Raw genomic sequence first — 54,783 nt, 5'->3', positions numbered from 1 at the left:
TCAGGAAAATACGTGCATAACTGGATAAAAAGAGTTAAGGCACCCATACATGGGCTGATAAAAGCTGCCGACAGACCATGTCTGCAGCTTATTGGCCCGTGTGTAGGGCCATCCGACGGGCTTTCCCGATTGATATCAAGTTATTGAGAGATCCGCTAGTTTGACAATGTGCCAAACGAGCGGATCTCTCCCCGATATGCCCACCTTGAGGTGGGCAATATCGGGCTGATCCGATCATGGCCCTAGGGCCAAATGATCGGATCATAACAAAGGATAAACGTGCGGTCGGATCGTGGGACCGCATCAATGCACAGACTGAATTTTTAACCCTGCCCGATCAACATCTGCCCGACTTTTGGCCAGATATCGATCGGGGAAGCCAGTCGGAGGGCCCCAAACACAGGCCAATAAACTGCCGACTCGTTCTGTCGTCAGCTTTTATCGGCCCGTGTATGGGGGCCTTTAAGCTGTCAGACAATTGTAAAGTTTACAAAAAGATCTCATGAGTTAAGGTGGCCATAGATGCAAAGATCCGCTCGTTTGGCGATGTTGTCAAACGAGCGGATCTTTCCCCGATATGCCATTAACAGGCATGGCTATATGGGGGGTAATCTGATCGTTCGGCCGTATGGGCGAACGATCAGATTATGATGTGTCATGGGCTCCAGCGGGATCGGTTGGGTCAAAATCAAACCTGACCGATCGACCAAACGACCGATCTCCGCCGGACGAAAGATGTCGGCACGCGCCACACACGACCCGAAAATCGTACAAATCCTCGATTCGTACGATCGGATCTGTGTGTCTATGGCCACCTTTATATAAGGGTGACCAGAATATAATACAAGGGCAGACGTCTGTGCAACTGCAGATTTAGTCTGGCTTCTAAGATTATTCTTTGTTTGGCTGTGCATCTGTCTGTGACAGTGTAATGACTTGTATACTTCTCTTGGGGATTACTTGAGAAAAGCTCAATTTATTGGTAGTTTTAATTCAAAGGTATACAGCAGACAATCTAACATTCCCTGTGTAGCCCATTTTGAGTGTGTCCTACATAAATGCATATCACACCACCTTCGAGGTCACTGTAAATATGTAACTCAGTCCTTCTTCTAATCTTCTCTGATCCTTAATCCTTTCTAAAATACCTTGTGACTAATGTAGTCAGCAACAGAAGGTGGCAGATCACTCAGCAGCACTGCTGCACTGGGTGATAAGATTTTCATTTTCCTTAGAGTCTTGCTTTCTTTCTCACTGGAATTATGCTGTGACTCCTTCCCCCCCCCCCCAGCATTAAACTGTGCCATGCTGGGGATGCAAGTAACACAATGTGTACCACGATAATGGTGATCAGTACCCTTATTGTACTGCTACGACGCCATTTTTTCAATAAGGTGCAACCGTAAGTATACCAGCAATATTATACCCACATACAGTGTGACACCTATCTTTCTGCTTACAGCATTCTCTGTCTGATATTCTAACTTTGTTCCTTTCTCTCAAGCCTTTCTCTGCATTTCCCCCATAGTAAGTTTATCTGCCCATCTTAGTATCCTCCGTAAAAATATACATTGTATTTACCAGTTTCACCACCAATGTGCCTGTATAACTTTGCCCATCAGTACTCCTAGTGAATCATTGTACCTCTTTCTTTTAGACTACCTGATGGGCTTGAAGATAACCCAACCAATGGTGGGCTGCAGACAGCATCACCATCGCCTGAAAGGTGAGTATTTAGATGTTAGATTTTGTTAGATGCAGGTGGAAAATGGATGATCCAAGACCACATCATCCTAGATAGTAATAGATTATTCAAATTTTTTATTTATATTTTTGCTAATGCTTTTTTGTACATGTTTTGTCTGAATTGCTTGCAGGTCCAAAAGAAATTGATCTGATGTCGTTTGCAGCAGCACCCATCCTAAGGACATGGCAGGAGAAAGACAAGGTAAAATGAGATGTGAGAAGGCTTCACAAATCCAAGTGTTGCAACTTCTTTCTCTTCTCTAAATATTGTGTTTATCAGTTATTAACACATTTTTATAAAGTGCCAACATATTCTGCAGTGCTATCTAATAAACAAGTATGTGCACTGAACATACAGGTTACATGCAAAAATACAACTGATAATCAATACAAGAGCTAAACAATGCCAAGCTCAATAAAGCTTACAATCAATAAGGGTAGTTATGTTGGGTTATATTCAGCAGTATATATAACAAACAATAGAAATAGTTAAAGAGATAATTGTGCGGTGCATGAAGAGTGGGTGGGGTTAAACAAAGTAATAAATTAGTTTAAACTAGGGATGCACCGAATCCAGGATTCAGTTCGGGACTTGGCCAGGATTCGACCTTTTTCAGCAGGATTCAGATTCGGCCGTATCCTTCTGCCCGGCCAAACCGAATCCGAACCCAAATTTATATATGCAAATTAGGGGTGGGGAGGGAAATCACGTGACTTTTTGTCACAAAACATGGAAGCAAACAATTTTTCCCCTTCCCACCCCTAATTTACATATGCAAATTAGGGTTTGGATTTGGTTCGGTATACGGCCGAATCCTTTGCCAAGGATCCGGGGGTTTGGCCGAATCCAAAATAGTGGATTCGGTGCATCCCTAGTTTAAACAAAGTTATATGGAGCCAGAGGAGCAGTTGTAGGGTGGAGTTAAAAGGAGCAATGGGAGGAGTTATAGGGAGGGTTATATGGAGTGAAAGAAGGAGTTATGGGGATGGTTATATGGACAATAGTAGGAATAATAGGGAACATTTATATGGAGCAATAGTAGGCATTATAGAAAGGCCACATGGAGAGATAGGAGAAAGTAAATGGAGGGCTATGTGAAGCAATAGGAGTTGTTATAGAGAGAGTTATATGAAGCAATAGGAGGAGCTATAGGGAGAGTTATAATGGAGCAATAGTAGGAGTTATTGGGAATGTTACACTGTGTATATATATAAGCAAAATTAATTGTTATAGCAAGGGTTTTAATGAGCAATAGAATGAGCTATAGTAAGGGTTAAATAAATCAATACAGGGGTAATTAAAAGGGATACAGAAATACAGGGATAGATATATGGAGCTATAGGAGGGTCTCATTGCCTAATTATATTTAGGTGCACTAGGGAGACAATAGAAGAGTATTTATAAACAGAGGAACAGATTGTGCGATTTACCTATATTTTCTATAAGCAGTTAGTGACTACCAAACCAGGGTGTGAAATAGCAAATTAAAAATGATAGCTTTTGTGCATATAATAGGGTGCGATAAAGAGCCAAGGAGGGTCCAGATTTCCTCACCCACCCCCATTCTGCCTGTGAAAGCGAAATCCAGGAGGAGGTAGGAGCTGGCCAAGTAAACTCTGCAGTCCAGTCACGCTGAGGCTTAGCTCTGGAGCCAGAGCATGATGGGAGATTGCTAGATGGGGAGCAGCGGGGGGCTGTGTGCTACAGGAGATTACAAATAAAGCATCAATCTTTACTGCAGATACAGGGCTGTGTCGCCAATGATATATCTGCTAGGACCTGGGGCTCTTACAAATCATTACTACAAATTGCTTTCACTACAGCGTTCTCAATCCTTATGTGCACATTTGCACAGCTTCACTCTCATTCACACACATATATCTGGCCTAGCACATATACATGCAAAAGTAAGGAGACACATATGGCTGCACGAGGCCTGCCATTAATAGAAAAAAAAAACAAAATAATTACCTTTCTTTGAAGCACCTTTCTTTTCCAATTTATAAGTAAATATAAATGAATGCATTTTCCCTCTGTTAGTTAACACCAAAAAAACCGATATTCTTTTTTTCACTAGTCTGACTCTATGGCCGGTCATCTTAATCAGTACTGGAATTGGAATTCTGTTTGCCCAAAAACCTGCTCATTTTGATGCAATGGAAGAACATCTCCTCCTGTCTGGGATTCCAATATTCTACGAGATTGTTCCCAGCCACACTATATGGGACAAGTGTGCGAGTTTCCCATCCAGGTGATAAGTAGCAGATGGCTTTTTCTAGAGATTAAAGGCTTTTGCATTTAAAAAGATGACTGACGTGGATTTCTTAATTGGGAGCAAAAATACAAACAAGTACATGTGCTTTGGATTTTCCATCAAAAGAAAACAATGACACCCATGTTACCCACAAAAAGATCTGGGATTTCACAAATTCACTGTCTGTTTTTCTGAGGTCTTATATGCAGTGATCATTTTGGTTAATATGGCAATAAAGTAGATACACTAAAGAATAGAAAGCAAATTTAAAAGATGAGTTAAATACAAATACATTTCAAGAAGCACAAACGTGATAAAATACAGAGCACTGTTAATGTCAGCAGGAGGAGGAATTCGTTTTAACATCAATGTTTATATATAATTTTATGTATTTATTAAAAAGTACTCAATTTAGCATTTGTGTGTACTTTTTTTTATGCATGTCTATTACATATGGTTACTGTCATGCAGGTCCAGACTGAGAATTAAAATAGGTCCTGGCATTTCAGGTACACAGAGGCCCAATCAGCCCACATAGAGGCCCAAACAGCCCCCACCAGCCCACTAAATACTGACTTTCTATGGGACCTTATAGCAGCCCCTCTGGTATTTGCCAGAACAAACAGATTGCCAGTCATGATACCATGAGCACCTGAACAGGCAGGCAGTATGAGCCAGCTCTGACTATTTGCAAATTGCCTTCACAACTGACTGCCTTGCAAGCACCAGATTAGGTTAGTGCCACACATATCACATAAAATCAGCTTGCTGAAATACACAGGCCGATTTCAGCCACGGCTAGGGAAATAGCCTGCTCTTCTTTTTACTTCTGGAACCTTTGTGTTAGCTCTGGTGTGAACACACTTGGCTCAATCCTGTGTGAAAACACATAGTTTTGTTTTTCTTCGACAAAATCAGTAGGGAGAGATGACGCCAATATTATCAGTGGAATAATATTCTCTGGGAAGGGACTGTGGCTGTGGGATAACAGGTATAGTAGGAAGAGATGGTGCCTATAGTAACAGTGGGATAATAGTCTCTGTAAAGCGACTGCATCTGTGGGATAGCAGGTATAGTAGGGAGAGATGGTGCCTATAGTAGCAGTTAGGGTTGCAACCTTTTCTGGAAAAAAAATACCGGCCTTCCTATATATTTATCTTTTTTCTCTATTAATAACATTGGGATCAACCATCATTTTTACCGGCCAGGTGGCAACTCTAGTAGCAGTGGAGATAATAGTCTCTGGGAAGGGAGTGTGAATGTGGGATAGCAGGTATAGTAGGGAGAGATGGTGCATATAGTAACAGTGGGATAATAGTCTCTGGCAAGGGACTGTGACTGTGGGATAGCAGGTATAGTAGGGAGAGATGCTGCCTATAGTAACAGTGGGATAATAGTCTCTGGGAATGGACTGTGGCTGTGGGATAGCAGGTATAGTAGGGAGAGATGGTGCCTATAGTAGCAGTAGAGATAATAGTCTCTGGGAAGGGAATGTGGTTGTGTAAAGCAAGTATAGTAGGGAGAGATGGTGCCTATATTAAAAGTGGGATAATAGCCTCTGGGAAGGTACTGTAGTAGCAGTAGGGTAATAGTCTCTGGGAAGGGACTGTGGCTGTGGGATAGCAGGTATAGTAGGGAGAGATGGTGCCTATAGTAACAGTGGGGTAATAGTCTCTGGGAAGGGACTGTGACTGTGGGATAGCAGGTATAGTAGGGAGAGATGGTGTCTATAGTAGCAGTGGAATCATAGTCTTTGGGAAGGGTCTGTGGGATAGCAGGTATCGTATATAGAGATGGTGCCTATAGTAGCAGTGGAATAATAGTCTCTGGGAAGGGACAGCGGCTGTGGGATAGCAGGTATAGTAGGGAGAGATGGTGCCTATAGTAACAGTGGGATAATAGTCTCTGGGAAGGGAGTGTGACTGTGGGATAGCAGGTATTGTAGGAAAAGATGGTGCCTATAGTAACAGTGGGATAATAGTCTCTGGGAAGGGACTGTGGCTGTAGGATAGCAGGTATAGTAGGGAGAGATGGTGTCTATAGCAGCAGTGGGGGTAATAGCACCTGGGAACTCTTGGATATATGCAATAAACATGTCAGTTAATGAAGAAGCCTGAGATATACAGAGGCACCATATAAAGATGGGTGGAATTCTTATCTTCTATCAGATACGGGGTTTATCTGTATTGTGCAGGATCTAGGGCAGCAGTTTGTAATAAGCGTCTGTGCACGTTCCCGTCCTGCCTCACAGGCAGGTACATCCTCAGATCTAAGGACCATCTCCCTCTCATGGGATTATATCTGTGAGTCAACAACGAGCAGAGAGGCCGGTAATTAATCCCTTGCTGGCAGAGCCATGTCATGCGTGTGTCACCTTGAGGTCTCCTTCCCAGAGCCTGATTATAGGCAGAGAGAGAGAGAGTGGTATACAAGTTGGGAGGAAGGGTGCAATTCTTCAAGGGCACAGTGGAAAATCTGCCAGTGTAGCCTGAGATATGTGAAATCCTTGTATTTATTGGAAACTAAATAAAGACAGATACATTTGTAGACAACAACAAGAACAGAAACAGCTTATAATGGAAAATTCTGAGGAATTTGATTGGAGCGAAGGTCTAGTAGTGGCCCCCTAGTTTTATAAAATAGTATTTATTTAGGGATTTATATTCAACTACAATTTCCAGTATTCCTTAAAAGCCACAGACAAATGCAGGTTAAGGTACACTGACATCATATCTAATACTTATTGATTGCCCATTGAGAATCTTAAAAGAATTACAACCTGGCCTAGGTACCCTGGTCATCCTCCTTTCACCATCTTGCTCTACTGTACCTTCTACCACAACTCATGGCTCTGCCATAATTAGGGTGCAATGGAATCTGGGTCAGACTGGGCCACCAAGAACTTGGCATTGGCAGCAGGGGTCCCTTGAGGTTAGAGGTCCTCTGGTGGGCCCCAGGTAATCCAATGTGACGATTCCAGTAGTGGAAAAATGGGGCCCCATATGATTAACATGCATATGACCCCCTTTAGGATTAAGGGACCCATTATTTGTCTCCCTTGAATATAACCATAAATAAATTGCTGTACTCTCCCTTGAGTGTACTTATATTAACCACATGCATATGAGTATATGTATATATATATGTATATATATATATATATATATATATATATATATATATATATATATATATATATATATATATATATATATATTTATCTCTGTAATATAATCTTAGCTCAGGGAGATCCCGAGATGGCTCAGAATAGAATGTGTGGGAGGAGGTGTGATTTCCTGTATGTGGGTAGAGAATGGAGAAGGAATAAAGGATTGGGTTGAATGGTAGGATGTAAGAAATGCCTGCAGGGCTGCTATGTATTATTCCTATTACTATATTTATTTATAAAGCATGTAAAGTGCTATATATTAGGATATATCATACAGATAATGAGAGCTACACCTGCAAGAGAATAGCACAGAGAGAGGATGTTGCCTAGTAATACCACTGAACAAGACTGCCATCAAAGGGAGGTGGCAGCCAGCAATGCTCTAGAAGGCATAGTTGAATTTTATGTCTGGGGAGACTTGACAGGAACATTCCCCCTCCTTCTTTATACAGCAATATCTGGGCCCTGATGGTGCTTATTAAGGGCCCTTGGTGCCTGGTATGTTAGACTTGGCGTGCACTGCACTTATTTAGTTCTTCTTCTGTACCCCCCGCTCCATTCCCTGCACTGTTCTGTGCTGTCTCTCTCCTGCTGCTAACACAGCGCTCCCCACACTTCATCGGCTTGTGCAGAGACAGGGCTCCCCGCGGGGTGATTTTTACATTTGATAACTTTGGGTTTCCAAGGTTGCAAAACAATCAGCGCAGAGCTAATTAGATGTGAAATGAACTTTCAATCAGCAACCAGCACAACCCCTGCTCCGCTCATTGATTTCATCCGCCACGAGCGCTTGTTGCCAGTATTGATGGCAACTTCATAATAAAGGGAATCTACCAACAGGAAAGAGCTCTGTGCTGCATTTAAATGGGTTTAGACTCAGGGTAATCTTATCATCAAACAACACAGCTTGTTTTTATTTCTGAGAACAATGTGCACTATTAATAGAGTAGGGAATTGTTGTAAAAATTATTAACATTAGTTCTGCCCTGCTCTCTGCCTTAAAGGGGTTTGAATTAACTTTTAGTATGACGTAGAGAGTGATATTCTAAGACAATTTGCAATCAGTTTTCATTTATTATTATTTTTGGTTATTGACTTATTTAGCTTTTTATTCAGCGGCTCTCCGGTTTGCAAGTTCAGCAAGGAGAGGGTCGAAATAGAAAGATGAGCAATAGTAGCAATTACAATAAATGTGTAGCCTTTTATTACATGGGGTCAGCGACCCCATTTGAAAGCTGCAAAGAGTCAGAAGAATAAGCAAATAATTGAAAAACTATAAAAAATGAAGGCCACTTGAAAAGTTGCTTAGAATAAGACATTCTATAACATACTAACAGTTAACTTAAAAATGGGCCACCCCTTAAAGGACAAGGAAAGTTAAACTAAAGAAGTAGCTAGAAATGTTGTACATTATGTTTGTGCTTCTGTACCAGCCCAAGGCAATCACAGCCCTTTAGCAGTAAAGATCTGTGTCTCCAAAGATGCCCCAGTAGCTCCCCATCATCTTTTCTGCTGATTCACTGCACATGCTCTGTGCTTCTGTCACTTACTGAGCTTAGGGACCCACTCACAATATACAGTACACATAGAATATAAATGTTACAATAGAAGGCTGATTGGTAATTAATACAGATAATTACTACATGGCAGCACAGAAATCAGTGCAACTAGCATCAGAATTTAATAATCAGCCTGTAGCATTGGCTTATATTACAGACCAACCTCATTTTCTGCTGGATAATTAGTGATGACCCCTAAGCTTAGCTTCTCAACAGCTGATCAGAGCCCACTGAGCATGTGAGTGTCACAGACACTTTTCAAGATGGTGACCCGCTGTGACAAGTGTCCGGGATCATTGCTGCTATTGAGAACCTAAAACTTTAGGCTGGTGCAATAAGTTCAGTATATAAAACATGGTATCTTAAGCCACATTCATTTTTAGATTTTAGGTCTCCTTTAATAGCAGAGCCTTCTGTCTATCACAAACTCACTGCAAGCAACTGTCCTGCTTTATGGCTGATATTCTAGCTATCTTTATAACAGAACATTCTGTCACAGTGACACAGATCCTATCTGATACCCATTGTAAGCAGCAGTCCTGCCCTGCTTTATGGCTGAGATTCTAGCTATCTTTACTACAGAGCATTCTGTCACAGTGACACAGATCCTATCTGATAATGGTTGTAAGCAGCAGTCCTATCCTGCTTTATGGCTGAGATTCTAGCTATCTTTATAACAGAGCATTCTGTCACAGTGGCACAGAGCCAATCTAAACAGCAACCCTGTTGTGCATTTGGGAATGACAGATGGCTCGTTAGACTTGTTTTTAGATGTATCAAAATAAGTATATATCTCCGTTTCTTCTGTGTTTTAGTCTATTTTTTCTGCAGATTCTGTAGGTACTGTAATTTAAGTAAAAACCTGTTAAAATGCGAAGGAGCAAAATAATGATGACCAAGATTTTAGAGAAGCAGAGATTCATGTTGTGTTGTATAGAGGTCAGGTAGCTCTCTCTTGTGGTGGTTCTTGGGAATAACATGGAAAAGGTTTATTTATCTATCTGTCTATCTGCCTATTTCTCTGTAGTCTGTCCTATATTAGCTAGCTGTGGATGCCTGGTCGAAGAGGACCCTACGTATATTTCTCTTTTGGTGTCCTCTACTAGCTTGTTTTGTCTCTAGCTTGGAATAATTGTTAAAAATGGATAACTGTAAGGTTTTTCAACCAGCTCAGGGTTGGAATGGCCTGCCAAAATAACAGAGGATCTCCCAGAGCATCTTGGGTCAGGATAATAACAATCAAAAAATTTTTATTTTGGCCATACATTATGGTATATATAACTCATGTATTGTTTATCATTAATTACATTTCATTTGTGTGAGACAAGGCCCCCCTGGATGGCAGGTACTTTGACAGGGTCCTAAGAGGCCCAGTTCCAAACTGTTAAGGGTGATTCTGGTCTTTCTGCTGCCTGAGGCATAACATGGAAATGTGCCCAACCCCCTCCTGTAGCATGTTGCTGTCCTATGAAAAATAAAGACGGTTTTATGGAAAAAGGAGTGCTGTCCATTGGATGGAATCTGTATACTCTGGAGCAGCCAATGTGAATGGGCTACTGGACGCGCACCCAATATCAAAAATTTGGGCAGAAATGTGAGTGCGGTCTGATTTGTTCTTTACACAACACCTTTCTCACAGTAACAGTTGTTTGTTTTAGTTTTATATCCCACCGGTATACCAGGAAAAGTCCCGGTGGGCCCTCTTGGTTCTAACCATTTTGTCTATTTCATGGCCATTCATCTCATCTCATTTCTTCGAGAACAAAGAGGCTAAAGAGTAAAAAAAACAGCTCTTCCTCTAGTTCCAAGCTCCACCTCCTGTATAAGCAGTGGTTAAGAGAGCAGCCGACAAAACAGTATCCATTTTGCAGTGCAAAGTGGATATATCAGGGAGTATTGTGGGGACTGGGGAAGCTCCATCTGTATTTGGAGATGCAATGCCTTGTGTCTTCCTGAAGATGGAGGCCACAGACTGCCCTTTCTATTGATTCTGTTTAGTATAAAATGACCAAGGGTTTGACATGTTTATAACGCCAATACACAAAAAAAATATTCCCGGTACACAGCAATCAATACCCCCAGATATGGCTGCTCCTACCCATATTATGTGTAAATACAAATATACAGGGAAGGAATGTTATAATAAACAGTATAATAAACCCATGTTATGTGTAAGTACAAATATACAGAGAAGGAATGTTCTGGTCATACAATAAGCTACAGTATACTCTCATACTGTACTGTCTAAAGGGAAGAAAATAGACCCTGGCAGTTTAAGTGCACAGAGGCCCTAGCAGCCCAATATGGCATCCTACAGCAGACCCTAGAATCCACAGAAAGCCATTCTGGGCCTACATCCTACCCATATGTAGGAGGTATAAAGGTTAATAACTTAAAGGGATCCTGTCATCGGAAAACATGTTTTTTTCAAAACGCATCAGTTAACAGTGCTACTCCAGCAGAATTATGCACTGAAATCCATTTCTCAAAAGAGCAAACAGATTTGTTTATATTCAATTTTGAAACCTGACATGGGGCTAAACATATTGTCAATTTCCCAGCTGCTCCTGGTCATGTGACTTGTGCCTGCACTTTAGGAGAGAAATGCTTTCTGGCAGGCTGCTGTTTTTCCTTCTCAATGTAACTGAATGTGTCTCAGTGGGACATGGGGTTTTTACTATTGAGTGTTGTTCTTAGATCTACCAGGCAGCTGTTATCTTGTGTTAGGGAGCTGCTAGCTGGTTACCTTCCCATTGTTCTTTTGTTTGGCTGCTGGGGGGGCGATATCACTCCAACTTGCAGTACAGCAGTAAAGAGTGATTGAAGTTTGTCTGAGCACAAGTCACATGACTTGGGGCAGCTGGGAAATTGACAATATGTCTAGCCCCATGTCAGATTTCAAAATTGAATATAAAAAAATCTGTTTGCTCTTTTGAGAAACAGATTTCAGTGCAGAATTCTCCTGGAGCAGCACTATTAACTGATTCATTTTGAAAAAAAAAATGTTTTCCCATGACAGTATCCCTTTAATATGCAGAGAATAAATGATCTGAGCACACAATAAGCTATACCCTCATGCTGTACTAAGGGAAATAATATGGCAGCTTTTACCCATATGTATCAATGCATGCACATTAAGGTGTACAGGTGCACAGATCGAATAGTGGAGAAAATAAATCCTATTTAAATTTTCCCTTCAAGAGCAGTTTAAGGGAATGAAGAGGCTGGCAGCATTCTGCTTCATTCCATTTCACTTTACATTTCTCATGGTTTCCAACGCTGACTTGGCTGTATTAGAATTCTCCCCCGCCGGAAGTTTAGAAATTGCATATTGCAAAACCACTGATGGGATTCTGTGAAGTTTGGGGTTGAACAGATGTCTGATGCAGATAACTTCCTAAACGGCACACAGCAGGCAGCTAAAAAAGCATTCACACCATTGCACGATAGCAATGGCTTTATCATTTGGATGCAAATTTAGAAATGGCTTCAGTAGGTTACATAGTTACATAGTTAAATTGGGTTCAAAAAAGATAAAGTCCATCAAATCGAACCCCTCCTAATGAAAACCCAGCATCCATACACACACCCCTCCCTACTTTCACATAAATTCTATATACCCATACCTATACTAACTATAGAGTTTAGTATCACAATAGCCTTTGATATTTTGTCTGTCAAAAAAATCATCCAAGCCATTCTTAAAGGCATTAACTGAATCAGCCATCACAACATCACCCGGCAGTGCATTCCACAACCTCACTGTCCTGACTGTGAAGAACCCCCTACGTTGTGAAATGAAAGTTCTTTTCTTATAGTCTAAAGGGGTGGCCTCTGGTGATCCTCTTTATGGGTTATATTTGTTTGTCTCAGCATCCAAAGCAAAAGGCAATTGGCAAAGAATGAAATGATGGCAGCTGTCTTATAGCATCAAATCGTATGCCTCAATGTTAGAGATGACACTTGTAGGTTTTAACTGAAACATTTGCGTTGGATCAGACTTGCCTTGTCTTATCTGCCCGTATACTTGTGTTTGAGGGAAGCCATGACTGATGATTAGGAGAACCATATCAAGTTAAAGAGATTGTTCACCAAGAAGTTGCCATGCTGGTTACTCTCAGTTTCAGTGACACCATCCACCGGATACTCCTGTTCCACCTCTTGACTTCTTATAAAACGATAGTGAATGTGACTTTAAGTTTTGAGCTTCACTGAAGCAGGGACTCATATGAATTATTTATAATGTCTGTAACTGTGTCAGCACTGTATAGATAACAAATAATTATAATCAGAGCCATGCTGTTGGTTACAAAGTGCCTAATTACTGGTCAGGGTGTGGAGTCTCCATGATTTCTCATGATGTCCCTGCCAGGCGAAGATATGGTGTCCTCCATCACCTGAGCATCCCCTGCCTTTGTACTCTATTAAGCCCTTGCATTCTGGCACACCAACATGTTTTAAAGTGATACGGACACTAATAAACTATTTTTTTAAAATATGAATGTACATTAAAAGTTAACTATAGATCATGTTGAAAGGCAATATTATGATAGATGTAAAGAAGTGTTCAATTTCTGGTGTCAGTATCTCTTTAAGGGAGACCGAAAACACAAATATTAAAACAGCTATAAATGCTGTATTTTCTAAACTGACCTTACTGTACAGCCCTATATTGCTCCAACTGCACATGTGCTGCTCCGCCGGTCTCATTCCGAAGATTCCTTAAGAGAAGAAGATGGCGCCCGTGAACTCTGCTGGACAGATTCTGCAGGGGCAAGTAAAGACTTAGGGGCATTTGCCCGGGGTAACACTTAGGCTGGGGGGAGGAGGGAGGGGGGGTCTATGTAGGGTAGGGGGTAGGTTTTTTTTCAACTTTAGGGTTTGCTTCTCCTTTAAGTAGGGTTGCCATCTTTTCTGGAAAAAAATCCCGGCCTTCCTATATATTTATCTTTTTTCCCTATTAATAACATTGGGATCAAGCATAATTTTTACCGGCCAGGCCGACATTTTTACCACAACATGTTTCGAGTCAGCAAGTAAACTAGCCCACCAGAAGAATCCCTGCTTACTTAGCCTTGCAAACCTATATAGTCATGCAATAATAAGAAAGAGGGGAAATGGAGAGAAGAATAGATGCAAGTGTGTAAAGGGAAGAGACATGGGGGTATATTTATCAAAGAGTGAGGTTAGAAATAACAATAGTCCACTAGGGTGAAATACAGTCTCTCTTCATTCATTTCTATGGGATTTTTAAAGGCGTATTTATCAAAGGATGAAAGTTCACCCTTTGATAAATACACCTTTAAAAATCCCATAGAAATGAATGGAGAGAGGTGGTATTTCACTCTGTGGTGATCTCTCACTTTTTAATAAATATACCCTTAGGAGAATAAAGAAGGTCAAATAAGAGAGGAGAAATACTAGTTTGTAAAAGAGGCCTGTAGTCTATGGTCTCCTGGAGGGCCCTGTCAACCCAGTCAAACTGTGGTACAACCTTCTAAATCATAAAAGTAACACCTCCTCAAGTTGCCCTTGCATTCCTGTGTCCTATAAATGAGATTTCAAAGAGCAGTTAATGCTTTGCAGTTGCGCAACTACCCCTGTAATGGAGACCAAAACAACTCCACATACTGTAAAACTACAGCTGGGAGTTTCCATTAAAATATATGTACACAGCTGCGATGTCAAAGGTCAACTATCCCTCCTTACTTCCCCCAAATCAAACAAATGCAGCATTATCATATGGAAGCAGGAAGCGGATTTTTCAAACCTCTAAATGTTCTCATCTCATGCTGTAGCTCATACTTTCTGGGTCATTCGCTTGCTCGCTCAATAGGACAAACTGCAAGTAGGTATATATACATATACATTCCTTCATCCTCTAAATTCTCCTTTTCTTTGTTATAAATATTGTTTTATTTTATATGCAAGTCAACCCTTTGTTTAATATTAAGCTGACGTGATTGAAGCTATGATTATTATACTGTGTGGTTAAGGGCTTCTCTTTAATGACTGACAGCCAGGAGTTGTGCTACTGACAAAAGAATATAATGGGCATTGTATGCTATACAAGTGAGGACAAAGGTTATGTTGTCATGAAGATATTGGCCAGCGATAACTAGATATAAATATCAAACAATGTGTCTGATGCTCAGAACCAATATGGTAGTATGAGATTACTGACAGTCAGTGGAGAAGCTGAGACTTCACAAACAAGGTAAGATTCTGATTTTGTAGTTCTTCCCAAATCTTTAGCCTGAGGGTAAGGTCCCACCAGGCGGTACCAGTGCCGGGGTAGAAACACAAGCAACATTGGCACAGGCAGCTTTCTACCCAATGCACAGATCTAAATTCCGCCTCACTAGCAGTGCCAGGCTCAGGGGTAATAAGATGCAGATGTATTTGTACTTTATAGGTTACTTTGCCTCATTTTCTTATTTAAAGTGGATGTAAACATTCTGTACTCCACACAAATATTGCTGAACAACATCAGTCCACATACCCTTACATATTATAAAGTGTTGAAATTGTAGCCCAGTCAGGGATGTAATTTTAATAAATCTATAACCCTGCTTTCACAGTATTCCATCTATTTTTATTGGGACTCACCCTCATTTAATCCCCTGCAGTAACCGGCCCATTACCCACTGTCAGTAATTTGCACATGAAACATAACTTGCCCATTCCTTTAAAATGTATAGAATTATCACCTCGAATCCTTTGAAGCATTTGAATAGGCAGCACGGCCGGGCTTTACATCACTTTAGATTAGGGTTGCAGTACAACCGCAGCAGCGTTCCATCTGACTCTATGCAATTCTTCCAGTGCTGCCATTAGGAATCAGGGGATCCATACAACTAACTTAACATGGGCTTCTAGCATGGGTCTTATTTCCTAAGTAAGGAAAATGACACATGGTGCTACTTGTCCCCTGCAATTTGTTGCGGGTGCAAAAAGCATACACAGGCATTTTTGAGCGATTACACAATCACAGCAGAGACTATTCTCAGCATTGTCTATGGCAGGGTATCTTCTGGCATTTTGAGCGACAAATTACAGGCGCCAAGTAGCACCGTTTGCCATTGCCCTTCAACAAGGTCACAATGTACAGCCATGCCCCTGATCGACCCTAGTCATACCCCATTATGCAGAATGATTCACCCAGCCCCTGCCCCTGTTCCAAACCTATTCTGGCTGGAAAATACATTAACTTAACTGTAAAACTAGAATGGTACTACTGTTACCAGAAAAAGGAGGGCGGGCAAACCCCATGATATTTGTGTATTTTCCCATGAACACAATGGGAAATTTAACAAGTAACAAGTAAATTTAACAAGTAAGTGTGAGCAGCCTTGAATATGCAAAGCTTCTCCTGGGACCAATATAATTAAACTTATATAATTAGATTCAAAAGTGGACTAACTTGCTGTGTAGTACTAAATTCACTTATGTTCTCTTTTTTTATATATTGAGATCTGAGGAGATTCACAAAGGATCAAAGGCCAAGAACAGTGGTACCATTAAGACCCGGAGTACCTTTAAAAGTTATGCCAAAAGAAAATATTCTATAATAATACATGATTGTTTCTTCTCTAAAGACAAAATGGTGCAGAAAGGATCCTGGGACAATGGGCAGATGTGCAGTACCAATAGATGGTTCGACTCTGAATTACATTCCTGGCTGGAGTTGGACCACTTGGTCAAACTTGTGGTAACAGAATTGGAAAATCTACGTTTCGTGTCCGACAAAGAGCACAGAATATTAAAACAATCCCAGACAAGGTTGAAACTCCAACAGCCAAAGGACATTTTTCACAAAGGTCTACAGAGATTAAGCCAGGCTTCCCTTGTCCAGGGAGCACATTTAATGATACCATTCAAGGACACCAATATACAGAACTCATTGGAACTGTTCAGCTCAGACATGGAATTTTGGTTGTATTTTAACAATGTTGTCAGCACAGTGCTAACTGAATTTACAGACGTGAGAACTTTGGAGAACAGTGAGGATAAGCTTGGCAAGATGTTGGCTTTGAAAAAAAAAATGAGCAGTTCCAATTTCATTTTTCGGGTTGGGTTGTGTTTACTTAAAAAAAAACCATTGAGCAAGCTGGACCTAATGCAGAAATATGGTGCAGGGGCACGCCTTAAGATGAAAGGCTTACAGAAGTTAAGGGCCAAAAGGGTAAAGAAAGCTACAGCAATACTTCTAGCAAACAGACAATATCCTTTGTCAAAGAATCCTTGTTCTACTTCCATCATGGCCGCAGAATGGACAGGCCCTGTGTGCCAATTGGGTGGTGATTCGATTACAATGGTAGTGTTACCTTTAGACCCAGAGGTGCCTGGAAATTGCTTATCACAATCGCAGTCTCAAACTGCACCTGCAACTGATGCTGTATTTAAAAACACTAAAATAAAGGAGAATTTGCTTGAAGTGCCTTTATCAGCTGTTAGCCACAATGCACTGGGACTGCAAATACAGTCTCAGACCAAGCCTGCAACTGCTACCATACCCAATAATATTAAAAGAGAGGAGGATTGTTTCGAATTAGCATTATCAGCCACAACCCACAGTGCATTTGGCGATAAATCATTTCAACCACAGTCTCAAAGGGCACCTGCAGCTGATACCATACCCAATAATATTAAAATAGAGGAGGATTTGTTTGAAATAGCGTTATCGGCCACCACCCACACTGCATTTTGCGATAAATCATTTCAACCACAGTATCAAAGGGCACCTGCAGCTGATACCATACCCAATAATATTAAAATAGAGGAGGATTTGTTTGAAATAGCGTTATCAGCCACCACCCACACTGCATTTTGCGATAAATCATTCCAACCACAGTCTCAAAGGGCATCTGCAGCTGATACCATACCCAATAATATTAAAATAGAGGAGGGTTTGTTTCAAATAGCATTATCAGCCACCACCCACAATGCATGTGATGATAAATCATGCCAGCCACAGTATCAAACTGCACCTGAAGCTGCTACCATACCTGAAAATATTAAAATGGAGGAGGATTTATTTGAAATGCCTGTAGCAGCTATGGCCCACAGTGCATTTGGTGACATATTATCCAAACTGCCATCTCAGACTGCACCTGCAACTGCTACCATACCTGAAAATATTAAGATAGAGGATTTGTTTAATGCAGATTGTGATGGTTTATCCCAACAGCAGCCACTAACTATACCTCCAGTTACTACCATACCTGCAAACCCTCAAAAAGAGGGTGAAATACCTGCACCAACTACAACCCCCAACACGATTTGCTGCAATGTATCTGTCCCCCCAGTTACAAACAATGCTGATAACACAGCACATCATTCAGTCTCGATACATCACGGGAGTCCTGACATGCTCGTGTTTCTGGACTGTGTTAAGCTGAGACATAGAGCACTCAAGCCCAGTAATGCCATTGAGTACTATGAACAACTCCAGTTTGCTAATATACATAAAGTGGATGACCCAGCCTCTGCGGTGGAGGCAATACATGGTGCTATTCAGGGGTTACTGAACAAAATATTACCTGACATGAGACCCAGCGATACAGTAGAATTACGACTGGAATGTGGAAGCCTGAATACAGTTTTATGTTCTATTAGAATGTCTAATGATTACTCTGTTGCTCAATCTTTTTTAACTAGCGTGGTGGAATTCTTACAGAGTAACCATAAGACCCTTAAATGTGGTTCTTTAGGATTAGCTGTCATTATTGTCAGGCTTAGTACACACAATATTAATCGCACTCGTCTAGACTCCATCCCCTACAATCATATCATCAAAATAAAGAAACGATGGCTTTATGACTTAAACCAAAATAATAATAACCTGTCCCTGGCCAGCAGCCTCTGTGCTCTTTTAGCTCCAAAAGGTTCACAAGACTTTATGTTTGTAAAACAGGCACAGAAGATCCATTATGCTTTAGGAATACCCCATGATCGACCTGTCACTTTAAGTGATATTCCTAATTTTGAAAAACTCCTGAATGCAACCATCAAAATAGTCTATTGCCAACAGGGGGCACTGCATTACCACGTGACCAACAATCCGTGCAGGAAGAGGGTTTTGTTTGTATATCGTCACGAGGACTGTTACTATGGGGTTAAAGACATAAGGGCATTTATTGGAGTCACCGGTTTTTGTGAGTACTGTCAGGCAACATTTTCTGGAAAAGGGGGTCATTCGTGTAGGTACACCTGTAGGGCATGTCGGAGAACAGACTGCAAAGAAGTCAGCAGCAAGAGACCGAGATGCAATAACTGTCGTGTACTTTGTCGCTCCCTGAACTGTTTAAAGGAGCACAAAGACCGTGCGGCATCAAGTGCAATCCAGTGTGCACCGAAAAAAAAAAAGCAGCAAAGACGGTCTAAAAGACAAAGTAGACCAAAAAAAGTGTACTGCTTAATTGTGTAGGTCAGGGGGTCCCCAAACTTTGTTTTAACTGTGAGCCACATTCAATTGTAAAAAGTGTTGCAACACAAGAATTCTTGGGGGTGCCAAATAAGGGCTGTGATTGGCCATTTGGTAGACCCCATGTGGGTTGGCAGCCTACAAGAGGCTCTCTTTGGCAGAACATCTGGTTTTATGCAATTAAAATGGGCCTCCAAGCCAAGAATTCAAAAATAGGCACCTGCTCTGAGGCCACTGAAAGCAACATCCAAGGGATTAGTGAGCAACATGTTACTCTTGAGTCACTGGCTGGGGATTACTGGTGTAGGTAATGTCCTAACGAGATTATGCATTGCAGTAAAACATGAAATTCTGAGTCCAGAAAAAGGCCACAGAGATAGTAGGTATGGAAGATTCTAGGGCAGCCAAGTTAGAATTGTCTTCTTTGGATAGGTGGTCACTTCTAGAGTGTATAATACTTCTCTGGTGCCTTATTAATCAGTAGATCTTTCCAGAAGACACAAGGGCATCGCTTGACAGAACAAAAATAATATTTCATCTTAAAGGGGTGGATCACCTTTGTGTTAACTTTTTGTATGTTAGATTGCTAAAATTGCAAACTAAAGCCTCGGAATAAAAAGCTAAATAATTCACAATAAACCACATATAATAAAATAAATTATCTCAGAATATCACTCTCTACATCATACTAAAAGTTAACTCAAAGGTGAACCACCTCTTTAAGGAGTTCTTGAGAGCTTGGAATTACCTTTCTGAAGCGATTGTAATGACAATATACTACATGGCAAAATGATTTGCTTCCATTCAGCCAAACAGCCATTAGAAAGGTTGGATAATAATGTAAGGGGTCAGGCTTGGCTCTCATTTGGGATTCCAATTCATCCCACATTGCTTCAGTTGAGGCCAGGAATCTGTGCGGGCCAGTTGGGTGCTTGCACTCCCATCTCAGCAACCAATTCTGTATATATCTGGTTTTGTACATGGAGGAATTATATGAAACAGGAAAGGGCTTTTTTTTGTTGCTAAAAAATTGGAAGCACAGAATTGCCATTAATGTACTGTGTAGCCTTAAAGGAGTTGTTCACCTTTAAATTAACTTTTAGTGTGATATAGGGAGTGACAATTTGCAATTGGTTTTCATTTTTTTTTACTATTTGTGGCTTTACAGTTATTTAGCTTTTTATTCAACAGCTTGCAATTTCAGCAATGTGGTTGCTAGGGTCCAAATAACCCTAGCAAACATGCATTGATATGAATAAGGGTCTGGAATATGAATAAGAGAGGGCCTGAATAGAAAGATAAATTAAAAAAAGTAGCAATAACAATAAAGTGAAGAAGGGAATCATTTAAAATGTTATAAAAAAAAGAAAAAAAATGAAGGCCAAAAGAAAAGTTGCTTTGAATGAGATATTCTAGAACATACTAACAGTTAACTTAAAGATAAACCACCCCTTTAAGTTAACTTTTCATATGTTATAGAATGTCTAATTCTAAGCAATTTTTCACTTAGCCTTCATTTTTTATAGTTTTTGAATTATTTGCATTTTTCTACTGACCCTTTCCAGCTTTCAAATGGGGGTCGCTGACCCGATCTAAAAACAAATGCTCTGTAAGGCAACACGTATTGATATTGCTACTTTGTATTTACTCATCTTTCTATACAGGCCTCTCCTGTTCATATTCCAGTCTCTTATTCAAATCAATGCATGGTTGCTAGGGTAATTTGGACCCTAGCAACCAGATTTCTGAAATTGCAAACTGCAGAGTGGCTGAATAAAAAAGCTAAATAACTCAAAAAACACACATAATAAAAAATGAAAACCAACTGCAAATTGTCTCAGAATATCAGTCTCTACATCATACTAAAAGTTAACTCAAAGGTGAATAACCCCTTTAAGGTTTTTTTTCAATGGAACATGGCTCCCAAACCATAAAAACAGACTTGAATTACATTTTTCTGTCCAGAGGCGAACCAAGTGTGTTTCTGGGGGATTTTTGTATCTTTTGCTGCATTATCTAGAGAAAGTAGCAACTGGGTATTATTTAGTAATGCATAGGAGAGCTAATGATTCTGTGTGTTTCTTCAGTGTCAATTACTATGTAACTAAAAACTCAACAGACCTATTATAACCCTGTATATAAATAAAATGTTGTTGTATAAATAAATGCTGATCCAATAAAAAATAAACTGAAACTCAAAACAACTCAATTGCAATATTTCTGCAAATCCTCAGAACTTTCTGGGCTCACTTACAAATAGGGTGCAAAGGGACACTACATCCACAGTGCAATGGTATCTTTATGCAATAGGTAAGTGGTTATAATCACTGTGGGGTGCCTAATATTTGGGCACCCCCCATGACTATACCTTTAGTTCTTCTTTAAACCGTGTTGCATTGGAAAGTGTAGTTTGTACGCTTTCTGGAATGATTTAGTCGCTGCTTAAAGGGCATGTAAATGCAAAAAAAAAAAAAAATCCAATTTTTACTTTCTTTAATGTAAAAGAAACCTATCTCCAATATACTTTAATTAAAAAATGTGTACTGTTTTAATAAGAAACCTGACTGTATGCAGTGAAATTTTCCCTTCATTTACTGCTGTGGATAGGAATTGTCAGACGGTCCCTAACTGCTCTGCAGGGAAACAATCATACTTATGAACAGCAGGGGGAGCCCCCACCTTACTTCCCAGCCATGAAGAACTCAAGCAGCTTTGTTTGTTTCCCTGTAGAGCAGTTGGCGACTGTGTAGAGATTTGTATTGAATTTTATTTTTGACTTTACATCTCCTTTCCTGTTTCCAACTCCAGCTACAGGAACAAAGATCATGGAGCCAGATTTAAACAGATAAACTGGGATTCTATTTGGAAGATTATTTTGCTGCAGCCACTGGTTCTGCAGAGTTGGAGAACGTTTGTATTAAACAATACAAAAACTACAAAATCAACATTAGATTACATGACAACACAGGACCCAGTGCAGTCTGCATATTATTAATCAGTCTTGCTGTATCGGCTTCTGGCAGATATTATTTGACTTGTGCTGTTTTGATAATTAATGACGATCCCTAAACAGCCCAGACCACACTGAGCATGTGCATGGTATTGGTCTTGCAAAGATGTTTAACAAAGTTACAAGATGGTGACCCCCCTGTGGCCAACTTTGAAAGCATAAATCATTTGTTTGATTAGGCTTGTGGTGTAAGTTCGTGTTTATGTTAAATACAGCATTCCCAGACTTATTATATTTTAGGCTTTACTTCTATACTTTATCTTTGCTTACTATACCTGCCATGCCACTGTCCCTTCCCAGGAGCTACCCGATGTTGCTATTATGTGCTATTACATTCTATTAATTTTTTTCCAGGCATACACATATTAAAATATGGTGTAACTGGGTGTACCACTGGTTACCCCTAGATGGAGACATTGTCTAGAGTACTGTATTTCGCAGTGGTACCGATTAAAAATGTATATTCTGAAAAGTGGCTGATGAAGAAAATTTTCTACTGCCAATTGTGTAAAAGAGACAATCCACTATGGTGTGCAATCTCTTTTAAGTAGAGAAAGCCATCCTTAGGGGGATACAGGGAGTACTCTAGTCAGGGGCCATATGTTAAGGGTGGCCCCAAGAGACTTGAGGGTCATAAAGGGGCCATAGATTCTGAATGCACTAATAATTGGGATGCTCTGGGGGGAGGGCTCTCAACTTACTAGTATGGCAGCCTATGATTACAGCCACTTATGTAACTAAATAAAACCTGAGTGTTTTTTTTTTTAAAAAAAAAAGCACAAATACATTAAATTAAACATTTAACTTGTTATTAAGTCAATTACGCAGCATTGCCATATTAGAGCAACTTGTCTATGAGGTTTACTGCCCCTTTATTAAATCACAGCTCACTTCCCAATAAACAATTTACATTTGTGTATTAATTTTAGGGATGCCCCGAATCCAGGATTCGGTTTGGGGTTCGGCCAGGATACGGCCTTTTTCAGCAGGATTCGGATTCGGCCGAATCCTTCTGCCCGGCCCAACCGAATCTGCATTTGCATATGTAATTTAGGGGTGGGGAGGTAAATCGCATGACTTTTTGTCACAAAACAAGGAAGTAAAAAATATTTTCCCCTTCCCAAATTTGGGTTTGGATTCGGTTCGGTATTCGGGCAAATCTTTCGAGAAGGATTCTGCTGAATATAAAATAGTGGATTCAGTGCATCCCTAATTAATTTACCCTAACATAATTAACCTTAGGCTACACCAAACCAGGCAAGCTCCAAGCTTGGGCAAGACAGAATTCTAAGCCTACGTGTACAGGCAGGACAATACAGCAGCCTGGCCTCCTCCTCCTTCCTTTATATCCAGAACTGCCACTTCCTACATGGGCACATGGGATGGTGATCGTATCAGGACTGTACCATTGCCTCTGGCACTACTCCAGCTCTGATCTCACCCTCTCTGTCTCATACATGGGGATTAAATGGGAAGGCCTCTGAGGGAATTTTGTAGTCAAGAGGAGCAGTGTAATGACATAATTGATGGTGAAAAAAATTGGCCATTAAAGTAAAAGTGTACAGCAGCAGAATTAAAGGGGATGTAAACCAAAATATACATTTCTGCAGAATGCAAGAAAATATAGCTCTAAGCAACTTTCCAACATACATTCATCATAAGTTTTTCCAGTGGCTTTAAAGATCAAATTGCCAATCAGTACTATCCGTCTGGCTGTTTATATTATATGTACCGCTGGTTCTAACCCCTGAAACATTGTAACTTGTGAAACCACTTAACACTGCTGCTCCTCGTTGTCCCAACCCCCAATAAGGTTTTTCCATTTGCACTTCCTTCTAATCAAGGCTACTCTGTCTGGTTCGAATCGCCTAACAAGTTCTACAGCAGGTGAATAGCTTCAGTTCATTCCCAGCAGCCTCCCCCCATTTGCAGGTATGATTTTAGATTCATCCCGCTCTAACAACTGAAAACACAGCTCCGGGCTGTCATTCCCTACATACAGTGCACACCCACGTGTCTCCAATGCCACTTCCGCATTCATCCACGCCTAGCAGCGGAGCCACGCCTCGGTGTAGCGACCACGCCCTCTCCAGCTGGCCACTCCACGGGCACGCCCAGAAAGTGTGTTTGTTCTTGGTAAAGAGGAGAAGAGGAGGAAGGAAAGGGAAGAGGGAAGCAGAAGGGTCCCTGTCTGGTGAGTGCTTCTGTATACACATATATGTATAACTGCTGGGGGGCTGCTGAGTGCCTTGTAAGTGCCAGTCTATGACTGCTGGGGCTGGTGAGTGCCTTATGTGTACCAGTGTATAACTGCTGGGGGCTGGTGAGTGCCTTATAGATCAGTGATCCCCAAACAGTAGCTCTCAAACAACATGTTGCTCCCCAACCCCTTGGATGTTGCTCTCAGTGGCCTCAGAGCAGGAGCTTATTTTTGAATTCCAGGCTTGGAGCAAGTTTTGATTGTATAAAAACCAGGTGTCCTACCAAACAGAGACTCCTATAGGCTGCCAGTCCACATAGGGGCTACTAATAGTCAATCACAGCCCTTATTTGGCACCACCCAGGAACATTTTTCATGCTTGTGTTGCTCCCCAACTCATTTTACATCTGAATGTTGCTCATGGGTGGATAAAGGTTGGGGACCCCTGTTATAGATACTAGTGTATGACTGCTGGGGGCTGGTGAGTGCCTTATAAAAACCAGTGTATAGTGAGTGCCTTATAAGTACCAGCGTATAACTGCTGGGGGGCTGGCGAGTAGCTTATGATACCAGTGTATAACTGCTGGGGGCTGGCGAGTAGCTTATGATACTAGTGTATAACTGCTGGGGGGCTGGTGAGTGCTTCATAAATACCAATATAAAACTGCTGGGGGGCTGGCGAGTGCCTTATATGTACCAGTAAATAACTGCTGAGGGCTGGTGAGTGCCTTTATAAATACCAATGTATAACTGCTGGGGGGCTGGCGAGTGCCATATATGTACCAGTGTATAACTTCTGGGGGGCTGGCTAGTGCCTTATAAATACCAGTTTATAACTGCTGGGGGCTGGTGAGTGCCTTATAAATACCAGTGTATAACTGCTGGGGGGCTGGTGAGTGCCTAATAAGTAACAGTGTATAACTTCTGGGGGGCTGGCTAGTGCCTTATAAATACCAGTGTATAACTGCTGGGGGTTTGGTGAGTACCTAATAGGTACCAGTGTATAACTGCTGGGGGTTTGGTGAGTACCTAATAGGTACCAGTGTATAACTGCTGGGGGCTGGTGAGTGCCTTATAAGTACCAGTTTAAAAGTGCTGGGGGCTGGTGCGTGTCATATATGTACCAGTGTATAACTGCTGGGGGCTGGTGAGTGTCATATATGTACCAGTGTATAACGGCTGGGGGGCTGGCGAGTGCCTTATAAATACCAGTGTATAACTGCTAGGGGACTGGTCAGTGCCATATATGTACCAGTGTATAACTGCTAGGGGGCTGGAAAGTGCCTTAGAATTATGTTTTCTTTTATAAGGAAAATTTTTATTTTGGGGTTGCCTTGCCCTTTAAAGGTACAATTACACCAAAGAAAGGGAACGTGATCCTGAGTTTATCTAGCTATCTCTAATATCCGGTGCCTTTGTATGGGTGGGAGTGGCTATGACAATACCTGTAGAGCTGAATTAGCCACATTGCATAGCAGATGACAGATAAGATAGTTAAGAATAAAGGTTGGCCAAGTGGATACTGCCTTAAATCAGACTCAGTATGTTGTCGTTACTTGTCTGTATTATTTGATTATAATCTACTTTCCCCGATCTGCAGAACCATTTCCAGTCTTGCCTGGATTAGTTGATTTATTAAAATCATTAGTCAGACATTAACTTCTTAATTGGTCCTTTGATCGCCCAGCTCAAGAAAAAAAAAAGGGAAATCTCAGTCGCTTGAGCCAAGAGAGCCTGTGACTCAAAGTACAGGGAATTTAAATCTTTTATGAATAGGCTTTTAATATCAATTAGCATTTCTGTAAGTGTTCAGTTAATACATTGGCGGGGAACATTAGTTCTGTATTTGTATTTGTATTAATGGGAGTGGGAGCTATCATATTGATTGGAGTATTAGAAAAGGTACAGTAGTTTCTTTGCTTTGCTGCCTGTGCCATATAGTTTTGCCCTACCAGGGCTCGTTCTGCTCGGCTGCCAGGAATGAGAGCATTAGTGGCTTGTACCACTGTGGAGTACAGAGGTACTCGGGCCATATTTTCAGTATAGGAGTGCATGGGACGTTCCCCCTCCAGAACAACCTGTCAGCTTGTATCAGCTTTTCTGTCGCCCATAATTATCCAGAGTGTCCATCCGCTCCTATTTATTTGTAGTTAAACACTGTTGATTTTCCATTTTCTTGCAGATATGGTGATACATAACTCCGCACAACGGTCTTACCCCCCCCCCAGCTCTGCACATACCCTCGGGTGCCTATATAATATATATACAGCCTGCTCTAACACATTACTGGATTAAATAACACCTTGACTGAGATGAGAAAGCTCAGCATGGCAAATGAAACAACTCAATTTCATGGAAACTATCTATATATATATATATATATATATATATATGTATATGTATATGTATATGTATATGTATATGTATATGTATATGTATATGTATATGTATATGTATATGTATATGTATATGTATATGTATATGTATATGTATATATATGTATATATATGTATGTGTTAACAAAAAAACAGTAATCATTTAAAAGAACATAATATTTTCTCTTTTTAAAAAGGGGAATTTTGGAGGAGATCAGATGCCTTTAAAGTCAGTTATTGGTAACATTCCTGTTAATTATCTGATTGCAGAAGGATTTGTGAACTTAGAATAATGATAATTGCTGTACTGATATTATCCTTGTGAGTTACCCGGTGCTGTCCCTTTAAGCATTGGTATACGCATAGCTGGGGCTTATTATACATACCTGTACCCATTGGAGTGGGATTCTAACCCACAGCCAGATACTCTTATCACTATGCACCACAGCATGTTCTTTCCTTGAGGGTAGGGGTAATCTTGGAATCCAAGTGTCCTTTTATCGCCCCGTTTCCGTGGCAACCCATCTGTTTATTCAATTCAAATCTGTCACCAATCTTTTTGCAGACTTAACCCTTTTTTTTTTTTTTGCCACATTTCTTATAGTTTATGACCTGCATCACACAGATTTGTGGGTGATGCAGTGGAGGGGTTGAAAGGGATGATTTCCCAGAGTCAGGAAGTGTTCTAGGAAATTGGCGGTGTTCCCTTCTTCTCCTGGAACCACTCCTGCTGGCACTATACTGTACCTCCTCTCTGGACCAGAGCAAGGAGGACTGGCAGGTCAGGCTTTCTGGGGTTTATTTAAATGTATGTTTGTAGGGCACGTGTCTGCTCTGTTGTGTTTGAGAAGACCAGAGAACCAGAGAGGTTTATCAGTAGTAGATAGAATGTTGGAACAGTGGTGTACGCAGGGGCTGGGTAATCATTAGATACAATGTTAAAGCAGTGATGTGCTCTGGGGCTGGATAAACATTAGATACGATGTTGAAGCAGTGATGTGCTCAGGGGCTGGGTAATATAGTGAATAAAGTACCCCCTAATGTAATTATAAGTTACCGAGGAGTTCCATGACCATATGAAAGCAAAAGGCTGAAGGCCAAGTGTTTTTATACAGGTCGTAGAAACTCCAAGGTGACTTCTAATATCCTCATATTTTGCAATAGGGGGTACTTTTGTTTTTTTTTACTATACACGTGATTCAGTGAGTCATGTGACATATGACATCACTGATGTGATGTGCTCAGGGGCTGGGTAATATAGTGAATAAAGTACCCCCTAATGTAATTATAAGTTACCGAGGAGTTCTATGACCATATGAAAGCAAAAGGCTGAAGGCCAAGTGTTTTTATACAGGTCGTAGAAACTCCAAGGTGACTTCTAATATCCTCATATTTTGCAATGGGGTACTTTTTTTACTATACACGTGATTCAGTGAGTCATGTGACATATGACGTCACTAAGCTCCAATTATAACCAATGACATCACTAAGCACTGTTTACGAGGATATAATTTATAGGATATGCATGGCTCTTGTGTATTATATAGTGAATAAAGTACCCCCTCTTGTAAAATATAAGGATATTATAAGTTACCGAGGAGTTTCATGACCATATAAAAACACGAGGCCGAAGGCCGAGTGTTTTTATACAGGTCATGAAACTCCGAGGTAACTTCTAATATCCTCATATTTTACAACTGGGGGTACTTTACTTATTATAATACACAAGTTTCAGTGAGTCATGTGATAGAAATGACATCAGAACTCACCGTTTATAACTGATGACATCAGAACTCACCGTTTATAAGGATATAATTTACAGGATATTCATGGCTTTTGTGTATTATAAATGGATAAATTGTTGGAGCAAAAGAGGTGATCAGAGGTTGGGGTTTTAGCATATGTAAGGGGGATCAGGGTTGGGGTGTTTCTATAGAGGGAGCAACTGCATGGAACCCAGAAGTATAGATATAGATATACAGTATGTATATGCATTGAGGGCTACAATGGCATAGTGAGCCAGATCCTTACTACTCCAGGGGTAAGTGTTTTTATACGCACTTTCTGTTTGAGAAAGTGTCACGCAGTGTATTTCACAGATACACTAACGACTATGTTTAGGACAATGCACGAATCACCAATAATCGATCCATTTACTTTTTCACAATTTTTAACATGAGTGAGAATGACCAAAAGATAATAAGTTTGTTGGTTTGTATACAGCGTTTTGTCACACCTACAGATGACATCATACTGGCCTGTTTGGCGCCATTTTCACCTTTTAAATTGTGTTCATTGAATTGTAGTGTTCACCTTCCTGAAGACGGCCAAAGGTAATATCGCCGAAATGTCGAAATAAACATGAATAGATTGTTTGCACTATTAAATTCTTGGAGTGCGGTTCTTTTGATATAGTTCCGTTTTGGCGAGGCCACAAGGGCCCGGGCCTAGGACAGCAAAAAATTTGCTGCCCAGCCACGTTATGAGGAGCTGTGTGTCACAGTTCGACATTGCTTATGCGTATGTGCGCGCATACTGGGGGGGTTAGTGTGGGCCTAGGGGCGCCCGCCTGAGAAATCCGGCCCTGGAGCAGTGAGGTGCCATTGGGTTGATATCAGAATGTTGGAGCAGTGAGGTGCCATGGGGTTGGTATCAGCAGTGAGGTGTCATGGAGTTCTATTATAAGTATTATTTATTTTTTATTTATTATTATTATAAGGTGGGCATAGTGAGGCATTCAGAAGCACTTTGGGGTTGGGATATTAGTAGATAACAAACTGAGTTTTTTCAGTCACTCCCATCTAGGGTATTAGCAGGTGAATTACAGAGAGGGGTAGTTCGCAAACAGCTCCTTTCAGCATCCATCAGTTGTTTGGTGTCTGTATGTAGTTTCTGAACCGCGTGGAACTGTCTTCCCGAAATGACTTGCTTTGCCAGGGACACGGGATTCTTTGTGCCCACCCCCACTCCATCTGTCACACCCACCCCAATACACAGCATGGAGACATAGCAGTCTGTTGAACACTGGAGTAGTTCATTAAACTTGGACTCGTTCCCTCCTATTTGGTACATAACAGTCTGCTCCCTGACATCTTCTTATGGAGCTATGAGATCTGGTATGCACTGCGGTAGCAGGACAGCTGTAGTGCGCCACTATTTCAATATGTGACAGGGGGGTGGGGGGGGCTGGCACCCTCAGCTCTTCCAGTTGCAGGGCTCTTGTTTTCCATAGTAAACAAGTAGGTATTTTGCCTAGAGGGTGACAGGGCAGTGTGGAAGCCTCGCGATTTTAAGCAATACTATCATCCCATAATGAATGATATTTGATGTATTTTACTGTGTATAAGATCTCTTCCATACAGCAAGACAGGGATGCTACTGGGTGATGGAAAGGAAGTGGATTGGGAAATGGCTTCCCCTGTGAATAAAAAGTACCAGTGAGACTTCCCTAAAACTGTTTAATTTTAAACCATCTTCCATTTTGTAAAAACTGGCCGTAACAACTGCTTGCTTACCAAGCATATTGGCACAGGTGATGGGCCAAGTTGGACTGACTTTAGTTGGTGCACATGGGGGTCCCGTGCAAGAGCCATGCACTGATTATTTTCTTTTTTTATCATCCCCTGATTATTTATTGATATGCGACTCTCTATGATAGTTTCCTGTTACCGACATGGTCAACCGATTCAGTAATATCCCAACAGTAATATCTTTCATTATCCTCAGATGCCGTTAATTATTGTCTTTTCCGCTCCTGAGCCATGCAATCCATTTGTGTTCATGTAGCTCCTGTAACATAACAATTGTTTCACTTACACTCACTGATGTTTCTGTTTTATATATAAATATATCTGTAACCTAAACTAAGGGGGCCCAGCCTGAAGGCCAGTTAGGGTACGATTTAGAGTGTTTATTTGTGGCCTCGGTACCCCTGCGACTATAGCATGGTGACTGTTACTCCAATGTTTCTATATATCTGTAACCTTGTTATGAGATAAGAGGGTCCAGCCTGTAGCTTAGTTAGGGTAAGATTTGGGGGGGTGTACTTATATATGCCCTAAGTTCACCTGGAACTATAGCAAGATGACTGCGGCTTTCTGTATCTGTTACCAATCTATTAATTTCCCTGATTTTTCTGGTCAAATAATGAGAATGCTAGGGCCAGTGTGTCTGTTGGTGCATAACACCTATTTACTAAAGTGTTTCCTTCCTCTGGCAAGTGCCTATCCAGAACTCTCCAGATCTGGGTTCATTATACCGTGCAACTTCCTGTGACCTCTAGTTCAGTGTAGTGTCCTCGTTTTTCTAGCACCTTTTTCCATTTCAGTGGGGGCACAAGTGACATTTCCTTCCTGGAATATACATTAGGCCAGATGGAGTGATTCACTGAAGTGGGAGAGAACTGATCTGCATTTGTTGTAAGCAAGGATGTTGTATACTGATAGAGGCGTACCAAAGAATTCAGCCATTGGTTGGCTCTGACTGGTGAAACACGTTGTAAATACTGTGTCTAATGGCAAGACCTGGGTAATGAGCTAATTCTCCAGATGAATATAAACTATATCTAAAGGGAAACAATGACCCTTTTTGTAAGAAGGCTTTATAATATTGTAATGAATAAAACACACTGACAGGAAGGAGCCCTTCCCATCTGGTTACACTGCCCAGTGCCCTTCTATAACTTGTGTTTTTTTTATTTTAACAGTTTTTATGTATCATTTTAATTGGGGATAGGGTACAGAAGTGAAGAAGGGGATAGTCCGGTACAGCAGCATAGCATTATACGTATCTTCTAGTACAGAGTCAACTTCAGTTTGTCATGGGATTGTGTCACATAGCACTGCATCCTTAGGGTCCCTTCTTATTAAGGCATGCATCATATCCATAATTTGTGGATTTGGCTAAGTACAAAAGAAATTACATCATTATCGAACAACAAAATTGTTCAAGACAGAACTTTAGAATCATGTGACATTAAGGTCAAGTTCAACACTAGGATTTGGCCTTATCCAAATCCTGCAAAAAAAATGCTGCCATTCGTTGTATATCTAAGGATGATGGCATGCAGGGCACTTGTTTCTTCTGTTTTTGGGGAATAATGCACCAAAATACTTTTAAATTGCTGCAATTTTGTGTAATCCCATTATTGCACAAAATTACATTAGAAGGCATTCTAGTGTGATTGTGTGATTGCAGGTGACCCGCCATAAGACACGTGAAAAGTGCCCCATGTTCCATGACCCTAAGATTGGATTTGAGGACTGAGGATAAACCAGGACCTGAGCTACAGACAGGATAGGTACTAGCAGACAGGCTTGCTCTTTATCAGGCACAGGCAATAAACAAAGTAGGCATGAAAAAAGTCGCAGAGCAAGGTACCAAAGGGTTAAACAAGTGTGTGGTCAAACTCCATGCATAGGTCAGGACAGGCAGCATTCAGTAAGGGCACATTAGTGTCAGTAGGCTTTAAAGCCTAAAGATTTCAAGTTCAGTTAAAGTCCTAAAGATTTCAATTTGCATCTATGTGAAAGACCAGAGTGAGATATAGATTGTGCTGTTTTTTGTCAAGGAGAGACTGTTGTCACGGCTGGTAATCAGTGGCTAAACTAGAAGTTCCTGGGGCCTCATAGCAAAATCATTTTAGGTCCTCTCTAAGGACCTAAGTCCTCCCCAATGGCAGGACTGGATTTGAAGGAAGGCCACAAAGGTCCAAACCTAGGGCAGCAGGACTGTAGAGGTGACATTCCATTTGTGCACTGGGTGGGAGATATGTGAAATATTTGTCCAAATCCCCTGAATGTCTTGTCCCCAGTCCCCACTGGGCTATCCTGCGATCGCATACTAACCCCTCCCCTGTGCCATGCCCACCTCCTTCTCCCTTCAACTGGCCATAGGCCTCTACTCCCTAAATCCTTGCTGCCCTAGGCCGGGCCAACAAATCCGGGCCTGGTGGGCAGTGTGGAGGGAAGTGGTGCTCCAACATTAAATTTAACTCTGCCCAGCAAGACCTCCTATAACTCCTGTGCCCCCAGCAGTCACCGGATCTACTTCCTCTATGGCAGTGATCCCCAACCAGCGGTTCGTGAGCAACATGTTTCTAACCAACTTCTTGGATGTTGCTCACAGTGGTACGCATACAAGTTACTCACATGTGACTGGTGGGTCGTACTTGCAGACCGTTAAAGGAACGGGTGCGAGAACACCTTATACCCATTGATTTGAATAATTTGGATTATACCAGTTATAACCACAGGAGAGTCTCAGCCATAAGTAAACACATTATGTTAAACCATAACGGCAATTTCATCTTAATAAAATTCCAAGGTATTGAATTAGTTAAATTAGGAGTGAGAGGAGGAGATTTGCAGAAAGTGATAGATCAAAGGGAGGTATATTGGATCTTTACATTGAAAACACGCCTCCCACAGGGGTTAAACAGTGATTGGGAGGTTTCATGTTTTCTTTAAATTAAATTGAATTAAATTAAATATACATGGATAGAAATACTCCCCAATTTGGATTCCGATTACTGTATAAATTTGATCCACACTCCCATAATTATATAGTAAAGTTATAGCCTGATAATAAACCTAAAGTGTAATATGTAAATTTTAAAGGGCATGTTGTTTTAATTGTATCCACTATATAAGGCAGAGGGCTAGGACTAGACTCCACCTCTGATGAAGTGCCAAAGAGAGGCACGAAACGCATCAGGTGACTAGACACGTCATGGTTTAGTTAAAGAGCTCCAGGAGGATGCCTGTTTGTGTTTTTAAAGATGCTTAGAAATAAAGATGTTTTTTTATCTTAACATTACCCGTGGTTATTACGGCTCCTGTCTATCTACTATTACTTTGCTCACAGTGGTCTCAAAGAAGATGATTATTTTCTAATTCCTGGCTTGAAGGCGAGCTTTAGTTGCATAAAAACCACGTCCACTTCCAAACGGAGCCCCCATCAGACTGACAGTCCACAAAGGGGCTACCAAATAACCAATCACAACACTTATTTAGCACCCCAGGGACTTTTTATGCTTGTGTTGCTCTTTAACTGTTTTTACATTCAAGTTAAAAAAAAGTTGGGAACCTTCTTGGTTGCCTTATGGAAGCTTAATACTAGCAATTTGCCAGTCACGCTTTAAAGAAGTATTCAACAGTTTTCTGAAAAAAAAAACCCTACCTCCCCACCCCACGTAGACCTCGCTCCCCCCCTGGAACCAGGAAATGACCAGACCACAGTTCCTCCAGCTTTCAGGAGTGCAGTCGGGGAATTTTACTTTGCTGGTTGTGGTAAGATCAGCCTCCCAAATGAAGGAGCTGAGTTTGAATTTATAGTATTAATGTAAAATTGTCAGTATACATATAGCAATTTGGAACAGGCAATAACATAGATAATATCTATTCTAGATAGAAGTTTTTTTTCTGTTGTCAAGTCACATTGATTGTTGGCCATATTGGCCAACCCTCGCTCTATGGGAACCGCTGAAGTATGTTTGTAGATTGATGCTGGACTGCTGGATCTGTGTGTGGTGAATCACAAGCTGACCAGGAAGTACAGCACATACTTCCTGTGAGCTGATTTCTTTGTCATCAAGTTATTTCTGCTTTGTGGTTGGCAGAAATGGCAAACTGGCAGTGTTTTGAGGCTGCGGATATATGTACTGTAACTGTGTATATCATCGTAGAGTTGTAAAACAGGGTTATAAGTTAGTGATTTGTTAACTATCCTCCCCCCCCCTTTTTATGACACATCCATGTCATGTGCTGAGTCACATGAAAATTCCACTAGCACAAGTAAATGTGCCTCCCTCAGTGGGACAGAGAGCTCACAGGGAGCTGCCATTTTGACAAGAACAGGAAGTATACAAGGCCCTGTCAGGAAGGTGGTGATACCACACAGACAATTACTTGCAGCAAGGGTTGCCAACTGCCTGGTATTTTACCCAACCAGCCAGTAAAAATTATGCTTTATTCCAATGTTATAAATAGGAGAAAGGAAAGAAAATCCAGGAAGGCTGGTATTTTTTATTGCAGCAGGCTACAGAAGTAGGTATTCAGTGAGGTAAACCTTATTGTCTGCTTGCTGTATTGCAAACTGCCCAGTCGGAAACAATTTTGTTTTGTATTAAATATGTTTAATGCAGTACTTAATGTGGACTGCAGGAGGTATCCTCTGCTGTCAGGATTTTCCACACCAGCCAGTCAATGAATTAATAAGCCCCAATCAGAAATAGGGTTGCCACCTTTTCTGGATAAAAATACCGGCCTTCCTATACTATATATTTATCATTTTTCCCTATTAATAACATTGGGATCAACCATCATTTTTACCGGCCAGGCTGGTAAAATACCGGCAAAGTGGCAACCCTAATCAGAAAAGGTGATGATTTGGGTCTCATACACAAGCAAGTGCCCCCCAATTCAGCCAAGAAGTTCGAAATCCAATATCTACCTATCTATGGGCACATTTAAACACTCATTTAATCTCCAAAATCCCAAAATGTGATTTAGCTGCAGAGGAAATTTGGGAACTGTATTTTATCACAACTGGAAGGCCACACCTTCTACAGTCATATCCCCAGGCATGAAGATACTTCACACTGTCTGGTATCCCATGGTCCAAACAGTGTCTTTCCTGAGATCCTCATCCTGTAGGAGGAAATAAGGGGGGGGGTTTATTTCGGAATGTAATGTATGAAGTCATTTTTTCCGAATCTGAACTAAGAACTACCCCCACTGAAATCATATTAACGCTTGCAGTGCCAATGGCCAAGATGACTGCTAAGGAAACTGAGTCACTGGGTATATTTAGTAACCGATGCACCTCTGTTTTCCTATATTAACTGTTATAACAGACAGGGATTTTTTTTTATTGCCACTATTTATTGTGAAATTCGTTTTTTGTTTTTTTTTAGTATTAACATCTCACCTTAAAGGAACAGTATCACCAAAACATTTAAGTGGTTTAAAGGAATGATAATATAATGAACTGTGCTGGTAAAAGTGCAGTGTTTGCTATAGAAACATAAATATAGTTTGTATAAACAAGCTGCTATGGGGGCAGCCAGCACAGGATGCACAGTAGATAACAGATACAGTCTGAAGAATCCCATTGTATACTACAGAGCTCATTTGTTATCTGCTGTGTATCCTGTACCTTTTCTCATTTTTTAGCTTTGAATGGCTGCCCCCATGGCTACACAGCACAGCAACTTGTTTTTGTAAACTGTTGTAGAGTATCTGAAGCAAACATACCAGTTGTACCAGGGCAGGGCAAAAGTACTTTATATTTTCATTAATTCAAAGCACTTTTTTGATGTTACTGTTCTTTTAAAGAAAGGCTCTTTTAATTCCTTTGATGGCAAAGAGTTAATTGTAATGCTACCCATGACCAGGAGCTCTTTGAGGGGAGACAGAAAGATGTCCTGTCTGGGGCCTGGTCAAATAAGGTTGCCTCCTGGCCGGTATTTAATAAAAAAAAAAGGTGCCTGATGGCAATGTTATTTGGGAGGAAAGTAAAAGGCTATTCTTTTCCATAAAATGTGGCTGCCCAATGGTAAATTCATATTCATAAACTTGCATGAATGGGGTGGGATTTCTTAAAATAAAGTTATGTTACAGGTTTATTAAGTAGGTCAAATAACGATGTGTGAATGCTCTGGTCCCTCCACATGATGGGGATAGCAGGTATAGTCGGGCAATATGGAGTTGGACAAGATGGTGGCAATAGGGCACAATGTAGCCTGTAGGGGAAAATAAGGTATAGTGGTCGCACAAGATGGCAACAGATGGGGAAGATGCAGCCAGTAGGTAAAAATAGCACTGTTGTACAAAACATTCCGGCAATAGGCAAAATGCTGACACAGTATAGACAGTAGTGGGAAAAGGTGCAGTAGTACGACCTAAGGGAAAAGGGTTCTGACTATAGCACACAGTAGAGACACCAGTAGCCCCTTTTTTTGTTTTTGGGTTGTGTGGGTACTTGTACTTCATGTGAAAGATAATGAAATGTAAGTTGTTTTAATTTAATTTTACTTTTAATAATGATGCTCCCAAGGTCTCAGTAAAGGGGGGGCCTGTCTGCTTCAGTAAAACTTAGATAACATTACCTTTAACCCTCACTTCTTTAGTGTGAGGCTTTGGTTATCCACCTCTCTAAAAAGCATGTGTGGCCTGGGAGAGAATAATGTGAATTATTAAAGGGCTGGGTTTGGTGCTGTTGTGTGAATCTGACTGTGTGGCTGGGTGGTGTGCGTGTGTGTGTGTGTGGGTTATTATACATGCTAAAACTTGTCTGCTGCTCTGCAGCTTTCCATTCAGCCACGGCTGAGTAATCCCATGGCATTATTTATCTATGGGGGCAGTTTGAAGGAACATTTTGCCATAAATCCATGCAAGAGCAGCAAGTGTAATTTTCTCTACTGAAGTCAGTCGGTACCCCTAACAATCTCATAACCATTCTATTTAGCATTCAATTGATAATGTATCATGGTTATCACATGGGAAAATATAGAGTATTCAAATGTAGTAAGAGTAAGAGGTCATCCAGTAGTAAAGCAGTAGACAAAGGTATTTTATGAAAATAAAAAAAATCTTTCATAAAATACCTTTGGCTACTGCTTTACTACTTGATGCTTGACTACATTTGAATGCTCTATATTTTTACCTTGTTAAGAGACCATCTTTTAATAACTTTTTGTTTTGTTCTTTTGATTTTTCATTATTTACTTTCCTATTTTTTTCTACTTTTAACCTTTGTCAAAGAATGGAGCCTCACACCAGTATTTATATGCCCTTATTAAACCTAAAGAAAAGAACCAGAAGCAGTGGAAAATGTGGCTGCCAACTCTGCTTTACAGTACAAGATAGTGTAAACTGCTGTGATAATGGGGTTCTATGTTGTGGGGCAAGAGGGCTCTGGAGGGGGAGCACTATTATTACCTATTACTATAGGTATGGTTCTCCTTTAAGCTGGGCTTCTACATTTAAGAAAAGGATATGCCATTTTCTTTTTGCAGATTTCCTACCTATTGTACTTAGGTTTAGTTAATACCACAAGGACCCCTAAAAAGTGTCTAGAATATAAACTTTATTCCTTCTAATATTATTCTAGCTTGCTTACTTTCTTTCATCCTTTTTTCACCTCCTTTTCCTTTGTTTCTTTTATTCAAAATCTCTATTGCTTGCCTTTCCAATCCCCTGTTGCATCTTTCATTTATCTTTTCTTTCTCTCTCTCTCTCTCTCCCTCTCTCTCTCGCGCGTTGACATTGCATCATAATTTGACCCCAAGAGAGAAGTCTTATAGGCATGTGCTGTACAGGGACATTGCAAGATCAACGAGTTCAGCTTCTTTCCTTCCTCTTTTCATTATCCGTTTATCTCATGCACCTACTCCTTCCTTTTCTTGCCTCCCTTTCCTTTTGACCTATCTGCACCCCATGTTCTACTGCGTGTACATTTCCTGCCTTTTATGTGGGGTCTCTAAATGAGCCGTTTTCCCTACTGGATCAGATCCTACCCCCTCTCTGTACCTGTGCCATGGCTGTATACCCAGGAGGGTTGTAACATGGAATGCAACACACTCGATCGTAGCTGCAAATAGCTTTTTTGTTTTTGTCGCAGCTTCATAGCAACCCATATATAAATATTGTCATACTGTCTGTAGCTCTAAGACTTTTTACAATTTAGGGCTTTTTAGTAGCCACCATTGCCGTCATTGCGCACAATAAAGGGGTTGTTCACCTTTGAGTTATTTTTCAATATGATGTAGACAGTGATATTCTGAGAAAATCTGCAATTGTTTTCATGATTTTAATTTTTTATTTTTTTAGTTATTTAGCTTTATATTCAGTTTGTAGTTTCAACAATCTAGTTGCTAGTGTCCAAATTACCCTTACAACCATGCACTGATTTGAATAAGAGAGTGGAATATAAATATGATGGGTCCTGAATACAAAGATGAGTAATAAAAGTAGCAATTACTATAAATTACTATAAATTTGTAGTTTTATAGAGCATTTGTTTTTAGATGGGGTCAGTGAACTCATTTGAAAGATAGAAAGAGTCAGAAGAAGAAGAAGGCAAATAATTAAAAAAAAAAGTATACTAAACATTAGACTAAAAATAAACAGCAAACATACTAAAAGTTAACTTAAACGTGACCCACACCATTCACTTGTGGCATATCTCACTCTGGTGTATCACTTAGGGGCCACTTTTGTTCACGGATCCGCAAAAGGGTGTAGCCCCACGAAACGTTGATACTGGTAGTGTTATAAAATAAAGAAAGGGGCACTTCCCCTACTGCAGAAAACTGTGTGTGGATCCATGAACAAAACTTGCTGTTGCTGTGGGACCTTGCCAGGTCAACAGAGGGCCAGAACCACTATTGCTGTGTAAGTTAATTACAGGAGTGTAGTTGATCTAATACATCACGTATCACTTAGGGACCCTGGAGCTACCACCACCCAGGGCTCCTGCCATAAGGCAAGTTGGGAATTTGCCTCAGGTGGCAGTGCCCGCATTTTGCCCCTATAACTTTATAGGGGTTAGTTATCAAAATCCGAATTTTTCTGATTATTTAATTAAATAATTCACAATTTGACCTTATTTATTATTGAAAAAGCTTGATTTCTCCTTTAAGTAAGTTAGTAGTATGATGGTAAGAATTGCTATATATACAGTAACAGTCATAGTATTCATTATCCATAACATCCACATTCTGTATTATTCCAGTCATAATTTCTGCAAAATATATCTTTTAAATGAATACATTTAGTTATTGGTTATTGCAACAGACCGTCCTCTCTTTTGGTAACTGCCATTTCTACACAAGCTCTGTTGTTCTATAAATGAGGTCCAGTAGGTGGCAACACTCCTATCCAAACTCTTGCTTTGCAAACCATAAAATAGATTTTGAACAAACACAAGGACAACTTTATTATATGTGAAATAGGAGGTTGCAATATTCTAATATATTTCAGTTTCAGATTTACTCAGAAAACAGGGGAACTGAATATGAAAGAGTCACCATTTACTATTCTAGCAATACAGGATGCTGCTTACAATGCAGTTTCGGTTAGGATCTGTTTCACTGTGACAGAATTCTCTGCTATAAAGATAGCTAGAATCTCCGCCATAAAGCAGGACAGGACTGCTGCTTACAATGGGTATCGGATAGGATCTGTGCCACTGTGACCGAATTCTCTGCTATAAAGATGGCTAGAATATCAGCCATAAAGCAGGACAGGACTGCTGCTTACAATGGGGATCAGAATTTGTGGCCATTGTAAAGTTTAGTTATTATTATTATTATTATTATTATGTCTTTCTTACTTGCTACCTTCTCTGGCTTGTCAGTGTGAAAATATTGCAGAAAGTCTTTCTATTTTTGACGCACTGTGTGAACACTTCCTGTAATAACACAAATGTTCCCATTGTTTTTGCTTCTGAATAAATCTCTCTGTATATATGTTAGCCCCCCTGATATGGCGTCCATTAACAAGAATGGGAGCAGCTCTCGCTTACAGGATCGGAAGCCACCCAACCTATCCATTACCATCCCTCCTGTGGAAGGCGAGAGAGACCCCAAATTAATGCAGGTATGGAAGAGAAAATGGTAATAAAAATTCCAATGCTGGCGCTGTATTTTATTCTTGTCTAAAAAAAGTGGCTTTTATAATCTCTTTATATTTCATGACCTGCAGCCTCTCGCCAAACCAGTGTTCCAGAAGAGTGTCAGTCTGCAAGAGCCACAACGCCACGTGGCAGAAGAGGGGACTGCAGATGTGAGACCGGGCTTTAGAAGGCAGACATCACTTTCTCAGAGCATAAGAAAGTTAGTGATCTATGATATTACATAATTGTTTGAATTTTTTTTCAAAAGACTGTTCGTGGAACAGGTCATGGAACATCCACTACAGCTGAGTAGATTATTTTTTAATAATGATACTTCTATAATTAGAGAGGTTCTTACTAGGGATGCACCGAATCCACTATTTTGGATTCAGCCGAACCGCGCGAAAAGATTTGGCCGAATACATATGCAAATTAGGGGTAGGATGGGGAAAACATGTTTTATTTCCTTGTTTTGTATCAAAAAGTAACGCGATTTCCTTCCCTGTCCCTAATTTGCAAATTATGATTCGGTTCGGCCAGGCTGAAGGATTTGGCCGAATCCTGCTGAAAAAGGCCGAATCCCGAACTGAATCCTGGATTCGGTGCATCCCTAGTTCTTGCTAGTGATCAGAGAAATGTCAGCTTCTCGGTCAAAATGTCAAATGTGGCAATAGATTGGATCAATGCCACTGCCAGATAGTCTCTGTAGGGACACTGGAATAAAATACAGTGAAACCTCAATGTTAAGATCCCTGATTTTAGTTTTTCCACATTTTACATTTTTTATTGTGGTCCCACCAGTTTATAATACATCTCAATGGGTTAATTTCCCTTATTTTAAGTTATGTTTTCCCGGAAATCTAAATTTTGGCCAGATGTTCCAAAAAACTGCTTTTTTTTTGCTTTTATGAATGTTAGTATTTTAAACACCTTTTTATTTCACAAATAATAACAGATTTATATTTTGCCATGGTTCTGCCTGTAAATGGTCAATTCCACTAAGTCCTGCATCAATCATTTATTGCTTTAGCATGTGTATGTGACTGAGGCTTTGTGCATGGCCCCAATAGTGTAACATTAACGCTGCAATGTTTAACCTTTGTTATTAACACAGTAAATATTGTGTCTCAAAGTAAAATGGACTACTGTGCTTATATCCTTTCAGTACTTGAAGAAAAAGTTACTTTAACACATTTCCCTGATTTTACATTTTCCCGGATTTTAGCAAACTTTTTCCTGTTCCCCTGAAAAACGTAAAATGGGGGTTCTACTGTATCGTATTTTCATAGTATAATGAAGGATGTTGCTGTACTTTAGCCTACTTTTTCCCACCCGCAGGGGAACTGCACAGTGGTTCGGTGTGAGCAATGACTGGGAAGGTAAAAGGCAACAGTGGCAGAGGAAGAGCCTCCACCATTGCAGCCTCCGCTATGGGAAACTCAAACCCCAGTATCAGAGAGATATTGAGCTTCCAAGCCAGGAGACGCCATCTTTCCAGGCTACTGAATCACCAGCTACACATCGCCTTCCCAAGGTTAGGTATTGCCCAAATGCCCGGCCAGGTCAACCACCCACCAGGTGCAGCTAGGGGCACCTGTTCACCAGCCTGCCACCCACTGATGGGAATAAATACACTCGATACCCAACCTGCCACTCATTGGAATAGCTGCACCCCATCACCAGCCTGCCACCAATTGGTGGGGATAGCTATACCCAATTACCAACCTGCCACCCAAGGGCTGGAATAGCTGCTTTTAACCAACAGGACACGAGGAAGTGTCCATAAACTAAATATACAAAAAAGGTCAATTTAATTTCAGTTATGAGGAATAGCTCTTTAAAACTCTGCTCCCAGAACCCTTTGCAGTGCCGAAAGCCAAGGCCAGAGGTTTCCCTTCTTATTAACCCTGCGTCTTTCCCTCAGATTGTGGACCCTTTGGCAAGGGGTAGACCATTTCGCCATCCTGATGAGGTGGACCGGCCACGGACCCCCCATGTGGGCTTGCCCCCTCAGACCCCAGGGATGCTATCACTTGCTTCTTTCACTAGCGTGCGCTCAGGTTACAGCCGCTTCCCTCGACGCAAGAGAGAGAGTGTAGCCCACATGAGTTTCCGTGCAGCAGCGGCCCTGATTAAGGTGAGTTAACTATAACCTTCGTTTCTTAATATGCTTGTATTGTGCTGAACACATACAATCCTCCTCACTGGAGATACTAAAACAATAGTGGAGGGAAGGATTTAAAAGTGTTAGTAATCATTTAATATGTTATATGTGGTCTATGTCTCTATGGTGCTTCTTTTAAAACTGTTCTTTGGAGCTGACAATTTCTACTTGACATTGTTCTGTAATAATAGGGCCGTCCTATTTTGGATACCCCTCACAGCCGGCGGGGAGGCCAGAAGAGAAGCTTTATCTACCCTAGCTTTATGGATGAGGACACGGTAGATGCTGCAGAAACTCTGGACTCTTCCTTCTTTAGTAAGGCAAGCAAGCAATCCTCTGTTTGGCACAGGCCAAGACTTTAAATTAATGGGGTTAACTACTAAACTGTCAGCGCACTCACTGCAAGTCATTTTGAGAGTTAACGAGATCTATTTCATCAGGTGGATATGCCCGATGAGACCTTCTCAATGCCAGATGACGTGTTTGAGTCTCCCCCTATGTCTGCCTCTTATTTTCGACCTCCTTTACCAACTCCGGACTTGATGCCTGTGGCAGCTATAGAAGCAGTGTGAGTTAAATGTTGCCTTGCAGTCAAATCCACCCCATATACAAATAAAATAGGATGGATATCATAAGGGGAGATCAGTATCTTCTTTCTCTTACTGTTGATTAAAATAAGAAGTGATTATAAAATATTCTCAGTTTTTGTCTATTCTCCTAGGAAAGAGCCTGTGAAGTCTGTTCAGGTTTTTACCACTGATGCTCGAAGGGGTAAGCGTATTGCCTCCCAAGTAAAGCACTTTGCATTTGACCGCAAAAAACGCCTCTATGGCCTTGGGGTGGTGGGGAACTGGTTAAACCGAACATACAGGAGGAGCATCAGCAGCACTGTGCAGAGTCAATTGGAGCACTTCAACAGCCACAGGTGAGTGGGTAGTGGGAGAGCTATAAAGCATAAGCTGCAGAAAAATGAGGTATAAATGGGCAAACCTTCTGTTATAGACAGAGCAGAATCTAGGGTGGTGACAGAACATTTTGGCAAGGGGAGAATGCAGCCATGGGGGGGGGAGTAAATAGCTTGGTTTTCTGCAGATCAGGTGGGAGGTGATATGCAGGGCAGTGTTAAAACATCCTTCTTTTTTCTCACATTATACAGGCCTTATTTTACATATTGGATCACCTTTGTCCACATCCTTATCACCATCCTCGCTATTGCAACGTACGGCATTGCACCTATTGGCTTTGCCCAGCACACCACCAGTGAACTGGTAGGTAGCTCTTGTGTGTATAAGTTCCTATCATCCAGTGCTCTATATATGAAAAGGTGCAGTGGGATGCTGTGATCTCGAATTTTGCATTACTGCTCAATATTATTGATGCCTGTCCAGTTCCTGCAGTGTTATATTGCCTTGGTCTCTTCTGTTAATCTCTATCTGCTATGTTCTGCAGGTGCTCAGGAATAAAGGCGTGTATGAAAGTGTGAAATATATCCAACAGGAGAACTTTTGGATTGGGCCGAGCTCAGTGAGTATGAAGCGTCCAAGTTAGAAACATTGTGTGGGACCACTCTGCTCTCTCTACCTCCTGGCATGTATTTTATTGCTTTACTTTTCTGCTCTGCAGCACTCACACAATTCTTCCAGTACTTTGCTTGTCCAATACTCATAATGACAGTCCCTTGATTGCCCGGCTCTGTTTCTGCAACATTCTGTGTATCCCTGTATAATCTTTATTTCTCATTGCAACAGATTGCTCTGATCCACCTTGGAGCCAAATTTTCTCCTTGCATAAGGTACGATGAGCAGATAAAGAACCTCATAGAAAAGGAACATGGCCTAGAGCGGGAGTCCGGCTGCTGCATTCAGAACGATAAATCTGGCTGTGTACAGACACAGAGGAAGGACTGTTCGGTGAGAGGAGACTGGCTGTTACACCACTAGATGGCACTTATCTCACACTGACTGCCAGCAGCATACTACTACTGAATTCTTGTATATGTGCTTCTTTTAGGGCTCTAGTTTATAACATACATGTGATAAAACTATGTGCACATCTAGAAACATTATTTCTTTAGTTAGCCAATCTGTGCATGGGGTAAGTTTACTTTAAATCCTGGATTCAGTGCATCCCTAATTTAAGTTTGTCATTCTTTTGGGATTCGGTTCGGGATTCTGCCTTTTTCAGCAGGATTCAGATTTTGGCCAAATAGTTGTGCACTTCTCAAGTCATTTTTATTTTTTACTGTTTTTAAATTATCATTCATATTCTGCCTTTTCCAGCCTTCAACGATAAATGCACTCTTGTTGCCAGGGTCACTGACCCATCAACCAGAAAACAGATTGACTGTGAGGCTTTAATGTTATTGTTTATATTTTTTTATTATCTACCTTCAATTCAAACTCCCTGCTAGGGTAACAATTAAAGGAGAAGGAAAGTAATGTATATTTGGGGGTGCCAAAAGTTAGGCACCCCCAAGTGGTTGTATTTAACACCCGACACTCCAGGCAGGTGCTCCTATCAGCAGAAAAATGTACCTGCTTGGGGTTCTTCCAATTGGCACCATGGAGCGATTGCCCTGGGAAGTTTGAAAAGCGAAGAAGACAAACGCATGTGCAGTAGAACAAAATAGACATCTTTTTCGCTGAAGTTCGGCTTTTCACTCTACTTTGCATGCAACTGCCACGAGCTGAAGGAAGACGCAGGATTGTTCCGTGGTGCTCACTGGAAGAACCCAGGGCCAGTGTAGTTTTCTGTTGATAGGAGCACTGGCCCGGAGTGTCAGGTAAGTAAATACAAATCACTTAGGGGTGCCTAACTTTTGGGACCCCCCAAGCATAAAAGCACTTTCCTTCTCCATTAAGCCTAGGTAGTAGTTAAAATGACAGCTGCACTGTCCATAAAATTAAAAAATGTGGATAAAGTGTAAATGGTTTCGCAAGCCTATATTAAAGCCATAATGGCAGAGTTGTCTCCTCTGTATTTTATAAAAATCACAGCTTCTAACATCTCACCAGTGGCGAAAGGTTAAAACAGCCCTAGGTTTCCCATGCTTGCTATAAAGGACAAAGTACAGTCACTGGATGGCAGGTTGTTGGCCATCCCCCAGTGATTATAGTTGTTTACTTAAAACTCTGGATTGGTGCTTGTCTTCCTTAAAAAGAAGGTCTAAAGCAATTGGAATAATTTGAAGTATCATATTTTAATCCAGTAAGGTGATTGTATCTTCTAACACTCGTTTACCTCTTGTGCTTGCCACCAGGAAACACTAGCCACGTTCATCAAGTGGCCAGAACATGATGCCCCTTTGCTGGATGAAGTTACTGGTAAGAAGAGGACTTCAGGTGCAGTGTGTCGCCAGGACCCACGGTGAGTCAAAAATGGTGCTCTTTAAAGAGGATCTCCCAGTGACCCTTAGTACTCAACATGTCTGGACTAAGATTCTTGGCAGTTCAAGTACCCAGAGGCTCAACCAGCTTCCCACAGGCCCAATATAAAACACCAGTCTATGGCAGCTTACAGTAGCCCCATGGTAGTGGCCAGAGTTTCCAGATTAGAGGTCTGGGTACTCACAATGCATTTTTACTTTAGACCTAGCCAGAAAGAGAAATTGCTTATAGCCATAGTAAATTGGAATGTGTAGTCATATTACCCACAATGCACAATTGCTCGTTACCCAGAATGCACTTGTACTAGAGCTGCTTATAATCTGTGCATTTCCTGTTCCTCTAATGATATGAATCTTGGTAAGGCACCCACACAGCTCACCTGCTTGCCTGTTACAGCACAGCCTGGGATTAAGAGTGTACTTTACTAAAGCTGTCTGTATGTCACCCGATGTTCTGCCCTCCCCTAAGGTCACCATCCGTGCCTCGTGCACCCTTCTTTTGTTCCAAAGGCAATGGGCCAGCTGAAGTTCTGGAAAAGACCAGATTCTATTTATACCTCAGTAACCCTTGCTATGTTCTAGGCATTATCTGTTATCATTAGAAAGACCTGGTCTCAGCATACCAGTTATTTTCAAGCACTTGGCAAATCTGCCAGTTGGAAAGAGCAACACGGCAGCTATAGTAAAATATTCTGGGGGAAAGACAGAAATCCGAGATTCTCTTTTAAGAATACAACTGGTGTTCCCACAGCCTAAACCAGTTCTTTGTGGACCCTGTTTTGCATGAGCAAGAAGTAAAATCTCCAGGCTCACTTACCTCTGTGTTACCCTGTGGCAAGAGCTGCCAGCATCATATCCCTAATTTCCCTTCTGTGTTTAACAGTCTGAAATGGCACTGGCAAAGTGTATGGCCCAAATTCCCTTTCTGTCTGTGTCAGTCAGTGGAAGGGACAGACCCTTATATGCATTGGTTTTGTATGTATGGGTTAATGGTCTGCTCTGAAAAACAATTCCCCCTTTTAGATTCTTCACCACAGTGAAGGGGCCTCCTAATGGGGTTTCCCTTTCTGCACAAGAGAGACCCAGCTCATGGAATCATAAAGAGCCTGTTTGGTGAAGGACAGGGCACCCTATGTCACTATATTTAACATGTCACAAAGTCTCTATTCAATGGGATGAGCAAACTCCATGTACTAAAACTTCCTTCAGTCTTAGTCACTTTACTGTGTCTCACTAGAGGATAAAGCTACAGTAAGGGGCAGGTCTTTTGCACCCCGCTATGATTATTTGTTATGTGGTTTTTCCCATCTCTCCTAGAACCTGTGAAGAACCTGCTTCTATACAACCTCATGTGTGGGCTGATGACATCACTAAGTGGCCGGTGAGTGATACATTGATTCTGCTATACTGGCACATTTAAGAAGCAATTGCTCCTGAGTTGTCCCTTCCTCTTTTTAGATTTGCACTTACCAAGCCATGAACAATCACACAGGGATCAGGCACATGGACTGTGAAATCAAAGGGCGGCCATGTTGTATTGGCACTAAGGGCAGGTGAGAACTAGTGCATACTTGGGTTGGGTTGTGTGGTGAGGCAGTTTAAAAAAAGAAATGGTGCGGTGGATGCAATCAGGGACCATAGAGAGGACAAGGCAGGGAAGGATATGAAATACTAGGGCAATGGTAGCCATAATTCTGGGGGAAATCTAATTTGGGCCCTACTGACCGAGCAGGGGAACAGCAGAATCAATTGGCTAATACTTTTGTCCGTCACAGTTGTGAGATAACTACACGGGAATACTGCACTTTCATGCACGGCTATTTCCACGAGGAGGCCACGCTTTGCTCGCAGGTCAGTGATTTGGCGGATTTCTCTCTCTTTCTCGAGTTATGGTTACTTATTTTAATGCTCTTATGGTTCTACATCAGGTTCACTGTCTGGATGAGGTTTGCGGGTTGCTGCCATTTTTAAATCCGGAATATCCTGATCAGTTTTACCGACTTTGGCTGTCCTTGTTCCTTCACGCTGGGTAAGTGCCTTTATAATAGGATAAGGAGGTCACTTTGGTATCTTGGGGAGCTGGTTATGGATTGTATATGGTTAAACCCAGGTGAAGTAGCAGCAGGTTAAGCTGTAGTTGCTTGGGTGTGGAGCAGTTCATGCTGGGATGGGGTTAAAGTATATAGTGTAGTGGGTATACTGGGATGCAGATTCATTAATGTAGGTTTAATCTTGTGAGAGGAATTCTGGCATATTATTTTATGGCTTTTGTGTGAGGAAATGACCCCCGTCTGCTCATCTCTCAGGGTTATTCACTGCTGTGTGTCGGTGGTCTTCCAAATGACAGTCCTGCGTGACCTGGAGAAGCTGGCGGGCTGGCTGCGAATATCCATCATCTACATACTGAGTGGCATCACAGGGAACCTCGCCAGCGCATTATTTTTACCTTATAGGGCAGAGGTGATTTGTTTAAAATATAGGATCTTAGCCTTCCGTCTCTCATGCCTCTCCTCAAGAGACTGTGCGCCATTTTTGTCAGCCTCCTTTCACTTTCCTGTCACTCACCCCAGGGATGCTGTTTCTGTCTTTTTGCAGTTGTCCTATTGCCTCCTTCACCTTCTTTTGGCCTATGGACCATCCTTTTCCTTTTTTCGTCTGCCTCCTCCCCTTCTCTACTTTTAACTTCTTTTAACTTCTGCCACCTCTTGTTTCTTTTTGCCCCTGATTCCTGCTCCTTCTCTCATATGGCGACTGACCCTTCCTTTGGCCATTGCTTCCTCCTTTTCATTAGACTCTGCCTTATCCCACTTGCCTCTTTGTCCTTATTTTACCTTCTGCCTCCCTCCCTTGCTCATTATGCTATTCTTTGTACTCTTTGCCACTGGTTCCGCCCCTCTCTTTTTCTCCCACTTATCTTAGCCCCGTCCTTCCTTTTCTGTCAGCAATAATTCCTCTTACCCTTAGATGTTGCTGTCTCATAGCCACTGTCCCCTTCTTTATCCCTTGGCACTGGCATCTCACCTGCTCTTAGACCCTGACCTTTTCTCCTTCTCTTAGCAAGTGCACCCCTTTTACCAGCTGATCCCTCCTTCTGTTTTAGCATTCTGTTAATTGATTTATCTGTCTCTAGGCCATTATCTAAATTATTTGCAGAGCCAGTGACCCTCCCATTTTCTCTATTCCTGTGATCCCTCACACCTCGTTCCTACTTCTCTGAGATTATCTTCCCACCTATTGCCTTCTTCACCATGTGTTGATATTATTCCCATCTAGTCACGCACTAATGGATATAAAAGCCCCCATATAATTCACCTTTACCTCTTCCAATCTCACTCCTTATATTTTTTCTCACTTTTCTTTCAATCAGCCCCCATCTGTTATTGTTTACATTTGTGCCCCCTCTTATACCTACATTCTCATGCCCCAAACTGACACCCAGTCTTCTGCCTAGTACTTATACATTTACTCTTGTGTTTTCCCCTAGGCAGAGCGTGAGAGTTTTCCCCTAGCACATAGTCCCCCTTCTTTTGCCTAACTAATGAAATGCAGAACCTCTCTGCCACATACCACTGTATATCTCCCCATATCCCTATATGCCTTCACCTTAGCACAACAATCCCGCTATGTACGTAGCAGATACTGTCCATATGCTTTCTCTGTAGCATATAGACCATGTGTCTATTTTCCCTAATACATAGCACCTATATTTCTTTCACCCTAATACCCTATCTTTCTCTGTCACCCCCTATTTCCCTTCACCGTAATACATTCAATCCCATATCTATATAATCATCCTTGTATAGTGCCCACCCATTTGTCCTTTCTCCCAACCAGATTTCCTCCCATATGGTTTTCTCTGTGGCACTAACGATACCAGATTGTCTCCTTTTTACTGACACAAACGCTCCTTCCATATAATTTCTTATATATTTATCCTTCCAGCATTACCTTACAACTTGTATTCTCTATAGCACCCAGGAGTACAGGAGTACATTATCACCCCCAGTTTCCCTGACATTGTGACACAAACTATGTTTGTTCTCCATAGCATGTACCCACCTTTTTCTTCTCCCTGGCATGCAACCCTCCCCATTTCTCTCACACCACACGTGGCTCCCTGTCTCATGGCACCGTCTTACTTGCTTTCACGCGATTAGCCTGAGATTATCTGTCTGCTGCTAACACCTGCCACTAATCCTTGCAATCAGACAGCCAGCTCTCATCCTTTTCCTCAGGGGACCTGTCTGTCACTCTCAGTGGGTCAGCACACTTTCTCCTCCACTTTCCCTCTTCATCCTTCCACCACCTCTTCTTTATTAATCTCAATGTTTCAATCCCCACAAGAAATTGAGGGTTGGCCCCAGGGGTCACTCCATAGCACAGCCTCCAATCTCTGTATAGTTAAAAGTGAATGTTACACACTGATCTATAACCCAGTGGTACTCCAGCTGCTACAGCTAAAGTTTGTAGGTCATCATCTGACTGGGACCCATTGCTACCCCCTGTCTCCATTGAAAGCGATACTATCAGACTAGATATTTCCAGTTTTCATAATTGTACTACTCCTGTTGAGTTGTTTCTGTAGCCTTGCTAATCTTACTTTTCTCAGTCACTCTTTGCTAATTAATCCTATTATAGAAAAGGTTTTTCAGACATTTTGGCACACAGAACGATTTGGTATTTGCTGCTTGGATGAATAATAATGGCACTGGAGGGCAAAAACATTTGTAATTGCTACCCTTTGATTTCAAAGGCAGTTGTCTTCAAGTTTACTCTCAGCAGCCCAGTCAATTGCCACTGAAATCAATAGGGAAATAGATTAAGCATTTTCTCACCTGACAGAAGAACTGCTTATCACCCAGGTGACAAAATTCCTGGAATTGTGCCATGTTTATGTCCACCATTTATGTTAATTATCATCTCTCTGGCATTGGTTCTATAAATTCTAGCTAAATTACAAAATAGGGAAGGCTATTCTGTGTTCAGCCTGCATTAACTCTAGGCCTGTGATAATCTCTCCAGCTTGCTTTGTATTGCTCTTTTAGACACTTTCACTTCAGCTGGAATTTTGGACTGGGGCAGTGTTTCAGCATTCTGAAGACCAGTTTAACTTCAAACTTGCTTCACTACAGTATATGAAATCTCACCTTGTTATTCAGACATTTTTAACTGTATACAACGAATGTAAAACCTTGTATTAGTCACTGTTTTCTGTTGTTGAAAGAAATGTCACTATATTGAATTGCAATAGAACCCCCATTTAAAATATTTCAGGGGACCTGAAATTTTTTTTGTAATATCCAGGAAAATGTAAAATCAGAGAAATCTATTATGCATAATATACCTGTATATGTGGGACCACAAAACAACAATGTAAAACGAGGGAAAACTTAAAATCAGGGGATAGAAAATCGAGGTTTCAGTGTAGATCCTACAGACCTACCATAATTGCCCCTGAGCTATAGGTTAAGAATCTCTGCTGTAAGCTCATATTAAAATGCAGCACCATGCATACATTTAAAGCTTGTGTATAAGAAGTCCCTTCACCAAGTCATCAGGATAAGGAGTTCAGGAAGTTTTTGTTCCACTTAAATGTCTCAATTCCTTAAAGACCCTTGTTTGTATGCCTGTCTGACCCTTTCCTCTGTTCTTCCAGGTTGGACCAGCAGGTTCGCAGTTTGGCCTCCTGGCTTGCTTGTTCGTAGAGCTGTTTCAGAGCTGGCAGATCCTGGCCAAGCCTTGGAAGGCCTTCCTCAAGCTTGTGGGTATCGTCCTCTTTCTGTTCCTATTTGGACTCCTCCCCTGGATAGACAACATTGCCCATATATTTGGTTTTCTCAGTGGGCTGCTCCTCTCCTTCTCTTTCCTCCCGTACATCACCTTTGGCACAGCGGATAAGTATAGAAAGCGTGTTATGATCATCATTTCCCTGCTGGTCTTCTTTGGACTCTTTGCCTCTCTGGTTATCTGGCTCTATGTCTATCCTATTAACTGGGCCTGGATTGAGTACCTTACCTGCATACCTTTCACCAACAAGTTCTGTGAGAAGTATGATATAGATCAAGTACTTCACTGAGCTCTTCTTACTTCCCTCAAGGGATTGAAGAAACATCCTACAAAAATCAGCAGCGCCTGACTTGCCAATAGGATAGACCATGTTGGGCCATTGTGGGCACCAGCAGATACAGTAGAGATCTGATTTAATGTCTTTCTCCATCTGCCTGGACATATATGACCCACCAAGTGAAAAAAACTTTTTTTGTGGGAGACATGAGATTTGTTGTAAGGTGTCTCCCTATACTGTGACACTCAGGACTAACCTCTGACCTTGAGAGAACCCTCTGTGCTGATGTGGACCTCTGGGAGACTATATTTCACTGGAGAGGATAGTAAGAATATATTGTACATCTACTCAATGCCTTTCTTCCACCTCAGCCAGCCCCTTTGCACTATGCCCCTCTGCAGAAACGAGTTACAAAAGGGGTAAGTTAGCACCTATGTTTACAAAGTATCTCTGATCTTAACACTAGAATATAAATGTACCACCTGCCTACACTGAGCCACATTATGCACAGAGCTCAGAGGTTACAGAACTATGTACACATATCAGTAATATTAACATACCATCAGCATTATTCATTCATTGCCTTTTTCTGCTGTTAGAAATAAAACCTCTGTACCTGTTAGGGGCGGGGCCACATCGCCAGAAGACGAAGAAAATGTAAGTTTTCATCGGCGGGCAAGGGATTTTGTAAATGGTATTACAAATTACCTGCAGCTTTTGTAAATTTGTAATACCGGCCCCCGACAGCTGTTTTACCGGCTTGGCCGGTAAAATACCGGCCGGGTGGCAACCCTAGGTCCTGTTCAGTTACCCTTTATGGGGTAAGCCCACTTTAACTGAACTTCCAAATAGTGGGGGTGGCACTAGGCCACATACATAGGCAGTGCTGAGTGGTAGATTTAGTTAGGAGCAGGGTTTATAGTACCAGCTGGAATAATAGCCATAGGGCAGAATTGTGACTACACATATCATTGTTGCCCAACATGTGGCCTTTCAGAACCTAACTCTAGCCAAAGGTTGCCGTTGTAGTCCAGCGACAGCCAAAGTGCCATAGGTTGGACAGTGTGCTTTTATATAATATCAATACTGTGGGTGCTAATAACCTAATACAGAGGAATTAACATTATGGCCAATAAAATAGGGCCTTACTAGTCTCTACCTCCTACTTAATTTATCCATTTGAAAAAAAACATATAACAATAATATATTACACAGAGCAGCTATTGCTTATCTTAACTATAATGGCTATCTAACAAGCTTTCCAGGCTCTGTTTCTGTCACCAGAAGTAGGCATTTAGGGAAAGTGCTCTCAGATTACTTAAAGTTGTAGAGAATAGTAAGAGCAATTAATGTGACCAGGGAATGTGGGTAACTACTGACTCCAACAAGAATAAAAGTCCTGTCTTAAAGGAGAAATAAGCCCTTTTAATAACGTTCCCCTCTATAGTGTTGACCTCTGAAAGAAATAACCACTTGGTTTCAATGGGAGTGGAACTACATCATTTTCTACTCCGTGCCCCTTCTCTGCCTTGTGGTCAGTGATTAGCACAAAGTATGTTCCAACATACAATTTTAGTACAAAGTATGTTCCAACATACAATTTTAGCACACTCTCAAATGGAAAGGCTTAGTGTCCCAACCCTAGTCTGCAAATTTTTCGGAAAAGTATTGCATCCCTTTAAAAACAGCCAATAAAATTATCCATGCACTGGTCTCCATATAATTGGCATAAGTGATCTAAATGGCAGCTGGGTAGATAAGTGCAAGGCCGAATACTCCTCACATGGCAGCTAGGGTTGGGCTACTGTGCCCTTTGTAAAATCAGTAGTGGGGGTTTACTTCTCCTTTAATTCTCATAGTGAAGATAATTGGGTTAATGCTTGGGCAATAAATGTTAACATGAGTAATCCTTTCAACTTAAATTCTAACACAGATGAACGTGATTACCCACCCCATCATAATCCATATTGAGACCCTGAACCCAAGGTACATTTCAGTTAATACAGGAACTCAATACTAAGGGATTGTTACAGAATACAAATCATCTCACAGAGCCGTGAAATAAAGGGCTGTAGTTACGATGTATAAAAAAAGTAGAATATTTAAATTTTACTGCCAACTTTTGGCATAAAAAAACTGTTTTTTAAAAAGAAAATGCAGACCCTTTTGCTGCGCAATTGGGTCTCTTTCAGCGTTATGAAGGCCTCATTTTGTATATGTCACACGCAGCAGAGATCATTTGGATCCTGAGCTTTTTGCTAAATGTTTATATATAATTTATTATTGAATAGTGAGGCTGGCGTTTGGCACAAGCTTGGTGCTGCCCAACGGGTGCCTCTCTTTTTTCCAGGGAAAGGCGGTAGCAGGGGGAAATGGGAACTCTGTTTTGTACAATGGAGAATGGCTGTGGGCTGGTTGTTTTGTATGTGAAATTGGTCGCATCCAGGAGGCCAGAAGAGATTTTGAAATAAAGACATTTGGCTGCCACTTTCATATCCTGTGCCTTGTCCGTTACCTTTCACTAACTGAATACAAAGGGCTGCGACTGTCTCCTCAAATGCCACCCTGCGAACTAACCCCTCTTTATTTTTAACTTAGAATCTTTTTATACTGCATAAGAGTGTTCTAGTCCCACCTACTGCCTGAATGCACCTCCACTTAAGGAATTCTCACCCCTCCCATGGCTTGAGTAAAAGCCTCTTTGATGGCATCTTACATCTACAGGGGCAGGTTGTTCTAGACCTGGGGTCCCGACCCCAACCTGAACCCATGAGCAACATTCAGAAGTAAAAGGAGATGGGGAGCAACACTAG

The 54,783-nt window shown here is 41.2% G+C and overlaps 2 protein-coding genes and 1 long non-coding RNA gene across 7 annotated transcripts; all 3 read left to right on the top strand.

The window, feature by feature from the left end:
- The first annotated feature begins 1,158 nt into the window (after positions 1–1,158).
- Positions 1,159–4,415, top strand: LOC121398233. The gene is made up of 4 exons (XR_005964195.1): positions 1,159–1,402; positions 1,658–1,726; positions 1,878–1,948; positions 3,825–4,415. It is a non-coding gene; the product is annotated as an uncharacterized LOC121398233 (long non-coding RNA).
- A 10,032-nt stretch (positions 4,416–14,447) lies between these two features.
- LOC108701132 lies at positions 14,448–19,290 on the top strand. 3 transcript variants are annotated; one of them, XM_018235361.2, is made up of 2 exons: positions 14,448–14,577; positions 16,203–19,290. In XM_018235361.2, exon 2 carries the CDS (start codon positions 16,333–16,335, stop codon positions 19,156–19,158), a length of 2,826 nt encoding a protein of 941 aa, XP_018090850.1. In that variant the 5' UTR covers positions 14,448–14,577; positions 16,203–16,332; the 3' UTR covers positions 19,159–19,290. The 3 variants fall into 3 exon arrangements, with proteins under 3 accessions (XP_018090850.1, XP_041432921.1, XP_041432920.1); XM_041576987.1 differs by having other exon boundaries at positions 14,467–14,577; positions 16,328–19,290; XM_041576986.1 differs by having other exon boundaries at positions 14,469–14,581.
- A 4,913-nt stretch (positions 19,291–24,203) lies between these two features.
- On the top strand, positions 24,204–54,463 carry rhbdf2.L (rhomboid 5 homolog 2 L homeolog). 3 transcript variants are annotated; one of them, XM_041575829.1, is made up of 19 exons: positions 24,204–24,359; positions 40,218–40,341; positions 40,447–40,577; positions 41,696–41,891; positions 42,282–42,494; positions 42,713–42,841; positions 42,962–43,089; positions 43,243–43,446; positions 43,678–43,789; positions 43,971–44,045; positions 44,270–44,431; positions 44,801–44,866; positions 45,781–45,887; positions 47,224–47,287; positions 47,365–47,459; positions 47,682–47,757; positions 47,835–47,935; positions 48,213–48,366; positions 51,563–54,463. In XM_041575829.1, the coding sequence occupies exons 2-19, from the start codon at positions 40,228–40,230 to the stop codon at positions 51,980–51,982; spliced, it is 2,547 nt and encodes an 848-aa protein (XP_041431763.1). In that variant the 5' UTR covers positions 24,204–24,359; positions 40,218–40,227; the 3' UTR covers positions 51,983–54,463. The 3 variants fall into 3 exon arrangements, with proteins under 3 accessions (XP_041431763.1, XP_018090848.1, XP_041431764.1); XM_041575830.1 differs by lacking the exon at positions 24,204–24,359 and adding an exon at positions 27,345–27,521; XM_018235359.2 differs by lacking the exon at positions 44,801–44,866.
- The last annotated feature ends 320 nt before the right edge of the window (positions 54,464–54,783 follow it).

This window comes from Xenopus laevis, chromosome 9_10L, assembly GCF_017654675.1.
Source record: "Xenopus laevis strain J_2021 chromosome 9_10L, Xenopus_laevis_v10.1, whole genome shotgun sequence".
NCBI classification, from domain to species: Eukaryota; Metazoa; Chordata; class Amphibia; order Anura; family Pipidae; genus Xenopus; species Xenopus laevis.
The sequence above is the reverse complement of the archived record's forward strand: the minus strand, read 5'-3'. Positions and strand labels throughout refer to the sequence as shown.

Excerpts from the sequence above, each read along its gene's own strand:
- rhbdf2.L (XM_041575829.1), top strand. The coding sequence starts at position 40,228 with ATGGCGTCCATTAACAAGAATGGGAGCAGCTCTCGCTTACAGGATCGG. Across the intron at positions 40,342-40,446 it reads GAGACCCCAAATTAATGCAG|CCTCTCGCCAAACCAGTGTT; the intron begins GTATGGAAGAGA and ends CATGACCTGCAG. Across the intron at positions 43,790-43,970 it reads AGCACACCACCAGTGAACTG|GTGCTCAGGAATAAAGGCGT; the intron begins GTAGGTAGCTCT and ends TATGTTCTGCAG.
- LOC108701132 (XM_041576986.1), top strand. The coding sequence starts at position 14,472 with ATGGAAGCAGGAAGCGGATTTTTCAAACCTCTAAATGTTCTCATCTCA. Across the intron at positions 14,582-16,202 it reads ATAGGACAAACTGCAAGTAG|ATCTGAGGAGATTCACAAAG; the intron begins GTATATATACAT and ends TTATATATTGAG.